Source organism: Balaenoptera ricei, chromosome 16 (genome assembly GCF_028023285.1).
Source record: "Balaenoptera ricei isolate mBalRic1 chromosome 16, mBalRic1.hap2, whole genome shotgun sequence".
NCBI classification, from domain to species: Eukaryota; Metazoa; Chordata; class Mammalia; order Artiodactyla; family Balaenopteridae; genus Balaenoptera; species Balaenoptera ricei.
Genome location: NC_082654.1, coordinates 9,530,545 through 9,595,721, shown reverse-complemented (window position 1 = coordinate 9,595,721; position 65,177 = coordinate 9,530,545). Strand labels below are relative to the sequence as shown.

At 49.2% G+C, this 65,177-nt stretch overlaps 1 protein-coding gene across 1 annotated transcript; it reads left to right on the top strand.

Moving 5' to 3' along the window:
* The first annotated feature begins 5,139 nt into the window (after positions 1–5,139).
* On the top strand, positions 5,140–50,887 carry BTBD16 (BTB domain containing 16). The gene is made up of 15 exons (XM_059900748.1): positions 5,140–5,151; positions 7,732–7,880; positions 14,023–14,096; positions 16,049–16,192; positions 19,525–19,614; positions 20,685–20,799; positions 25,653–25,722; positions 26,505–26,635; positions 33,848–33,967; positions 43,821–43,912; positions 44,783–44,865; positions 46,511–46,588; positions 47,717–47,815; positions 49,196–49,384; positions 50,786–50,887. The coding sequence occupies exons 1-15, from the start codon at positions 5,140–5,142 to the stop codon at positions 50,852–50,854; spliced, it is 1,515 nt and encodes a 504-aa protein (XP_059756731.1). The 3' UTR covers positions 50,855–50,887.
* The last annotated feature ends 14,290 nt before the right edge of the window (positions 50,888–65,177 follow it).

Sequence of the window (65,177 nt, the reverse complement as noted above, 5' to 3'; positions counted from 1 at the left end):
GGAGATTTTGGTACAAGATGGTTCTAGCTGAGACCTGTGCTCAGTGAGGTTTGGTGTCTCAGCCACTGAAGGATCTTGGGACTTCTGACTTGTCTGGGCCCATGACACCACCAGGAAAGGGCTTTAGGGAAGCATGATGGGGGCCATTTCTATTTATTTGTATTTGCTGTCTTTGACTTTGGCCAATACCTCAGCTCCCAAGCTTTGTGGGGAGATGTGTGGATAGAGGGCTTTGGGGTAGGCTGAAGGCCCAGGATCCCTGAGCTCAGACTCTGTAGGAAGTGATGGATCCAGCCAAGGCCAGGGGTTCTGCTTATGGACAGAGAGGAGTGTGCCACCCTGGGATGCTTCCCTAGAGTGGACACTAGAGGGCGCCCAAGGGCCTGCTTTCTGTGCCCCAGAAAGTGGTACCTGAGGGCATCCTGGGATGTGGCCCATAATGGAGCGAGTGGAATTGCCAGATGGTCCAGGACAACGTGTTTCAGACTTTTTAATTGAAATCTTATATGGGGCCCTACATTCCAGGGACAGGGGCTGGGAAAATTTGGAGTAGATGGAAGGGAGCCACAAAGAGGGAGTGAATCTGCCCATTTGCACACAGACTTCTGCTGAGATGGGACCATGACCCACACAGAAGCAGATACACGCACGTGTACACACACACACACACAATGCTCATCCATGTGCAAAGGCAGAGTGGTGGGTAGGGACTGATACATCCAATTATCCAAGTTGAGGCATTTGTTGAGTAGGTCCCAGGGGCTGCGTTTGGTGTTGGGCTCTGGGGGCACGCAGGGATGGGTAAGCCGCCATTGGACACATCACAGTAACCAACTACTCTGCAGAGCAGAATGTGGGTGTCAGGAGGGCAGAATCACAGGTCCGAGAATGAGGAGGGAGGTACATTTGGAGGTGCCTCCCTTTTATCAAGGGTTTTATAGATTCGACAACACAATTACCAGTAGCCAGAGTAGCTACTTTCCTGTTTTGCTTTATAATTTACTTGACTCAGGAGAGGCTGCACTTGAAGGCCCTCAGGTCTTGACAAGCTGCACCGACTCCAGGCCCCTATTACAGTAGCTGGCGTTTCTGTGAGCCCTGAGGTGGGGTCCAGGACTTCAGTGGACGAGGTCCCACCTCCCTACCTCACAGGCTTCGCAGACCAAGGCACTGAGGACACTGCAAGATCCCACCTTAGCCCCTGTTATGAAGGGTCTCGGCCTTGTCCCCGACTTGTAGACAGTTCTCAGTTCCCGGAGAGAGCAGATTAAAAATCATCTACCAACAAAATAAGTCATCAGGCATAGCTTTCAATAGTATAAAATACTCCAATTTTTATTTAAACAATTTTGTCTAAACATTTCTGGATACTAGATCTAGAAAAGGAGCTCCCCAGAATGCCAAAGCTGGGAGGGATCTGAGAACCTTCTAGTCCCATCTTATTTGACAGATGAGGCCCGAGGATTTAGGGGTTGGTTCCCACTGAGGCCCTTTTAGAGAACTCAGTTACCCCAGGCGCTGTAAGGAAGCATGGCGCTACATGGAAACAGGAATGACACTGTTTCCCTAAGGAGGGAGGTGGAGGAGGGCATGCGTGGCACCCCAGTTGGTCTCTGTAAGACTCTATCCCTCCCGCAGCCCCCAGCCTGTGCTGAGACTGAGCCTGGAACAGGGAGTGCTCGGAACCTTCCCTGATGTTGCCATGGTGCCCACAAAGACCCGAGGAAACCAAAGGTGAGCTCCCCTGCCATAGCATCTTGCCCACGGGAAGAAAAAGGTGAGCCCCACGTGTCATGAGCGCTCTGAGGATTCAGGCTCAGAAGGCGAATGGCTCTCAGCTCTCCTGTAATTCAGAGACGGATATAATGAGAGTGCCTTCGTTCCACTAGCTCCCCCTGTAAGCACACCTGTGGTGGGCAAGGGGGCTTCAAAGTAGTAAGTATGGCTGGTACTTTCATCCACATTAGAGACACAGAGGGCATCCATAGTAACGGGCACTGCTTGGACTTGATTCCATATGGTCAGTTGGCAGAGAGGGGCTTCGGGTGTTCTGGGCTGGGAGGCAGGAGGGGTCTGGGAGCTGAGGTACCATCTTCAGTAGCTCCTGCCAACCAGAGTGACCCAGGAACCAACCCTCGAAACCCTTTAAAGGACATTTTGCCTGGTGTGATGAAAAAAGGAAAAATAACATGTCCAGGCCATTGAGATTGCCCTGGATTTCAAGATCAGCTAAAAAGGCTCTTGGATATCAAGCAGGAGCTTGGGTACCTCAGTGCAAACCCCAGCCTCCCCCTCTTAAGCCGATGCCGAGTTCTGCTTAGGTATGGGGAAACTTCTGTCCGGCTGTGGTTTATTCTGTGCTGACCAGGCTTGCTTTAGAATGTAACTCTAACCTCAAAGTGGCCCCACTGAAGATTCAGGAGTTTATAGTAAGGACAGTGGAAGCTGGTGAAAGATTTGACGTTGCGGAGTTGAAGGTCTTTCTGACGCCTGTGTGGAAAATGGATCAGAGAAGCATATATGTGTTACCTGAGGGTAGAAAAAACCTCCTTATGCAAGATGGAAACCCAGCCATAAAGGAAATACATCAATTTGATATCCAGTTTTTAAGTTAGGGAGAGTCAAAGGATAGATATATACATATACATATAGAGAGATATACGTATAGGCATACATATGTAACTGACATATTTTCCATACCTAATTAAATACTTTGTATACTATTCACAAAGTGAAAAGACAAATAATACACTGGAGAAAATTTTTGCAATATGTAAGGTAGACAAAAGATTAATGTCTGTAGTATACAGAGAGCTTCGAGAAATGCTAAGGAAACTATAGCAATCCAATGGCAAAATGAGGAAAGCCTATGATCAGGCAATTCTCAAAAATAGAAAGTTATAAGGCTAATACATATAAAAATGAATCTTAGTGGTGGCCAGGGAAGTTCAAATTAAAATAACAATCTGAAACTATCACCCACCAGATTGGCAAAAATAAATATTTATAATACCGAGTACTGGAGATGGTGTGGGGAAAAAAGCACTTAGAAATTGGATGGGAATGCAAATTACTATAACTTTTGGGAAAGTGAGTTGGCATCATCGATTAAAGATACATGTCTTCTTTAGCATAATCCCACTTTGAAGAATCTATTTCTTAGAAGTAAAAGCAATAACACACAAAGATATATATAGATATAGATATAGAAAGATAGGTGATAGATAGATGGATAGAGATATAGTTAATGGTTATAGATATAAATACCTGTGTTTAAAAACATATATATAGGGCTTCCCTGGTTGCTCAGTGGTTAAGGATCCGCCTACCAATGCAGGGGACACAGGTTCAACCCCTGGTCCAGGAGGATCCCACATGCCGCAGAGCAGCTAAGCCCGCGAGCCACAACTACTGAGCCCAAGTGCCACAACTACTGAAGCCCACGTGCCTAGAGCCCATGCTCCGCAACAAGAGAAGACACCGCAACGAGAATCCCGCGCACCGCAACGAAGAGTAGCCCCCACTCGCCGCAACTAGAGAAAGCCCGCGTGCAGCAACAAAGACCCAACCAACGCAGCCAAAAATAAATAAATAAAAAATTTAAAAAACCATATATATATATATATATATATATATATATATATATATATATATATACACACACACATATACACACATACATATATGTATGTATGTTTATTGCAGCATTGTTTTTGGGAGTATAAACACAGGAAACAAACTGAATGATCATCAACAGGTGAATGGTCTAATAAATTATGATATATCCACAGTGTGAAATATTATGCAGCTATTGTTAAATTTTTCTTTACTTGTCTTTGTATTAGCTTACTTGTTGCAATGAACCTATATTACTTTGGCAATGTAAGAAATCTAAGGTAATTAAAAGGAAAAGAAAAGCCTGTCTGCCCAGGTGGAATAGAAATTCCATGAGGCAGAGATCCTGTCCGCTTTGCTCACTGCCATATCCCAAAAACAACTAACACTTTCCTTGCATATGACAGCTGCACAGAATATACTTGTTAAATGGACAAGTGAGCCCCTTCTCAGCACCACGGCTAGAGTGCAGGTGAAGTGCTATCCGGGGAGTGATGCACAGAGTCAGGTGGGATGCTTGGTCACCAGGTGACCTCGTTCCTGCTGGTTTTGCCTGCTCGGCCACTCCCCTTCTCCCCAAGGTTGTTCTGGGGAACCACCCCGTCCCCACTGCAGTCTTGTTGGCAGAGTTAATCAAGCTATCTGCCCGCCTGAGACCTTAGCCAAGCCAGTTGTGTTCTTTTGCTGAGAATTTCAGTGGAGCAGAACCGCCCAAGACTGACTGGGGCAGGTGGGTGAGGGGGTGAGACGGGGAACTGCTAGAGGCAGCCTAGAGGCAGCGTCTGACAGAGGTGGACATGGGTGCTTGCACCGTATCCCTGGAGCTGCTTCCTGGCCGTCCCCAAAAAGAGTCTCCGTTTTCCCTTTGATTCTGAGTTCCCTCTTTCTCTTACCATCCTTTCAACAAATCCCAACCTCCCTTAATCCCCATAATTTTTTTTGCCATGTCATTATCAGAGTTACTTTCTGTTGCTTGCAACCAAACTGCCCTAAAAATGATCAGAGACAGCTGGGAAGTCCTGCCACTCAGCCCCTTTCGTGTCCCTCAAAGCTAAGGTGAGATGAGTCCACTGTGCTCCAGGACAGCCCTGGTCGACACTAGCTGTCTAGGCCTAATTATTAATATCACCCCTTTTAGCCTCCTGGTCTGAATGACAAATTACGTGATCAGCCTACTTATAGGCCTCCTTTGGTTCCCATCACCTTGGTAAAGGGTGGAGAATCAGAGAATCATGGATTATCTCCTATTTTGCTTTATCTGAGACACTTTCCCAGCACAAGAGCAGAGAATTGTCTTTCTACTAATGTGCTTTCAAAAGTTAGATTTTTCACTTAATTTGATAAATAACCGACACTTGAGGCTTACTCATTATTACTTTCGTGGCAAAATATAGATTCTTTGGTCCAATCTCCTCCATAATATTTTGAAAAGACCCTTTGGAAATTTTTTCAAATTTAAAATTTACCTCTTTCATCTTCCAGGTGCTTCTTCCCTTTGTGTAATCTCCATGATCCTTCGTGAAAATGCTGAATCCGGTAAGTAGATCAGTTTCACGAGAGGGCGGGCAATGGTGAGGAACAGAAGCACCTGGTGACAGTTGTACTGCTGGGTTTCCACAAGGGGATGGGCCCAGCACCCCTGAGGACCTCAAGCTTTATTGGCTGACTCAGCTGGGAAGAGTGTGTTGGAGGCCTGCTGTCAGAGCCCATCATTTTTGTGTCACACTTCAGCAGGGCTGTATCTAGGTTCAGATTCTACAGTTTTCAATCACCCACCATATTCCAGGCACTATACTAAAGCATGGTTCCCAAACTTTATCATTTCAGCAGCATCCTCATCCTCATCTTCATCCTCATCCTTCATCTTCATCCTTATCTTCATCCTCATCCTCATCCACATCTTCATCTTCATCTTCATCCTCATCCACATCTTCATCCTCATCCTTTTCTTCATCCTCATCCTTATCTTCATCCTCATCCACATCTTCATCCTCATCCTCATCCACATCTTCATCATCATCTTCATCCTCACCCTCATCATCATCTTCATCCTCATCCTCATCCTTATCTTCGTCCTCATCCTCATCCACATCTTCATCCTCATCCTTATCTTCATCCTCATCCACATCTTCATCATCATCTTCATCCTCATCCTTCATCCTTATCTTCATCCTCATCCTTCATCCTTATCTTCATCCTCATCCACATCTTCATCATCATCTTCATCCTCATCCTTCATCCTTATCTTCATCCTCATCCTTCATCCTTATCTTCATCCTCATCCACATCTTCATCCTCATCTTCATCCTCATCCTCATCCACATCTTCATCCTCATCCTCATCCTCATCCACATCTTCATCCTCATCCTTATCTTCATCCTCATCCACATCTTCATCATCATCTTCATCCTCATCCTTCATCCTTATCTTCATCCTCATCCTCATCCTCATCCTCATCCACATCTTCATCCTCATCCTTATCTTCATCCTCATCCACATCTTCATCATCATCTTCATCCTCATCCTCATCCTCATCCTCATCTTCATCTTCATCCTCATCCTCATCCTCATCTTCATCCTCATCCTCATCTTCATCATCCTCATCCACATCTTCATCCTCATCCTTATCTTCATCCTCATCCACATCTTCATCATCATCTTCATCCTCATCCTTCATCCTCATCTTCATCATCATCCTCATCCTCATCCTTATCTTCATCCTCATCCACATCTTCATCATCATCTTCATCCTCATCCTTCATCCTCATCTTCATCCTCATCCTCATCCACATCTTCATCATCATCTTCATCCTCATCCTCATCCTCATCCTTATCTTCATCCTCATCCACATCTTCATCATCATCTTCATCCTCATCCTCATCCTCATCTTCATCCTCATCCTTATCTTCATCCTCATCTTCATCCTCATTATCATCGTCATTATTCCCATTTTATATATGAGGTCCAAGAGGCTCAAAAGAGTAAATGCTTTGCCCAAGGTCACACAACCAATCAGTGGCAAAAACAAGATTTGAACTCAGATCCTCCATTCCATGGCCTGTGGTCTCCCCACCACCCTGTTGGTGCCTGGTGTGGCTTAGGATCAGTTTCACCCATTCCTATGGGTCCCTCATGGTGCACTTGTCCTGGGTAGGTTTCCTTGAGCCACCACATCTGAGGTTTACATCCATGCTGGGTATTGTACTGCTCCCTTAAGGAAATTGCTGAAGCCCAGGACCTTAAGAAAATGTCTAAGGAAAAGTCCCCACCCAGTGACCCAGCTGTTCCAGTCCTGGGTTTATACCAAAAGAACTGAAAACAGGTGTTCAAACAGAAACTCATACACGAATATTCACAGCAGCACTATTCACAGTAGCCAAAAGGTTGTAACAACCCAAATAGCTATCAACTGGTGAATGGATAAACAAAAGATGGTCTCTCCCCACAATGGAATGTCATTCAGCCCTAAAAAGGAATGAAATTCTGACACGTGCTACAACATGGATGAACCTTGAAAACATGCAAAGTGAAAGAAGCCAGACATAAAAGGCCACTATTGTAGGATGCCATTTATATAAAATTTCCAGAATAGGAAAATCCATAGAGACAGAACGCAGATGAGTGGTTTCCAGGAAGTGGGGAAGGGGGAAATTGGGAGTGATGGCTTAATGAGTCGACAGTTTTCTTTTGGAGTAATGAAAATGTTCTGAACTAGATAGTTGTAATGGTTGTACAACACTGTAAATGTACTAAGTGCTACTAATTGTACCTACAAAATGGATTACATGGTGAGTTTTATGTTTTGTGTATTTTACTGCAATTAAAAAAAAACAGTCCCTGCCCCAAATCTCCTGTTTGGTATCTTTCTCCCTGACATTTCGCCTCTGGCACCTCCTGTCCCAGGTGCTAAATTCCAAATTTGTGGCTTGAAGTCCTCAGTCTCCTGAATACAATATATTTGCCTTGAGAAGACGGCTCTGGAGAAATATTGGCCATCTTTGAAAATTAACCAGCCTTTAAAAATTTGTCTTGATTTCCTTTCTGCTGTACAATTTGGAAAACCTGGTATTTATGAGTGGTTAAAAAAAGACGTTCTTTCTTTGCTGCCCAAGCAGCACAAACCCCAGCTGGAACGCCGGATCGTTGGCTCAACCAACCGGTGGCGTTTCCCCAGAAAGCCTTTTGTGGGGGACCTGCTGGCGCTTTCCCAGATGTGCAAGGCTGTCAACGTAGACTTTGATGAAGTTCTGAAGAACCCAGACAGGTAGGAAGACCAAAGGCCCATGGCAGGGTGAGCCACCCTTCTGGGAAGTGCCCCATGGTTGGGCAACTCTGATTGGGCAGGTGGGCTGTCCTGGGTATTTGCAAGGAAGGCTGCCTTTGGGACCATCCCTTAGGGATGGACAGGATCAGGGTGACAACTTCCTCTGAGAATGTCTGTGGGTGGTGATTAAAGTCCAGAGAGACTGAGAATTTTTTTTCTAGATTTTCCTTTGTACTGGGAACTTTGGACCCTAACAGGATTCTAAGTTTATCAACTGATTTGTTGACAAACAAAGTGAGACGGTCCGGCTCAGAGCTTGAACCCCTCCCACGAATGCGCGTGTCCACCCAGCAAGGGGAGAAGCAGGCTTCCGCTCACCCGCAAAGTGTTCCAAGCCGCTGGCTTAGAGCATCCCTTCTTCGGGTTATGAGATTTTATTTGCCTCTCCTGGGGACACAGCGCTGGATCCCACTGCAGAAGGAACACTTCACTTCCCTGGCGTTTCGGATCTGCCTGAATGCTACTGCCTGCGTGCACTGGCACATCTGCCTATGAGCACTCCGTCTGACCTACCTGAGCACCTACCTGAGTGTGGGCTGTGCCCTGGGCAGCACCTGGCACGGAAGAGCTCCTGGCTCCACGTTTGCTGAGCAAGGAGCCACATCTTCCCTTCCCGGGCCCACCGGCCAGCCCTGCTCGGTTGCCTCCCACCCCACCGATGACTACACCACACACATGTGAATAAACCAAAACCCATCTGGGTTTGGTCTCTAAATTCTCTGATGACCCCAGCTTAGAAAAAATTGATTGCTGTGAGTTGCAGTTTTTGGCATTGGTTACTCATAGCCTTAAACAATTTTGAATTTATTTTATATTTTGTTTGGTTAGAGCCCTGAAGAAGTCTTAGAGTTCGTTGCGCTCTTTAGCACCAGGGCCAGGCTGGGCAAGCAGGCGCAGGAGCTGGGCCTGGGAATATAGGCAAACTGATCCAGAAACCTGAGGAGGGAGGCTGGGCTGCAGGGGCAGACGTCTTCAGGACTTGGTTTGCAGAATCGCTGAGCTAGGCTGGGGCTGGTGGCCTGAGGGGTGATGGCCATTGGTGCTGGGCTTTTGGGCCATTAAACGTAGTCTATTTGACAGGGTTGGAATTCCTTCTCCTCCATTTACTAGTTCTGTGACCTTCAGCCAGTGGCTTAATCTCTCTAAGCCTCAGTTTCCTCATCTGTGAAATGGTGACAATAGCATCTCCCCTGAAGAGTGACCTTCAATCAGACAGTACATTAAAAAAGATTAGTGCTGTTCCTGGCAAACAGTAGATGCTCAATAAACAGAGCTATTATCTTTATAGCGTAAGCAGCAGTCTTAGTTATTGATCCTGGTGGTTTCATTTGGGGGAGTGTCAGCCCTGTGCTCTGCCAGCCAATGACTCCATATGTCACTCTGCCTCTTAGCACTTTCTCCAAATCAAAACACCTTGCCTCAAACACAGCAGATGCAGGGACTGGTCTGGGCACTCTCTTCCCAGGAGAAGCTTCGCAGATCTGCCTCTCTCCTTGGTGATGCTGGGAAGCTGGGGGTCGGGAGGCAGGCTGAGGGCAGGTAGGCACTCAGGACAGGCTGATCACTCGTGTACCAGCGGTCAGCGGACCCAGGCTCAGCCCATCTGGGTAGGTTGGCTGCTCCACAAGCCTCCCGTCCTCTTCCTGAGACAGTGGGCTAGCCTGGGCACGTCCTTGTCCTGGTGACGGCAGAGGGCAAGAGGGCAAGCCCAGCTGCACCTCATGTCCACTCAGCCAAGGCAAGTCACACGGCCAAAGTCAAAGTCAAGGGGCAGGAAATACACACCAACTCTGTTGGGAGAAACTTTGAAGTCCTGCAGGACAAGGGTATGTAATTGGGGCCACGGGTGCAGTCTACTACAGTGTGGGAGGAGCTGATTTTCTTTAATAAACACAAAATTTTATTTTCTTTATTTTCACAATGGGGATTTATTCCATGTGATTGTGAGAAACATAAACTTGGAAAGCATAACAAAAGTTTTATTTAATTTAAGTAGTAAAATAAAGGGCTTATTCCTGATAACCCTTCTGTACTTTCAGACTTGTCAGCTAACAAGGTCGATGGTAGGGGTGTGGGGTGTCTGGAATTGTACCTGCGACACACACACGGGCACCTTCCCCATAGCTCTCTGGCTGCCCAACCAGCAAGCCTGTTCCTGCCGTTGACGCTGTTATTGTTGCTTCTTCCACTTGGGAGCGCTGTTGACTTTGATGGGAGCTGGACCCATCTATATTTTACTAGTTCTGTAAAGCGTCACTGGCCGTGGAAAGCTGAGTAAACTAGCTCTGAGCTTCCCATTTATTTCAGATACGTAATTGTGCTTCTCATACGTCAGTGCCCCAGGTTCTGCCCAGCTGGCCAGTACTTCTGGTTGTGTCTGTGTGTTTCCATGACGCAGTGAGCTTTTGGCTCCATAACTCAGAGATGCTATACAGGAACCTCAGGTTCCTGGTCTTCGTCGTGCTTCCTTCCACTGGGACTGGGGTGTGGAGTACGGGGAGAAGGGGCCTGAGAGATGAGGAAATGCTAACCTCCTTGCAAACAACCTAACCTTTTCGTGCCTTAGTTTCTTTATCTGCAAATTGGGGATGCTGTCTTACAGAGTTGCCATGAGAATTATATGAGATAATTCATTGAGAGCTTAGAACAGTATCTGGCAAATAAACACCCAATTAACACGTGTCATTCACTGTCCCTGGAGTTCTCTGGTACGTGTGGACACAGCTAACATATGAACCCAAAGATCCAGGACGGAGGAGTGTGGCTGAGGAAGGAGGCTCTAGGGCAGAGGTCCCCACCCCCCAGGCCACCGGTCCGTGGCCTGTTAGGAACCCGGGCTGCACAGCAGGAGGTGAGCTGCGGGTGAGCAAGCAAAGCTTCATGTGTAATTACAGTCGCTCCCCATCGCTCGCATTACGGCCTGAGCTCCGCCTCCCGTCAGATCAGCGGCAGCATTAGATTCTCATAGGGGCGTGACCCTTACTGTGAACTGCGCATGCGAGGGATCTAGGTTGTGCGCTCCTTATGGGAATCTAACACCTGATGATCTGAGGTGGAGCTGAGGCAGTGATGCTAGGGGAGTGGCTGCAGATACAGATTATCATCAGCAGAGAGGTTTGACTGCACGGAGACCATAATAAATCAATGGCTTGCAGACACATCAAAACCCTATCAGTGAGTGGCAAGTGACAAGCTGCATCTTACGGAGTAGACTAGACATAAACAACACACTTCAGGTGTCACTGTCTCCCATCACCCCCAGGTGGGACCATCTAGTTGCAGGAAAACAAGCTCAGGGCTCCCACTGATTCTGCATTACGGTGGATTGTATAATTATTTCATTATATATTACAATGTAATAATAATAGAAATAAAGTGCACAATAAATTTAATGCGCTTGGATCATCCTGAAACCATCCCCCCAGCCCTGGTCCATGGAAAAATTGTTTTCCACGAAACCGGCCCCTGGTGCCAAAAAGGCTGGGGACCGCTGATCTAGGGGGCTTGGGCACTAGGAAAAGGTGACCCTGCCTCATGTTTTTTCCCATTCTGACTGCAATGCCAAGTCCACTCTGAGGTTGGAAGGAGGTCATGCTAAGAGGCAAGGATGCAAAGAAGGGACCCCTAGACTTTTATCAGAGAGCAGTTTCAGGAGAGCTGGGACCAGAGACCCATGATCCACGGTGTAGAGCTGATAGGAGACCAGAGTGCCTGCTCAGTGCCAGGCGTCCCGAGCACTAGCTCTTTTACTCCCCCAGTGACTGCCACGTGGTCCTCATTTCCCTCCTACAGAGGAAAGCACCAAGACCCAGAGGCAGGCCCAAGGTCTGCATGACTCTTCCCAGTAAACCAAATTGGAGTTTTGCATGTTGAAGGTATCAAGTCAAAAGCCCTTTGGATGGTCTGCCGCAGGAAGTCCATATGTCCATGAGAAACTTATAGACTTTCCCTTTTACCCTCTGTTTCCCCATCAAGGTAGTGAGCCCCAGACTAACGGCATGTTCCCAGCATCCCCACTTTATCCCAGGCCACTTGGTCCCACAGGGTGAAGAGGACAACTCACAGATGCCATGTGTTCCATTAGCTTTTCCGATGGTCCTGAAATGAGCCTCAGCTTTGGGAGCTACAGAGTCCACAGGATACATGGTATATCTTGGCAAGCAGCCAATACACCAGGAGGAGGCAATGTGGTTACTTTTGTTGCCCGGCATCTCCTGGCTCAACTGATGACAGTGAGGTTTGTGAGGGTAGTTGAGGTCATGGCTATTGCCCCAACAGGACAAAGTCTGTCGTTCCATTTTGAGGTCACAGTCTGAACTCCTGACCTTAGCCAGCTCTTCCCAGATGTGTGACCCAAGCCACCAGGGGGATTGAGTCTGGCTTGGGTCAGGCCCACTGCTCCTGTGGGATAAACAACTCAAGCGCCAACCACCTTCCTGAGGCTGAGTCACTTGTAATCACCATCTCTGCTTGGAAAGGGCAGCATGTGGTCAATATTATTCTGGACACAGGCTCTCCGACCCAAGCCCTCCTGCATACACCCTGGCCCATGAGGATTTCTGGCATCACTGGAAAACAGCATGGCAAATGTGACGGTGGCTGGTGTGGTCAAGTGTCCCTTGGCTGGTTGGCTTTCTTGGGATGACTGTCTTCAAGCTGTGAATATGTGACTCCAGTTTTGTTTCATTTCCTTGCTTAGCAGGGTGAATATAGTGTTTATGGAAAAGCGTCTTATCTTTGTCATCATCCAAGCATTGATATTTATTGAGCACTTGCATGATGGCTGTGCTAGGGCTGCTGGGGTAAATAAACACTGACTCTGTGGGACGCAGAGCCTGGTGCAGAGGGCACGTGAGGAAGCAGGTGACCAGAAGACCCTGTGGAAGGAGTTCTAACAGGGGTAATCCGAGGGCGGGCTGGGGAGGGCCGCCAGCCCAGCCTCCCCAGAGGAAACAACAACTAAGCTTATCCGGAAGGATGAGTAGGAGCTCGTCCAGTGAAAAGGTGAGGGAGCTGTGTGTCCAAGAGACTGGAAGCAAGAGGTGATGGGTTCAGGCTGTTGAAAAGGGCTGGAGCAGGGAATGTAAAGGGATGAGATTGCAGAGACAGGCAGAAGCCTGTTAGCCATGTGAAGGAGGTTGGCTTTCCCCCGGGAGCAATGGGGAGACAAGGAAGGATTCTCCGCAGGAGAGAAGCAAGACCAGATTTGCATTTCAGGTGGCTCCTCAGGCTGCAGTGTGGGGTGTGCATCAGAGGGGACCACATGGAGGCCCGGAGACTGGCAGTGACTGGGGGCAGAAAATGGTGGCTTGGATGAAGATCATAGCATTAAGGGCAAGGATTCACCCAAGGAGAGATGGATGAATTCAAAAGGCATTTCATTAGATCTGGGCAAGAGATCAGGTGAGACAACATTCAGGATGCTGGCCTGGGCAACTGGAGGCTGGTGATGCCATTTCCTGGCAGAGGATTGGGGCTCAGTTCAGGGTAGATTCTTTTTTTTTTTTTTGGCCACACTGCAGGGCTTGCAGGATCTCAGTTCCCTGACCAGGAATTGAACCCAGGGCCATGGCAGTGAAAGCCCAGACTCATAGCCACTAGACCACCAGGGAACTCCCTCAGAGTAGATTCTGTGTTTAGATTGTGGGCACACTGAGACTGGGGCATGCATGACCCTAACCAGAAGTTTTGCTGAGTTAACTTTCCAGACATGTCAGGACTCTCTCTCCCTTTCTCCAGCAGTTATTTATTGAGCACCTACTATATGCTAGGCACTGTTTTAGACACTCACCCAAAGAGGTGTCATTTAGGCAGCCAGATGTAGCCTCAAATACCTCCTTGGTAAGATCTACCCGCAAACTGAAAACCGGAATTAATATTTTGAGCCAGTCATCAGACAGAGCTTACAGTTTGTCAAATTGGCAGACACATAGTGACCTGAGGAAACTGTCCCAAAGGGAGAGATATGATAAGACTGATTCATTTATGCTTTTGGGATGCTTACACTGGAATCATACATGTTGCAGATGAAGAAAAATGTCAGTATTAACGCCTGGATTTTTTGTTTGTATTTTTTCTTGAGGTTATGCATTTCACAAATTCAGAAAAATTTCCCTGAGAATTTGAAGAACAAGGCCATCCAAAGCGGGGAGGCAGGTGAGTTCTTGTCACCAATGGATTCATCAGAATGTTGCTGACCTCAGGGGTAGCTTATGGTCTTTATGGAAGGAAACCAAACCAGAGGCCTGGTCACTAGTCTGTAAGTTCTGTTCCTGCCCACTGCACAATGTCCCACGTGTAATAGGTGACTGTAAATATTTCCCAAATGCACAATGAATGAAACTGCTTGGCAAACACATTTTCATATGCTAATGGCCATGATAAATACAGACCTGCCGAGGTTAATAAATAGGCTTTGGATTGGAAGACTAAGCAGAAGCCCATCAAGCCCGGGCCAGCTGTTCTGTGTCCCTCTGGGCTTTAATCAGTCATGACTTGGATGTCCACATCTGCACTCGTCCTAGAAGACTTATCTGAGGTAGGATGAGGAGTCAGACGGGGTCTGTCCAGCTGGGAAAGGCTCACTGAGCCCCACGAGGAGCCTGGACAGGTCAGCTTCTTGATGGTGCTTTTTTGGATAAACCCCACCCCACAGTGTGACTGTCTGAGGTCAGAGCCAGCCTCCTTCCCCGGCAGAGGCTAATCGATTTCTTCTGGCCCGTCAACTCTGGTTGATGGTGGGAGCGGGGGGTGAGAAGTAGTGTGAGGCCGCCTCCGGGCTCAGGAGAGAGAGTTCCAGATTGGTGGTGATGTCTGACCTGCATTCCCCTTCTGAAAGCGCTAGGGGGCGCGGGGGACACACTTTATCCGCAATTCTGCCCTTGCCTAAAATCACCATTATGGGGCAAGATTCCTTTTCATCCGGCATAGCCAGACTGTCACCTGAGGTGACCGGAGATTTGAGATGAAAACCCAGGTTCTCAACTCCCAGCATCAAACGATATCATAAAGTTGGTGAATAACAATAATAATAACAGGAGAGGAAACAGGTACCCAAAGTCATGCAGTCAAAATAATAGCAAAGCCAAGAAATACGTAGATGGGGCTAGTGAAGCTCAAGGTCCTGTCCGGCGCTGGGATTTAGGGTTTGGGGGGAATCACCCCGAGCATGGCTCCCTTCCCCCCAGCTCTGTGCTAATTCAGGGGTCCAGCCTGCAGAGCCCCCCTTGCCCATAGCCTCTTCATGTCTCACCTGGCCAGGCATCCTTGGATCCTCCATCTACCTTCCTATTCAAGTCTCTTCTTTTTTTCTTACCATCTACGCCACCCCGGGTGAGACAACCCAGCATAAAGCCCTTTACAGTTTGCAAGGAACCCTCCTCACACTGTAATCCCGTTTCATGCCTGTGAGCTGGGCTTTCTGATGATCTCCATTCCCTCGAGAAAAGCAATGCTGATGCGATCTCTGCTCCCTGGTGATGGGGTTTTTTCTAAGCCATTCAGGTGGGTAATAATTAGACACTAACAGCCCAGTATTTTTCAACAGGGGACCAGGTAGCAATTTTGCTCCCCAGAGGACATTTGGCAATGTCTGGAGACATTTTGGGTTGTCACAACTCCTGGGTGGGGCGGGTGATACTGGCATCCAGTGGGCAGAGGCCAGGTATGCTGCTAAACATCCTACAGCACAGGACAGACCCCTCCACAGAGAATTATCTGGCTCCAAATACGAACAGCGCCGAGGCTAGGAAACACTGCAATGGGGGAGGCAAGGTGAGGCCCCCCTCCAAGAGTGTCACAGCCAGCGTCCCTGCCCCACGAAGCTTTTTCCAGTCCTCAAGTTGGAGGGCAGCTTGCGTGCCTCTGTTGGTCGGCAGCTCTGGTGGACGTTTACCGCTCTCTAAGTTACCTCGTGCCAATTGTATCCGCTTGGGAGCCAGGAAGCTCCCCGTGGCTGGCACTTTGTTCCTGAAAGGCCTAGCGAAGCCGCCTGCCCACTCGTTTGCTCTATAACGGGATGGACGGGGAGTACGTGGGAGAAAGAGTGAAAGCATCTTCAGGTCGGGGTGTCGTTAAACTGTTTGCTCAGCATCCTTTCCTCTCCTCAGGTGTGATTCTCGAATGCCTTGGCTTCAGATGGGAACTCCATCAGCCCCAGCTTTTTCAGTCCGGGACCTTGACCAAGCTTTACATGATGGCCCTGGCCCGGGGCAACGCAAACCCTGAGAAGGAGCTGGAGAAGCTTCTGCCAGGTACGTTCTCACCCAGAGCAGGACCCTCAAGGGCTCTCTGGTTAGAGAGACCCCAGCTTGGCGTTTGGTTATCTGTTTGGGGACCACGGTCACTCTGGCAGTTAAGAGCAAGGCTCGTGGTGTGATCTCATTACAGGATTAACCTCAGTCTCCTCGGCTATAAAATGGGATAACGGTTCTTATTGTGTTTCATTGTGGAGGAGGTAACAGGTGTGAAGTTCTAGAACAACGCCTGGCACATAGTGAGTAGTCAGTAAATGTCAGTTCTGTTCTCATAATAACCCATTCTTGTCCACCAGCTATGATGGAGGCCCTCCCTACTTCTTTGAGAAGAGAAAGTGGGTTGTGTTGAGTCAGTCTCCTGATGGGCTTTCTAGAAAGAAGGCATAGTTCTGACATCTGTGGCTTGTTTGGCTCTAAGTGTGCTGGTTGGAGGTTTACAAGTGTACATCAATTTCAGTTTTTCTTTTCCTTTTCTTTCTCTTTTCTTAACGCCACCTCATACCCAAAAGTATTTAGGTCACATCTTTCTTTTTCTCTTTTTTGGATCCTAATAATCCCCAGCTGCCCCTTATCTGTCCCATAAGTTCCTCTCCTGCAGCCTTGCCAACTTCTTCTCAGGTCATATAGATTGGCATTGTCTCCGGACAACTCATAAGCAGGTGCCATGGAAAATTCAAGGTCTCCCAAGCAGCCGGCATGCCAGTCAGGATGGGACTGCATCTCCAGGACGTGGCAGTAAAGCTCTGATACTCCGGAGCCAGACGGGCCGCCGGAGCCCCCGGTCGGAAGAGAGAGCCTGGCTGTCTGCCGGCGTCTTCCCGGCCACAGAGCCTCTGACTCAGCCCTTCCCGGCCGAGCTGGGAGCCAAGAGCAGGCCGTGGCATCCCCACAGAACTGTAACAGCCTTCACACTTATGATCTTCCTGAGCCTTTGTCCCAGTGTCTTCAGTCGTGGGACTGAGCTCTTTCTCCCATGGTCCCTGTGCCCAGATCACAGCTCTTCCTGGGCAACCAGTGAAAGGCCACTGGGGTCCAGACAGTGAGTACAATGAAAATCAAGAGAATATGGAAGGGAAAAATGGAGTTGTCATGTTTTTAGTAAGTCTAGAATGGTCCCACTTAGATTTGGCCCTACTAAAACAGCTGCTCTAATCCAAGCCCCCTGCTAGAGGCTGGGCCCGGCTGGCGGACATCACGTCACGTGCAGGGATGAAACCTCAGTGCCTGGGCTGTCACAGCTTCCCGGGGTCTCCCCTGCAGGCACCACCAACTGCGTCAGACCCTGGGACTCGTGTCTCCAAGGCTTTCGGTGGGTACAGTCCCAGCCCTTCATGTGCCTTTGATGATGGTTTCTCTACGCATCTCACAGTTATTGCTTTTCTGTTCCTGAGAACATAAGCATCATTCTCCTGGGGTTAGCAGCAGAGGAAGTTTCTGACCAAGCCCTGGAGTGGTGGGTGCTGAGGACACACAGCTCCCCTGGAGCGACCCTGTGCTGGCCACACGGGGCTGTCCTAGCCACTCACGTTCATGTTCATTCCACCCAGAGTCCAGGATCGGCTGTACCATAGCAGCATGTGTTTATTCTCTAGGAGGATCCAAAAGCAAACGACCCTCTTTTACTAAAAACAGACCACTTTGGTTTGGGGGCACCTCAGAAGCGTATGATCAAATTAGCACTTTCCTATCAGATTGTGAAGTTTTACTTACAGAAACTGTCTTCCACGTACTCTGACCTAGCTGATAATATTCCTTCCTCCCTTCAAGAGATGTTCAGTACTTAACTTGTGCCAGGCATTGTGCTAGGAACTTAATGTCGGGGGGTGGGGGACAGACGAGCCCACTTGAAGTGACGATAAAGCATGAGAAATCGTGTGATACATAATGATCCTAACGATGCCTCCTGAATACCCGCTACGTGTCAGGCACTTGCCAGCATCCTCTTGTTTACTGCCCCCAGTGGGGGTGACTGACAGAATGGAGTGGGGCAGAGGGGAGGCTGTGCAGAGATCCAGGGGAGGAAAGTGAGCCAGAGCCAGGAACAGGGCCTGGCACTTAGTAGGTGCTCAATAAACACTGGCCGAATGAGAGCCTGAACAGAGCCAGGTGCCGAGAATGTGGTGAGGGAAGCCTCGATGGCCTTGTTTGCCTGAGGGAAGTGGACCCTTTGTTCTCTTTTTTCTGCATTCTTTGTAGCTGCAAATTGTGACATACTTTGGGCTCCTGACTCATGTCACTTGCATGACCTGGCACCCTGAGCTCACTGGCCATGGAATCCATTCATCCATCGATTCGGCCAATACTTATTGAGCACCAGTGTGTGCCAGACTGTGCGGGGCCTGGGGTGGGGTGGCAGGTTCACCGTCCAGTGTGCCTGCCCGGCCGATCGTAAACCAACAGATACTCGGTGTATTGGCAGATGCTTGGTCCAGGAGGGAACATAAAGCCAGTCTCGGGGGAGGTGGTGGTGTGGAGCTCCCTTCCATAGCAGAGGGTCAGGCGGGCCCCTGATGGGGAAGAGAGGGAGATCCACAAATCTCCTGGGCAACAAACCACGAAGAGGCAGGTTTGGGACCTGGTGAACTGGAGACTAGTGGGAGGGTCTTGGGGCCGCTGGAGGGGCTCTGGCTTCGTGCCAAAGGCGTGGGACACCGCTGGAGACCTGAGGGCACTGTGTGTCGTAACTCACATTTCAGAGTAACTCTGAGTGGATTGTGGATGGAGGCTGGCGGTGATGCGGGCTGCCCCTTCCCTTCCTCCTGGAAGCCCTGTGTGGTGGGGGTCCTTTGTCTGGAGCTCCGTGGGGCAAAGTCTCAGGGGCCGCTGGGAGGACGCCTGGGTCCCGCACTCATCCTTCCACTGATGGTCCTTGCGCTCCTGCCCGGTGCCAGGCCTGAGCTAGGTGCTCGGGGCGCAGGGATGATGGAGACCCGCCGCTGGCCCTCTCGCCGCTCACAGCCTAATGAGAGGAAGGGGGGAGGGGGGGAGGGAGGGAGAGGGGGAGGGGGGTCTGTGTCAGTGTGAGCATCAGTGTACCGGTCGCGACGGTCACAGTGGCTGTGTCAGATCATCGGGGAAGCTGGCCCAGGGGGACACGGGAACTCTCTGTACTCTTTCTGCAACTTCTTGTGAGTCTTCAACTATTTCAAAACAAATAATCATTTCAACAATGCATCCACTAAACCAACAAGCAAACAGAAATGAACAAAATGCAGCGTGATCCACGCCAAGATCAAGGCTGCGCGAGTGGTTGTGGGGCCTCACGCTGTACCTGCGCAGGTCACTGTGGCTGTCACACCCGTGTGCCCTCGTCCCGTTCCCTTCGCTAGCTCAGCTGCCCGGGAAGATGAAAGAACAACGCCCCGTAAAGAAGATGATCGTTTCCTTGAAGATCAATGACCCTCTGGTCACCGAAGCTGGTAATGTGCACCTGTCCTTGTATTCTGAGAGTGTTGTTGAACAAACTGCCTCTCAGATTTGAAAAACAAACAAAACACCCCAAACTGGAGGCACACGGTGTTCAGTGCCTCCTTATTAAAAATAGCTGAGCAGCACAGGGCGGAGGGGAAGGAGGCTGGCACAATGTAGGGAAATAAAAGAAGGGGGCATTCTGCTAAAGAGAGGTCCTCGTCCTTGTAAAGAGGAGAGAGGAATGCAGAGGAGGGAGGAAGAGGCAGGCTACCCAGACAGACCCAGGGAAGATGTCACTGCTTTTCTGGGCGCAGATGCCCAGGGAAGCTCTCAGGCCCACCCTTGTCCGTAGGCAGCACTGACCCGCCCCTTCCCACCAGGGCCCCTCCCTGGCTGGCTGCTGGCAGCAGAGACCTCCCCCAGGGGGCTCCCTTGGGCTCAGCCCCTCCCCATCCCATCCCGGCCACCTAGAAACACCTATTAACAGGTGTAACGCACCGTGCTGTCACGTGCCATCAGGAAATTACCCACATAATAGTTATCCACACCAGTTGTCCTCAGAGCCCATGGGACTGCACTACAGCGCTATTGGGGATCAGGTGGAACTCGGAATAAGCTGAGTCCACGGACTAGCAAATTTATCCTGGCTCGTCCCAGGAGTCCTTAACCTTTCTGAAGACCCCAGACTCTGAGGAAAACCTGCTGTAATGATGTCATCTCCAGAGAACACAAAACACACCTCGTGCACACAGCATTGTGCACACCTTGGGGTGGCCACCTCCCCGCACAGGTCACAGACCCCAGGTTAGGACAGAACCCCTGAGGCACAGACTCAGGACAGGCTCACAGAAGATTCTTTCACAGGAGCTCCATGTTCTTTAGCTTCATCCTCAACTCCTTTGTGGGGCTGGGAACCCAGGCAGCATCTGCGCCCAGGTCAGAGCTGTTGCCTTTTGTCTAATGCATCCCTGACTCCCAGCTCAGGGACACTCATCCAGCAGGGAGGGCACCTGTGCGTGAGGGATGCGGGGCTGCAGAGCCCCACGCTGACGGCTGGCCCTCGATGCCGCCTCCCCAGCCTTCGCCGTGGCCCTGAAGAATCTCTACCTGCGCGAGGTAAAGGTGAGCGTGGACGACGTGCTGGGTGTGCTGGCTGCAGCCCACATTCTTCAGTTCCGCAGCCTGTTTCAAAGGTAAGGAGCCGTGGCCAGGCGCGGCCAGGGCCAGCCCCAGGTGGGATCCAAAGGGGCCCCCCTGAACCATCGCACGGAGCATCCCTCTTCCGTGAGGTGGGACATCTGGGGTTACTTTGCATAGAACACAAGTTTGAGTCGGCCATTAATGCTTATGGAAGGTAAATGAACCAAATGGAAAAGCACTGATGGGATTAATATTTCTAGAATATTTTGTCCCTTCTCTTGGGCTTTTTCAGGGATGTGTGCTTACTGCACTCACGTCCTGAACACAGAGGTGGTATCTTATCACTCTTCCGAGTTCCTAATTCCTGATGCAATTCAACAGAGAGGAGATTTAGGGCAGGGATGCTCTGCCTGGCTTGTTTCACCACCCTAAGCCTCAGTTTCTTCATTTGAGGGAATGAATGAATGTGAATAAATGAATGAACGAACGTCCCATCTTAGCCCAGAGAGGACATCAGCTGCTCTGTAAAAGGCAGGGGCAGGATCTCTTCCAGGGACCTTGCAGGTTTCAACTCACTTTCTATAGAATCCATACAGCCACATTCAATCCCAGAGATTTTTTGGGGGTTGGTGCCTCATTCCTGGGGGCACCTGAAATGACTTGGGCCAGATCCTCAATCTGGAGCATCTCGAAGCCTCGTTGGGGATGCAGATGCCCCGTGAACCCAGGGACGCAGGCTTTCAGAGGCCTGGACGTGGCCACAGAAGACACGCAGAGGGGACCAGTCTTGAAAAGGCACTCCAGTGTGTCGGCCTGGCCAGACTATGGGGTTGGGGGGGCTGGCTGTGAGAGATGGGAGGCCCGCCGTCACAGGCAGGGACAGGTCGTGTAGAGTCTCAGGGAGAACCAAGGAGTCTGGCCTTGACCCTGCAGGTGATGGGGTAAAGTCTGGGTTTTCCTGAGAATCCCCACTCCCCTTCCATTGTGTGTCACATGACTTCAGCTCCGCATAACCTTGTGACTGATAATCACTACTAAATCACAGCTTCTGCACGCATGAGTTTCTGAGCGGCTATTTCCCGGTGCCGTGCAGGAAGATATCTCTGGCCCCAAACCTGGAAGGCCAGCTTCCCTCTTGGAGTGGGGCATCTGGCCACCTTCTGTCTGTGAGCCTCAGCTGCCCTACGGGAGGCCCAGATTCAAAGCCCCATCTTCCTTCCGGAACCGTAGCCCTGGCTTATCTGGGGTGGAACCAAGAATGGCAGATGCTTCATTTCCTTCCTCCTTCACATGCCTTGTCTTGAATGCCAGAGCAGGGAGGGCTCTGGATACTGAGCCAAGCCTATCATTCCACTGACGAACAAACCTAGGCTTGCCTGGGGCTGATGGGCCCTACCCGAGATTCTACAGATAATTGTGGTGGGGCTGGAATCCGAGGCCGGAGCTGGTGGGGCTGGAATCCTAGGCCAGAGCCAGGTGGGTCTGGCACACAGCTGGGCTGGGTCTCGCCTGCCTTTGAGAGGCTGATGGTACAGTTGGCAGGGGTGTGGCAGCGCAAGCCTCAGTGTGTGCGTGCGTGCGTGCGTGCGTGCCGGCGTGCGTGAACAGAAATGCCCCGGGTCACTCTGATAGCATCACAAATCCAGGTGCTGGATGGGATCCCAAAGGTCATCTTGGCTGAACCCCCAGCCAGTGCAAAATCACCCAGATGGCTGCTTGAGTCTGAATCACGCACTCTTGAGGCCGCCCATCTCTAGGGGATGAAGTGTGTGCGTGCGGGTTACACAGGGTGCTGTTTGTTAGACTCATGCATCAATGTCTGCTTTGGCACAACTGGGATCATGGTTGTTGGTTGTTGCCTGCATGCACACGCACACACACACACACACACACACACAACCTCCCTAAGGGTCACGGGTCTCTCCAGGCTCACAGGGCTGAAAGGGCATTTCCTTCCATGCAGGCCTGAACTCCATCTGTGGGCAACTGCCTGGTGCCCTTAGACCTTCTGCAAGTGAAAATTCCCACCCTCCCTGAGCCCAGAAGCAAGTGGCCTGGGTGGCCCCAGGGCTTGCTTTGTGTCCTCCAGTCTGGGAAGCCCAGCCAGTGAGTCTGCCAGTGAGAAGGGGGAGCACAGGTGAAGGTGTCAGCCTCCTGGAGCACTGATTTCTGTATCCCAACTTCAAACCCAGCTAATTCTGCCCGTGCATCTCTACTGGCAAAAACCCGCTCCTAAAGAACACTGTGCCTGGTGAGGTGTGGGACCTGAACCTCGCACACAGGCCCTTTCACACCTGGTTTCCCCCTTGCTGATTGGTGAGCTCGGCTCACAGTGAGGCCAGGAGCCCCAGGAGGAGAGGAGTTTTGTCTGTACATGGCAGGTATTTCCAGAAACAGCCACAGAGGCTGGCACAGAGGAGACACTCGGGGGATGGATTTATGCTCGGAGGGCTGCTTCCTGGCAGTCTCTAGTTTCAAGGGGGGAGTGTTGGGAGGAAGCAGAGGTACCAGGCAGAAGGAGGTCATGGAAATCAAAGCAGAGGGAGCATGTGAGGAGAAGCAATCAGGGAGACTTCCAAGAGGAGGTGGCACTTGAGCTGAGCCTGAAAGGATGCCAGTTGTCAAAGGGTGAGAGAGAAGAGGACTTCAGGCAGAGGAGAGCATAGAAACTGGAACATGCTTGGCCACTAAGACCCAATGCGGCTGGAGTTGGGGAGGGGTGTGGAAAGATGAAGGGAAAGGTGGGTGGGGAAGTTAGGGTGAGTTCAGGTCATGCAGACCTCAAAGGCCATGTGAGCAGGTTCTACCTGGTTCTGCCAGCAGAGGAGAACCTGAAGCTTGGGCGGGGAGAGTGACCAGAGCCCCTCTGTGTTTTGGGCTGAGACCTTCAGGATGCGGTGGGGACACGGGGGGCTGATGTGGGCAGGGAGACCTGTGCAGAGGCCTGGGTGAGAGAGAGGAGGGTCTGAACTAGGCAGGGGAAGTGGGAAGGGAGGGGAGGGGGCAGGTCTTCCAGGAGACGGTGAAGATGTAGAATTGACGGGACTCAGCAATCTCACCTGCCAGCATGCCTGAGAGATGACAGCAGAGTCTGGTGTTTACCCAGCACAGATTTTTCCAGTACTCAGGACAATTCCTTATAATGGGTATGATCAGTCTCACTGTGGTGAAGGGGCCATCCTAGGATCCAAGGAGGGTGGGGCGTAAAGTGCCTTAACCATGACCAGATTGTTTTTCATTCATTATTTCTTGCTTTGTTCTAGTAAAAGTTTTTGGTGGCTTAAAAGAATACATAAAATAACAGGGCACAAATTGTTCAAAAAGAAAAGAAAAGAAAAAGGAGAAAGGAAAACAAGGCTGGAGAAGCTAAAATTACATAACCAAACCTACACTCTATAACTTTTGACTGTGAGCTCCCTAGCAGCTAATATGAAAAGGGAAACCTGATCAATGACATTAGATAAAACAAAGAAACCAAAAAATGACTTGGGAGATAAAACCCTGGGTGCCTTCCTCAGATGACATTGAGTGATGCGATGATCAATGTCCTCAACTATATCCACAGAGTAAATGCAACGATAAATTTAATAATGTTCTTTCTTGATATTGGCAAAGTCTTCACTTCAAAATGCAACTGAGTAAAAGCTATTCTTCAGGGGTGTGGGTGTTGGTGGTAATGAGCTCCTCAGCTCTCTGCTGATCTGGCTTAATTGAAGAATACATTTTAGAATATGTGCAAGACTTACCAGATATCCTTTAAGCCTTTGTCCAAGAGCAACATGTATCTCAACTGAGTTTAGGATAACCATTGAGTAATAATGAGTTCAAGATTTTGCTTCTGTATGAGAGCTCAGTAGCTATTCTCTGGTGCCCTGTTTGATGACATGAACATGCCTTAAGAAAATTGTGCTGGAGACTAATCTCAGCTGTGACAGGTGAGTCACTGAAACTCTAACCCAGCATATCCACCCCACCACACACCCTGCCCACCCCAGCTCATCTCCTAGTCCTGCTCCCCCTCACTGCACTGCATCTGGGATCTCCTTGATGTTCCTTCAGAGTACGGCCCCTGTCCCTGCCTCAGGGCCTTTGCATATCCTGTTTCCTCTTCTTGGAATGCTGGCCTCCCAATTCCTGGTCTGAACAGTTCTTTGTTCTCCTCCTTCAAGGTTTAAATGTCACTTTTCTGATCATCCCCCCACTAGGTCAGATTCCCCCTTTTTCACATTCCTATGGCACCTTGTTCTTTGATTTTTTAACCCTTAACACAACTGTAATAATGTGGTTACACGTCTAAATGTTTATTTAACGTGTGTTGGGCCCACTGTCTTTGTTCTTTGTAACCCAAGGGCCTCGCAGGGTGCCTGGCACATAGTACCTGCTCAGTAAATAGATCTTTGATGAGTAAGTGAAGCGAGTAAATGACGCCTAGTCGTGAAAAGGACGGAGATTTTCATCAGAAACTTGCTTTTTGAATCTACTCTCATACAGAGAGGAACAGGTCTGGAAGCCCCTCTACAGCTCCACAATGGTCTTTACAGGAAGAAAATACCTCCAGCAGGGGGGCAAGCAAATGGTCACCCTGGCTAAAATTAAAACTCAGTAAGGCACCTTTAGGTGCTTAATCTCTAAACAGTAATACTTCTCCCTGGTGCCAAGGCTACGTTGTTTCCTTCAGAAGGATTTGACCTGAGGCCTCACCTCCCTCAGCCCAGGACTCTTTGCAACAAGCCTGGCCGGTCTTGTCCTCCAGCCAAATGTCCACATCCCTAAAATAAGGCTCTTTTCCTTCCCTTCCCTGAAAGGTCTCTGTTGCTGGCGCGGAGTTGAGGGAAAACCTCTGGGGCTGCCCACTTCCCTAAAAGCAGCCTGGGGGCCTCCAGGAACAGCAGTTGTCTCTCTGCAGGTGTGTGACCACGATGATGAACGGACTCACGCCGAGCACCATCAAGAACTTCTACCTGGCCGGCTGCAAGGTGAGAGCAACCTGCACAGGGCACGTGGCACCTGGGGGGCCCTCAGGAGCACCCAGACTCTGGGATTTCACGCACCAGGCCCAGCTCCAAAAAATCTGATGCCACCAACCTAACAGTGCCAAGTGAACAATCTTTAAAAATCATTTTATGTTTAAAAGAATATTTTAACACTCCAAAAAGTAGAAAAGCTTTAATCTGGGGGTGAGGGGGTGGGGAGAGGAAAGCCAGCGTTTATCGCCAAAACAGCAGACAACATTCCAGGACATTCTTGGTGGGGTTGAGGGAAATTCGTCCCCCCTGGGCTCAGTCAGGGTGTCAGGGTTGGCAGTAAATGATGTAATCTAACACTCTCATTATCAGAGGAGAAAACTGAGACCCAAGCGGGGCAGGATGGGCAGGGGGAGCGTCTGTGATCAGTCACAGACCTCAGTTCAGAGATGTCAGCTTGCAAGCCCTGTGGTCAAACCACTTACCTAGCTGTGTGACCTCAGGCAAGAGCAGGAATCTTGGAACCTGTTTTTCCCCCGGTAAAATAGGAATAATAATGAACCGACCTCATAGGGTAGCAGTGAGGATTGATTTGAATCAACCTAGTGCAGTGCCTTGAGCATAGCAAACACGCAGAAAACGTTATCTGCTGCAGTTTCTGTTGTGAAGAAGCGGTTTGAGCAGGGCTGCAGCACGGCCTTCCCGAGAGCACGCGTGTAGCATCGTCGCCTTCCAGCAGAGGGCGCTGAGAGTTCAGGGACTCCTTTCTCCATGCGCTTTTCTTGCCTTCGCAGTACAAGGAAGAAACGCTCACCACTGCCTGCGAGAAGTGGATGGAGATGAACTTGGTCCCTCTGGTGGGGACACAGATCCACCTCCGGAAAATCCCGCAGGAGCTGCTGCACAAAGTGCTGAGGTCCCCCAGGTCAGAGCTGGCTCCCAGCGAGCTTCCCCTGGGATGGGGGGAGGGAGGTGTTAGGGGGGCCTGCACCCACACCCCTGCTGGACATGCCCAGTGTGCAGTGCCTTCTCCGCCCCAAACGTCCCTCCCTCCTGGACAGCCTGGCCTCGGGGGGCCCAAACGTGGGTGCTGTGCTCGGGCATGGGGAGGGGTGCTATTCATCAGAATAGGGACCCTCGGGGTGCCCGCTGTCTCATTACCCACCTGGTAATTAATTAATTGCCTAAATAATGTTTTAAAATTCTGTCAATATTAAGACACATTCATTGTGGAAAATTTGGAAACCAGAGAAAAGGGAAAAAGGAAAAAGCTCTCACCCCGAAATCAGTTTCTTTTTTTTTTTTTTTAATTTTTATTTATTTGTTTATTTATTTATTTATGGCTGTGTTGGGTCTTCGTTTCTGTGCCAGGGCTTTCTCTAGTTGTGGCAAGTGGGGGCCACTCTTCATCACGGTGCGCGGGCCTCTCACCATCGCGGCCTCTCTTGTTGCGGAGCACAGGCTCCAGATGCGCAGGCTCAGTAATTGTGGCTCAAGGGCCTAGTTGCTCCGCGGCATGTGGGATCTTCCCAGACCAGGGCTCGAACCTGTGTCCCCTGCATTGGCAGGCAGATTCTCAACCACTGCACCACCAGGGAAGCCCCCGAAATCAGTTTCTATCTCCAGCCCTGAACAGCTCTAGACTCAGACATTCCACTGCCGGTATGACCTCACTGACAATTAAGGCTAAAACCCAACTCTTGGTGCCCTGCCCTTTACTGCACCCCCCGCCCAGTGTTCCTTGACGAGCTGCTCAAGCCCCTGGGAGACCACTTCATCCTCCCGCACAAGTGCAACCCGTCTCTGTGGGCCTCTGCGTGGGCACCAGCCAGAGGCCAACCTTCCAGGTGTCTCATCTGGACCAGCACAGGGCCCTCTAACTCAGGGTCTTGGTCTGCTCCTGACCCCCTTCCAATCACATCTTTAACCCAGGGGGCTTTGGCTCTGCCGATCCGGCTCCTCTGTGTTACGCACGTGGCAACCACAGGGCTTTCCTTAGACTCCGGCCAGTGCCTGGCCTTTTGGGTTATTTCCAGTGTTTCACTGATATAAATAGTACCTTCCTGACATCCTTCAACGTACGTTTATCTTCATCTCAGATTATTTTCCCACAGTGAATTCCTAGAAGTGAAATTACTAAGCCAAAAGGACTTCGTTTTTATTACTATTTTAAAAAATATTTTATTTGAAAATAATTTCAAACAAATTAGGTAACAAGAAAAGTACAAAGAATATCTCAGTACCCTTTACCCTGCTTCGTTCAATCTCTGTCCTGTTTGCTTTATCATTTGCATCTGTGTGTGTATCTATTAACACACATTTTTTAACCCTTTGAGGGCAAGTTGCATGTATCATGTTCCCTTACCCCTGAATGCTTCAATGTATATTTCCTAATAAAGAGAATTTTTCTGATATAATCCCAATGCAGTTAACAACTTCAGGAAATTTGACATTGATGTGATACCTTACACAATGTGATGCATTGACTCGACACTGTCCTTTAGAGCATCTTTTTTCCTCCAGTGCAGGATCAGGTTAGGACCACGTATTGCATTTAATTGTTGTGTCTTTGGGGGACTTTTTAAAAGGTTCTTGATACCCACTGCCAAGTTACCAAGATGGTATTCCCTTTGGGTGAATTACAAAAATGAAGACAAAATTCTACAAAAAATTGTAATGGTATATTAGGAAATAAATGTTTCCTCATGCATGTGTGGTGGAAAGCGTTCCGATTCCAAGAATTAGACTTGGAAAGATTTGTTCTCCTGTTGGTTTGAATTGACTCAGTAGCTTGCAATGCCCTCAGACTTACAGGGAAATGAGGTTGGTAGAACAACGTTCTGGGTTCTGGTGTTGAGGGAGACCTCTAATCTCTGTATTATCTAAGAAGACCTCAGGAACTTGGGCCCCAAGAGCAATGCCAGGCTCCGGCAGGGGGAGCTGGGGGCTCCCAGGGTCATTTTGCCCTGCTCTCCATGGCTTTTCCACAAGTGCAAGCTCCCCACCCTCCATGGAGCAAAGGTTGTGCAACCCTTGAAGAAAAGATAAACATGACAGCCCTTAGACTTCTCATGACACTGTCCCTCCCTTGGAAAGACTGAGCTGTCTCACCCTGGTAACATTTAACCAAGGAAGGGAAAAAGAATGTCTGACCACAACCAGAAAGTTAGCGATGGGATACGCCCTAGAAAAGGCTGGCTGGGCAGGAAAAGAGGTCAAGAACATTACGTGTCAAGCGTCTAGACTCACAAGTTTGGGGAGACATGACTGATGTGGACACGGGGTCCTGCTCCTCTGGCCCCACCCCAGGAGCTGTCTGTCTTCACAGACAGTGCCGGGCTCCCTGGAGGGAGGGGAGAGCCTGTGGGGCCTCAGCACGTCGTCAGCGCGTGCGCCCTGGAGGGACCGGGCCCTGGGCTCCTGGACCTCATGCTGCCGTCTTGCCTTCCGAGGTGAACTCTCCTCGCCTGGTTGATGTCCAGCTGCCTTGAAGCTGGAGGGAGGAGGGGAACAGAGGGCATGGAAAGAGGGGCCTTGGGCCACACCCAGTGCCCGGGGAGACGGTTAGAAATTTACCAGGCTCGGGCTCCTCATCTTAGTGGCTGGTGGACCTGACACCACAGACCACACCTGCTTAAGAAAGGACCTTTGAGTGAATTAACTTTTTTTTTTTTAATTAATTAATTAATTTATTTATGGCTGTGTTGGGTCTTCGTTTCTGTGCAAGGGCTTTCTCTAGTTGTGGCAAGCGGGGGCCACTCTTCATCGCGGTGCGCGGGCCTCTCACCATCGCGGCCTCTCTTGTTGCGGAGCACAGGCTCCAGACGCGCAGGCTCAGTAGTTGTGGCTCACGGGCCCAGTTGCTCCGCGGCATGGGGGATCCTCCCAGACCAGGGCTCGAACCTGTGTCCCCTGCATTGGCAGGCAGACTCTCAACCACTGCGCCACCAGGGAAGCCCTGAATTAACTTTTACTGAGCGCTTCTGGGTGTGTGCTGTGCTGTGTGCACTGTCCCTTTTAATCCCCACAGTGCTGTGCAGTAGGTACAATTATTGTCCCTAAGATAAGAGCGATGATAAAAGACAGGGCTAGGCTAGAGCTCAGGGCTCCGGGCTCCAAGGTCCAGGTCCCACCCTCACTGCTGCACCGTCTCCTCATTTGTAACAGAGGCCAGGTTTCCCAGCAAACAGAACTCAGCGAGTGCTGGGTTGTCCGGGGAAGTCACATGGCCCCAGGGCATCTGTGTGGAAAGGCCAACCCAGGGTCAGGGATGGAGAGTCCCTCAGCCCCCACTTAGCGTAGACTGTGACTATCCCTCGCTCGTGGGCGTGGTGTTTGGGTCTCTAAGCCTTGTCGGAACAACATCTGTCTCAGCAGGTGCTTCAACTTCAAGGCCATTTACCTTCCCCATCCGAAGTCCCTTTGACTTCATCTTCCTTTGGGTTTTCTTTCCATCTTGTAAATGACCTGTGGTAAAACACACAGTTTCCCTGACCTCCTGGGCCTCTGGTTTTCAGTCAGTTTTCTCCTTAAAGGTCACCACTCGGTGACCCTATTTCACTCACTCTATTATGAAAACTTCATTCTGAATTCTGTTTTTCTGGAAGCCAAGCTCCTTGTAGACTTAGGAGAATGGAGGACTCAGAGGGCTGTCTAGTTCTACCTGCACAAAAGGCTGCCCTGCGACCGGGGGGGCACGTGTCCCACCACCCCCAGGCTTCCTGTCTATGATGCAAAGAGTCTCAAGGGCTCAGGAATTCCCTGAGAAAAGCCACCGTGTCCTCCACGGCATTTGGAACACCACTGGGCAGCCCTCTCAAACAGTATTTCCTGCAGCTAATGCTTCTCTGGCTAATAACAACAATACCTACCAATTATGAAGCACTTGGGGTATACGGAACACGCTGAGTGGGTTTTCAGGTCTAATTCTTACAGCAACCCAGGGAGGTATTCCTCGTGTTTTCCCCTATGGAATGGAGGTTATAGGATGTGAAAGGATTGCTCCTGCCACGCAGCAAGAGGGTTGGGAATTGAACCCAGGTCTGAGTGGCCTCAATGCCCGTGGTCATTACCAGCCCACTGGTGTGCTCTGCTCCAAGCTTTCTTATTCCTTATTGATGGCCAAGATCAATAAGGACATGGAAGGTCATATTTTTGATTATTAAAAAAGTTACAAAGGTAGGAGGATAATGCAAAACACAATTGGACCCACCTCCCCAAATGAACAGATGGTAGCATTTTGTCGTAAGTTAAGAAATAAAACATGACCAAGAAAGCAGAAGTCAGCTGTGTGCTCCGCCCAACCCCCCGCCCAGCCCTATTCCCCTTCCTTCCTCTTGGCCTCCCTCCCTCCCTAAAGTGGAGGATTTGTGTGAATCCAGTCCATGAGATTTTATTCTTGTTACATACATGTACATGCAAAAATAATGCACAGTCTCGTTTTGCAAAGGTTTAAATTTCAAATCAACTTTCTCATAGTGATTGCAGTGATTGTGACTTCCTGCAACTTACTTTGTTCACTAACATCACGCGATGTGTTCTCACCGTATTGATATGTATGTACCTAATTAGCATCTTAAATTTTAATTGTTGTACAGGGCTCTGATGAATGAATAGACAACAGTATTTTCATTCCCTTCCTAATGGCCTTTTGTTTTATTTTGCTTCATTTTTGCGATGACGATCAGAGCTGCAGTGGACATCCTTGTTCATATTTTCTTGTTCACTTGGGCACGGCTTTCTCTGTGGTCTGTGTTCAAAAGGAGATCTTTATTGTTTATACACAGTTTTCTCAATAAAAATAGAGGACAATGTCTTGTTAAAGGCATTTTTACACCAGTTACATCCCAATGGCTACTTGTGAGCCCCAATAAACACATGTAGAACAGCCCAGATATTCACCTGTGTTGGAGGGAAGTTTAGGATCTCTCTGAGTTCCGTCTTGATTCAGATCATCAGAGCTCTTAGGTAAATGAAAATATGTTTGAATGTCCTCAGCGTGATTATTTCCTGTAGGAACTCATACTTTAGGGTACTAATACTTGGCCTAAAGACAGAGGGCTTTATTTCAATAATTACCCTTCATCATAAAAGTAAAACCAGGGTCCTGATTCATGGAGCTCCCAATTACTCCCCTTGTGTTGGTAAGCTCCTCTTTGGTAAGATCTCAAAGAACCTTCTGGGCTTGAGGACCTCAAGCGTGGGTTCTGCACCAGAAGACACGTAGCTCCCCAGCCCAGCAGTTGAAGAGTTCCTTGTGGGGACATCATACCAAGTGGTTCTGTGATGTCTCCCCTCTTGGCTCACTGTTATTGCCCAGACAGTGACAAATTTGGTCACTGTCTGGCCAGAGTCAACGCCCACGCATTGTAGGTGCCTAAAAAAAATAAGAGGAAAGAGACCGTTCTACTGTGTCCAGAAATAGCGAGAGGGGCGGGAGGGTGACATTCCCATTGCTCTTTGAGTCACGGTTTAGCTTGGCTTCCACCCACCGTGACCACTAAAGTGGTGGTTGAAGAGGCTGTGATATATTTTGAAGCCAGGGTGCATCTGCGTGGTCAGAGACAGAAAATATCAATGGGTTTAAGAAACATTGAAATGACTCAGAGAACCAAGTCATCGGTGGCTCTTAGAGGACCTGTTTGGGAAACATCCTTTACAGAGCTGATTCCGTGGAGAGCAGCCCCCACTCCTCCTCATCCCTTCTTCCTTGATGAGATGTCTCCTGCTGCTGCAGGCACAGTGTGGGCTCTGGAGCTAGGACTCAGACCTCTCGGTGGGCCACTCGGAGCCCTGCCACCCAGGAGTCAGAGCTGCTGCCCCCCTGAGCCCATTACTGTGCCCAGGCACTGCTCTATGTGTGGTCAGCTCAATAATGGTCCCCCAAAGATGTCGACATTCCCAAGCCCTGGAACCTGCGAATACGTTAGGTTGCACGGCAAAGGGGAATTGAGTTTTCAGATGGAACTAAGGTTGCTAATTGAATGAGCTTGGCATGGGGAGGTTATCTTGGATAATCCTTGTGGGCCCAATGTAATCACAGGATTCTTCAATGTGGGAGAGGCAGGAGGAAGAGTCAGAACCAGAGAGAGGTTTGAAGATGCTGTGCCGCTGGCTCAAAGATGAAGGAAGGGGCCACAAGCCAAGGGATGCCAGCGGCTTCTAGTAGCTGGAAAAGGCAAAGAAATGATTCTCCCCTAGACCCTCAGGAAGGAGCACGGCCCTGCCCACACCTTGATGTTAGCCCAGTGAGATCCATTTTATACTTAGGACTTCTGGAACAATAAGATAGTAAATTTGTGTTGTTTTAAGCCACTCGGTTTGTGGCAATTTGTTACAGCAGCAATAGAAAAATCATATGACGTGTCACCTCACATAGCCGTCACAGTATCCTCTGAGCAACTGCTATAATCACTATGTTACAGATGAGGGTATTGCAGCTGCAGGGCCAGTAAGCAGCCTGCAGGAGGTTCCACAGCCAGTTTGGGGCAGAACTGACCCCTGCCCAGGTCTGACCTCAGAATTATGTGACTTTGGATAAGTTATTCACATTTCAGCCCTCAATCAGGGCCAGCACTGGAATATGACCAGTGAGGCACTCACCTCAGGTGCAAAATTTAAGGGGCACGAAAAACCTCAGTCATTGAGATAAAATGTATTTTAATGCAATATTTTACAGTGAGAATTAATGCAAAAAAAAAACCATGATGAACAAAACACTAAATTTTTAAATAAACGTAGGGTCAGTCCAATTTCCACATCTATAAAAGTAAGGAATATATCCCAACTGCAGGGTTGCTGTGTGGAATTAAATTTTAAAAGTGCGGAAACGCCTTGGGAACTCTGTCTCCTAGTAGGAGCTCATTCAGTGATGGCCATTGTTTAACAGCAGCACAGCCAGTGGGTGAAAACACAGGCTCTGGTGGTGACAGGTGACTTGAGGTTCACTGTCCAGCCATGCAGGTTACCAGCTGAGTGACCCTGAGCAAGTCACTCGATATCTCTCTATGTGAGTGCACCTACAGACTCAGGGTGGTATCGCCTCCTTCCTAAACTCACTTTTAATTTTTCAGTTTTTTACACACAGTGTGGTTTTGGCTGTTCCTAAAATTACTTCTCAATCTTTTATTTTGGCCAGGTTGTTTACTTTTAGCGAGTTTCACCTTCTGAAAACACTTCTTTTGTGGGTCTACTTGCAACTAAACAACAAAGCTCAGACAATTCCGATGTACGAAACTGTGCTCTCATTTTTTAGCAGGTAACGTGACTTAGTGTTGATTGATGAATAGTACATACACTATTTGTTTGCTCATAATATCATGGGGGAAAGCATCAGTGATATTATTTTTCATAGCATTATTCAGAGTGCATAGAATGCAGTTTTCTTATGGGATCTAAGATTATGGGATAACTTTGAACCACTAGATTACTTGAAAAAGTGAATAATAGGTGTTATAATATGAGATAGTCATGTGCCTTTGAGCACGTGTTCTGTGTCCAGTAAAAGACCTGATGCAAAAGGTATGCTTTTTATTCAGGAAAATTACCATACCATACTGGCCTTAAAAATTTCATACTTAAAATGTACCTAAATCAGCCCAGATCATTCTCATTTATATTTCACTAGTTAGCATATAACATTCTGAATTTTCTGGACAAATGAAAAAGCATTTGAATATACAAAGATTTCATAGCATTAATCCAGTCTCTTAGAATCTCTAAATTTATAAATTCTAAAAGTTATATATCTCAACATTTAAGTGAAAAATAACAATTACAGTAAAAGAATGGGCACCATTTAATTATGCTTACTAAATGCAATAATTCTGATAAACACTTTCTATTTGTAATCTCATTTAATCTACCTAGTACTCAGGGGCTGGTTTTATTATTCCCATTTTACAGATGAGGAAATTGAAGTAGAGATGAATACCTTGTCAGAGATCATACAAGTGATAAGGGATGGAGCCTGACTTGAACCCAGACCTGCCAAATCCCAAGACGCTTTGCTGCCCATTCCTAGGATGGCAGGGAGGGTTTCTCTCTTGTGCCCGCTGCAGCTGGTTCAGTCGTGAATCCCTGGGCATGGTGTCTAGAAGGATCCTGAGGCTGCCTCTAGGTTCAGTGTTGTTGTTAGCCAATTACTTCTAAAATTGCCTGGCAGTGCATCTTCTTCCCCTCCCCGTGTCCTCCTCTGCCTGTGTTTTCTGTCTGTTCAACCCCACTGGCAATGTCAGCTGTGGCAGCCTGGGACTGGGGGACAGAGTGGGGTTGAGGGTGAAAACAGTAATCCATCTGGTGTCTCTTTAGCTTCTATTAAAACTTTGTAAATACACTCGCATCATCCAAGCTGGTTGCAGAGTGTGATGGCCCTGTAGCCAAAGACAGTACCAGGAGGATCTGCCCTAGATGGGCAGGCTTACCTTCATGATCAGATTTACGTTCTGTCCCCATATCAGCAGGGACGGGGGCTTCCAAGCAAGATAAGGTGCATTCAAGGAAGTCAAGAGATTCCTTTTCTTTTGCACATGTGAGTTTAACGGATAAACACATCTTCCACATGTTCATCAGCACATCAACCTGTTTAAGCCAACTTTCGCTTGCATTGTTCTGAAGCAGTTAATCCTTTTCTGGAACATCTGTGCATCATGTCAAGTAAAGAGCCCCTTTTTCCTGTCTCGTTATTTGGGGAAAGCAATGTTCATTGCCAGAATGACATGTCCTTGCTTAGTTTCTATATAATTTGCTTTGAACCCAAATGTCTTAGATCCGCCCTCTCCCACTCTTTTAATAGCCCAAGAGACACTTTTTCTGTTGAGTCATCCACACCAGGAAAAGTCGCTGTTTGGCACCAGGTTAGCCCTCCTACTGGAAATGTCTAGAACTGGGAGATAGGAAATGAGCTAGAATGTGGGTGATTCATTGGAACTGTGTTTTTACTGTGAGAGAAACAAGTGGGAGTGAGAGAGCGAAGGCGTGTGGCCCTGAAAGCAGGGTTTCCTGGGCCTGCCTGAGCTGGGGTCTCCAAGGCTCCTCCCATCCTCGGGTGTTCCTTACCATCATAGCTTCTGCATTACTCCTGAATCAACATTGATTCCATTTTGACCCCAAACCTCAGCCCTCCACACGCATTTCCCCAAGCCCCCGTGAGCCTGCAAGGTTTCCCTTGTTGGAAACCATTCGTGTGTCTCCAAATGGTCTCGCTGCCCAACCTGAGCAGCTGGGATGGTGTCCTCTACCTGGAGCCGTGTTCTCTGAGTCCTGCCCTGCGTCCCTCCTTCCCTCACTCCCTCTCCCTCCCTCCAGCAGGCTTGGTGTCCCCTTGGGAGAAAAGATGAGACAGTCTGGAACTCAGATGCTCTTCCCCTCCGTGGTCACCCAGGCTCACCCCCGACTTTGAGGACCGTGGTCCATTTTTAGGATCGCAGGTGGTTCGCCTCCCTTCCCAGCTCACTCTCCTGCCCCAGAACAGTGGCACCCATAAGGTGCTCCCTGGTCAATGGCCTCCACCTCCCAAGTGCTTGTCCCCTGAGTCCCTGAGGAACTCCTTAGCCGAGGGATCAGCACGTGCCGCCCCGGCTCCCCTGACCCCAGCCTGCTCTGCCTCCTCTTCTCAGTCCATCCACGGCGGGGCCTCCCCAGGAGCCTTGCCAACCAGGCCCTTACGAACACCTTGGTGGGTGCATACGTTCTGTCTCCCTGGGTACGTCGTGAGCAGCTTGTAGGAAGGGTTTATGATCCTTTATTGCATCCTCAGCTCACCTGGCACTGTGCTGAGCATATAACAGCTTATGGAATGATGAAATTCCATCAACCATTTCTATAGAGCTGGGTTGCCCCAGCTGAGAAATGGGTCTTGCCATGCTAATGCCAAATTCAGAGAACTCCATGTCTGCGGCAGCTCGAAATAGGAGGGATGGCAGACAAGTTTCCACTTTTACTGGTGGGTAGGGCCTGTTTGGTGGGCTAGACTAGGAAGAGTTCTAAGGCTTTCTAGAGGCTCAGTGAGAAATAATGTCTCGATAGTTCGGCGATGCCTACCCTAGACATGGGAGGGGACAGCGGTGGTGCCCAGCCTCTGTGTTGGCCTGAGGATCCCTGGGGCTGAGCCTCAGAGCTGCTGGCCTGAGGGCTTGGGCTGCAAGAAGGCACCTCTGCTCCAGTGGTGGAAGGGGTGGAAGTGGTGGAAGTGTGGGAAGTCACGGTCAGCCCGGGCCGGAACTGAGTCACCAGAGGAGCTGAGCTCCACAGTTCAGTGAAGACAGAGGGAACAGCTAGTCAAGGAAGTTTCCACAGCCACTGACAGGGACATTCCAGGAGCATTAGAAGGTGGGGCAGATGAGCAGACCCTGGGAGACAGTACACAGTCTTGGGTATGAGAACCAAGGAAGTTGGCTGTTTGGCCCAATTTTTAAAGTTTCATCTGTTGATGAAATAATTGAAATGACAGAGTGGTTTATAAGGTATCTCCCAGGTGGGGGAACAGAGGTCAGAGTGGACCATCACAATATGGGGACCTCCAAAATGGGATTGTGCTTTCATAATGTGGCGGCAGCGCGACAAGCTGCCGGAATGTTAGACCGGCCAGGAATGAGGCTGAGCTGCAGCTCTGGGTGTGGCCTTGGCTGGCCCAGCATCCAAAAAGGAGGGTTTAGAGCAGCAGTTGAGTAAAATAGATCAGATACTCCTTTTCTCAGCTGTCTTAGCAACGTCTTGAGCTAGGAGGGAAGGTATTTGAACAGTTAACTCCTTCAGCACCGCTGTACCTGCAAGTAAAGACATATGTCCAAGCCTTTTCTTCTCATCTGTGTTCTTTTATTCATTGATTTCTTTTTTCATTCATTCAACAAATAGTTATTGAACATATGCTCTATGCCAGGGGCACCGATGGACAGTGAAAGGGGCAGTTTCTCTGCCTAGCTCCATGTTTAAGAACATCTTCAAAGCTTATTTTCATTGTTGTCTAAATACATCATACAGAAAGGGAACATGCATGTGTGTATATATACACACACACACACACACGCACACCTCAGCACCCACAGCCTGTTTTCCTGGCAGTGGTTAATTTAGAAATACAAATAGGCTGTCCAGAACATTTCCTTGTAAGAAAAACAAAAAATGTAAGCAAAACCATTGCCTTCATCCGTCCAGAGAGGAAGTCATCATTTCGTTCCACTTAGCAGTCTGAGAAGTCCAGGGGGGCTGTAAAAATTCATCAATTGGAGAAGAGCCAGAGACAGGCAAATTTTCCACTTTTTTTTAAAGTTTTTTTTTTGATATGGATCATTTTAAAAGTCTTTATTGAATTTGGTACAATATTGCTTCTGTTTTTTATGTTTTGTTTTTTTGGCCCCAAGGCATGTGGGATCTTAGCTCCCCGACCAGGGATCGAACCTGCACCCCCTGCATTGGAAGGCGGAGTCTTACCCACTGGACTGCCAGGGAAGTTCTGGCACTTTTTTTTAAAGTACATTTTTCATCAAAATATAAAATACATACAGCAAAGTGCACAAACCTTAAGTGAACAGCTCAGTGAATTTCCACAAAGTGCACACATCTGTGTAACCAACACCCAGACCAAGAAACAGAACCTGACCAGCCCCCTACTGTGCCTTATTTTGGTCACTACCTCTCGGACATGAAGGTGAATGGGTATCCTGGCTTCTTTTACTGTGGAGATGTCTTGGCTCCTTCTGAATTTTAAGTAGAATCTTATGGCATAGACTTTTAAAGGTCTGGATTTTTTCACTCAACAGTGTGTCTGTAAAATCCATGCAGGGATGGTAAGGGGCTTACTTGGGCGCCTTTTGCAAATTGGTGGTGGAGCTGGGTGGACCTGGGGCTCTTAGATCTTCAGACACATCCTTTTACTTTGAGGTCTTCGAGTTAAGGGCAAGTCATGAACAGACCTGTAATTCTAGTCCTTAGCTGATTTGTTAATCCCTAAATGGGTCCCTTTCAGACACTGCAAGGGTGGATTCCAGCAACCTCACCAGAAAGAGGTCATTGAAAGCAGTCAGTGAATCCAATTTCCATACCATCCCAACTATTAGATTTCCCTGACCTCTGAAGCAGAGTCTCCTCCCTCCTATGCCCCGTCCAAATCTGACCCAGCTTTTACGGAGCTGGCCAAGGACTCCTCCAGGAAGCCTTCCTGGATCTCACCTGTGCACTGGACAGATTCCTTCTCTGAGCTTCTTGGAGAGAGAACAAGAGCATGTGCCGGCTGTGTGGGTGAGCACCGGCCTGACAAACCCAGCACCACCTTCCCATATATAAAACGAGGGGCGCCTCCGAGGAGAGCGGCCCAGCCATGCCCTGCCCTCCGAGCGTCCCAGCCCACAGGTGTCTGAAGGAAATGCACTGCGATGCTGTGTGCCAGGGCGGGCACGCAGCCATGTGTCTCTTGTGATTAATGGATGGCATTTGCAGATATAACCACGGAGTCATCGTGAAACGGGGCACCCCTGGTGTGACAACTCTGATCTCTTTACCAGAACTTTCATTTTGAAGTAGTCCATGAGTCATGGACATGAGGGTGGCTCAGTTGTTCTCTGTCAGAATCTCTCCACCAAGCCCTGTGCAGGGAGGTTGATGCATTTCTTTTGTGTTTGTGTTTCTTGCCGTTTTCACTTCTTCTCTGTCTCTGACCAGCAGTGCTCCCATCCCCCTTAGCTTGGCACCCTGGAAGCTGAATCTCCCTCTTTTCAAGGTCCCTAAATATTATTGATTCCTATTCCTTACTACCTTTGCACTTCCCTCATGTGGCTTCTTGGCTTTTCACCCAAATTGGGTGGCCCCAAGACGTCTTCTTCAACGGTAAGAGTGGAGACTTTGGAGGAACACAAGGAATATGAGTGTCTGGATGCAGGAGACTCTTGCAAAGGGCAGGTAGCATCATCATTACACGGAATTTCTAGACCCAGTTCTGCCTTTGGGCAAAGGTCAGGACCATCTTCATCTTCATAGTCAAGATGACACTGACTGGGTCTTGACAAATGACCCAGAGGACTTGGCCTGACAAATAATCGTGGTAACAACAGACAGGACCCCGTGAGCATAGGAAAACTGGCATAGGATAGCCTGGTCTGTGCATGTATGTGTGTGTGTGGTGTGTCTGTGCGTGCCTGCCCACACATGCACTGGGCTGGAACTGCATTCCTAGAAGGTGAAGTATGGGTGAGCAGGGGGATGGGGTGGTAGGACTGAGGCTGGTGAGTTGGCAGGGACCAGCTCATTCATCCAATTAATTCACTTAACATTATTGCAAGCTGACTTGCCTGAGAACCAGGCACTGTAAAGGGTGCTGTGAATACAAGAGGAGACAAAACAGGCAAAAATCTCCATCTTCACAGAGTTTACAATCTAAGAAGCAGAGACAAACAACACATTCAGTAAATGAGGTGTGTGTTAGCAGGTAGCGGCCCTGAGTCTGAGTCCCACTACTGCCATTTACTGGCTGCAGAGGTCAACGATACCCCCTCGTCGGGTCTGACGTAGGTTCGTTCTGACTCAAAGAAAAGGCCCAGCACAGCACTTGACAGGACGTCCTGAATGGCGGTGACATTTGCTAGGTGATGGTGGTGGCAGCAACATTCAGAATTGTTGTTTCCTTACCACACTTTGGTGTCAGGAGCCAAGAGGACCATTTCCTGCTTCTTGGGTTTCAGAAGGCATCCAGGTCTTCCACACCGAGTTACCTATTGAAAACAGCCGTGTTCCCTTCCCCCAAGTGTGTAATTTTTTTCAAACTTCACTTCAAAATATAAACTATTCTTTCAGATATTTTTCATAGAAAGTAAGTAATTTTTAACTCTAATTTTTTTATTGTGGTAAAATATACATAACATAAAAATGACCATTTTCACCATTTTTATGTGTACAGCTTAGGGGCATTAAGTACATTCACACTGTTGTGCAGCAATCACCACTATCCATCTCCAGAACTTGTTCATCTTCCTAAACTGAAACTCCATACAAATTAAACAATGAATCCCCTTTCCCCTCTGCCCGTCCCCGCCGCCCCTGGCAACCACCATTCTACCTCCGTCTCTGTGAATTTGACTCTTCTAGGAACCTCACATAAGTGGAATCATACAGTATTTGTCCTTTTGTGTCTGGCTTAATTCACTTAGCACAATGTCTTCAAGGTTCATCTGTGCTGTAGCACATGTCAGAATTCTAGAGTGTGCATTTAAAAGGCTAAAATTTGAAGTGTTGGGCTAATGGGGCTCTGAGTCTGAAAGGGTAAATGACTCTGACAGATGACAGGCTGGAGGAAGCAAGAAGGTCGTGGCTGATGGCAGCTCTAAAATGCCAACCTGTGCCAGTCTGACAGAGACTTGTCCCCGGCACCGCCTTACAGGAGGTCAGAAGGGAGGATTTGTCCCCAGGGTCTTGCAAGCGGAACCCAGAGCCGACCTGGGTGTATCTTTCAGTATCAAGGACCTATGAACTGTCCTCCCTAAGGGGGTCATGCTCCAAGGGTTTCCCATGAACTTTAGGAGGCAGACACCATGGCCTGAAGCTTGTCCCAGAATAGTCAGAGCTAAACCCAAAGTCTTTGCAGAGACAGAGCTCAGCGCCCGGGTAAGCCATGCCAGCCTTTGTTTCCGCCAAACAGCCGTGCAAAGAGGTCCCGACGCAGCAGCCAGCTTCCCCCACTTTTATGTTACATCAGGTGAGCGTGCCCATCCTTGGCCCAGAGAATCCAGGTGCCGCGGCCCAGCAGCAGTTAGATGGAAACACGTGGGCTGTTCTCGGGAGGCCCGGGCGGCGTCCCGGCTCTGCAGCCACCCACCCGCCCGGCTCCAGGGGCAGGGTTACGCCCATTGGTTCAAGGCGCTGGACCACACTGCTCAGATGCTTTGGGATTTTAGAAAATCAGCAGCTGAGGCCCCCGTTTACTTCCTTTGAGGTGGCCCATGGCTCCGGTGAGTTAGAGGTGGCAGCGATAATGAACGCCAGCAAGAACACGGCCATGCTCTTGACCGGCTCAAGTTCAGGTCACTCTCCTTGGGGTGAGAGGACAATGGTGGCAATCATGAAGCCCGGAGTACCGCTAGGACCAGCAGCTGTGCCCGACGTATCACAAGCTCTGTCACCTTTACTTCTCCCGACTACCCAGGGAAGCACATGTGGCTATTGTGCCCCCGGACAGAAAAGGAGATGGAGGCTTGGGGAGGCTGGGTCACGTGGCTGACGGCCGGCTGGCCCAGGACTGGAACCTGGTCTGTCTGACTCCAGGGCCCAAGCTCAGGGACCCCAAGCATGGTTGGGCGATGCATGAGCTGACTTGTGACCTGTCCAAATCAGCCACCATCAGTGCCACTTCCTGTGATCCAAAGGAGTCATAAAGTCCAATCACCTGTCTCAGCAAAGCTCATTTAGAATCTTCTCTGGGAGGAGGTCTGTCTGGAGAGGTCCTGGCTGATGGTCGTCTGGCTGAGCGCCTCTCATAGGGAGACTCAGTGGCCTTGGGTCCCTCCTACTCTCCCAGCATCCTTCCCACAAAGCTGTGGAGTTGGCGCCTGGGGGCTTCTGAGCTGGAGGGGAAATCTGTCCTCTAGATGGTCCTTTCCCTCCTGGGCTGAAACTGTATTAACCTGTAGCTCCAGCAAGTTCTCTCTCCTCAGGGGCCACTCCGGGCTGTGGGAGCCCTTGCCGAGGGTCCGGGCTCGTTCCCCAGAGCACGCAGCTGGGCTGGGGGTTCTGCACCACCTCAGCCCCTTCTTTCTTCCTTGACACCTGCGCCCGCCATGATGCCACCTAGCTGATCCTTCCATTAAATGGTGAGAGAGAGGCAGGGAAGGAGGAGGCATTCACGTCTGGGAAAGGAGTCTAGTGAGCGTTATTTGTCCAGCTAAGAGATCCGTGTTTCTCAGGGCACTGGCACGGCCCACGCTAGCCCAGCTCCACCTGCCCTGGGTAATGGAGGGCTGGTTCCAGGATCAATAGCCCTGTACTCCTGGAAGTATCAGCCCTCCTTTATTTACTCCTGGTCCATCCACCCCCAGAGACAGGTCCCCAGTGGATTCTAATAAATAATCATTGAATTTGAATTCACTCATTTGTCTTTGTGCTCCTCTCCCTTCTCACAACACCTCAGAATCCTTAAACTTCTCTCCTGGGGCCACTGCCATGAGGAGGAGTTAGAGAGTCCCAGGAATTCCCAGATCTTGTGAAAACAAATGGTCCCCAGGCAGGTTGGTGGGCACCCCCAGCAGAGGCGGGACACGGGGCCAATGGAGTGTTCAGTCTGGCTGGGACAGGGTGTGATTTGGACATCACTCTTGATTCATGGAAAAATATTCTAAAAGTGCCCTTGGCCGGTCTCATACAGGATCTGACTTGAGGGAATGAATGTGTTTTCAAAGTCATTGGAAAAATTATCCCCCGTCGTCCCCATTTGTCAAAAGTGACCATTTTATGAGCAAGTTGTTTCAAAACAAGAGTGGATGTGTGCCTGTGTGTACGTGTCTTCTCAAGGGGAGTCCGATTTCAACCCAGCCCTGACCTCAGCCACGTGTGGAAATTAACCAGAGTTTAGTATTAACACTGTCCAGAACTGATCCTGGAACCAGCTGCTAAAATGAGTTACCCACTCATCCGACCTTTCTTTCTTCTTGATTCTACCAGAAAGTGCTTTTGAAGTGCCTAAACTGGCCACTTACTCAAAGGGCAGCATGTGTAGAGGGGGAATCAGAAACCCTGGGTTCAAGTCCTGGCTGAGCTGTTGTCTTTTCATCTGTAAAATGGAGCCGATGATACTTGTCCTGTCTGCCCCTTGAGAAGTTTGTGAGACTCAAGGGAGAAAACGTATCCTGAAATCCTCTGTACAGTTATGCGTTCCCATCATCATTTAATGAGTATTTGTCGGGCATCTACTACGTGGTAGCTGCAAGGGGAATATAACCCTTTGTCTCATTACAACCTCGGGGGGCAGCCGCCCTCTGCTTCCACACTCCCCACCCATCCAGAGAGAACCAGGCGCCATCTACCCCTGGCTGGTGAAACCGCTAGTCTCTGACATGACTTTCACGAGCCCCAGCCAATTCCAGAAAGGAGTGTTCTGAAGGCCTTTTATTCCTCTTTGCACCTCTGCTAAGCTTCCCCAAAAAGTGTTGCTTTCTGGACCGGGATGTGGGACAGAACTGGATGCCGCTCTTCCTTTGCCTGCGTCTGCACGGTATCACCAAAGGTAAGCCCCAGCCCGTGGGAGTGCATCCAGGGGAGGCTGTTGGGGACCTGCCACACCCCTCAGCCACTCCTGAGGAAGCCCCACCAGACATTTCCAAAGGAATCAGCTGAGATCTGGCTTTGTCATTTCCAAGGTGTGTGACTTTAAGAAAGTCAGTTAGCTGCCCGGTCTCAGTTTCCTTGTCTGTAAAATGGGGATAATCAGAGCTTCTGTAAAACATGATGATGGATGGAAGGGGCTTACCGATTATGAAAGTGTACTCAGCGCCCAGGGCTGCGTGTTGCCATCTAACCGCGTGCCCTGCCTCTTAGAGTGGCGTCCCCTCTGGGTTGCTCGCTTGCTCGGCAGTTTGGGAGAAAACTGTGGGTCTGTGCTCCAGGCTTGAGTTTCCTCATGCTCTGGGCCCAGAACAAGGCAGCTGTGACTTGGAAAGAGAGGGAACTCTTGGGGGGTGTGTTTGGGGCAGCCCAGGTGGCCACCAGTGAGAGCTTTGCATCTGAAAGGATATTTGAGAACTTTTTCAAAGCCATTTCCAGTTATCCAGATAGAATGAGTAGCTCCAAAACCCACAAATGGTTGATGGAGCCCAGATAGTTTGTCCAAATTGCTTCTAGACACTCCAAAGACACTGTTTATCAGATCTCAACCCTCCCTCCTTGGGCAGGATTGTGGCCGGGGGCTGTGGACCCTTTTGGGGAGAGGGCCGTGGGACGTCCCGCTTGGGTTCCACACATCTAACAATTCCTGGGGCCCGGGAATGCCCGCCAGTCCTCAGCTCCCAACTTCCTCCTTTTTCCCTCTGTAAATGAGATTTTTGCAGTTCTCTTATGAATAAATCCATAAGAATGTTCCCCTTGTGCTTCTTCCCAGGCAAGGATCTGGAGGAGCTACGGCACATTAACTTCTTCCCTGAATCCTGGCTGGTCCGGGTTATAGCCAACCATTACCATGCGGTGAGTCGCCAGCTCAGCAAGGAAACAGTTATCGAAATGTATTGCCTTTGTTTTTTCTGGAGATGTGTTTTGCATTCGAAACCTCTGGGCCTCTGAGGTCGGGAAGTATCTGGATCCTTCCCCAGGGGAAGTGGGAAGAGCCAAGCCTGGAGGGGAGGAGAGAGGAGGCCCCTCCTTGGAGCCCAGGTGTTTAGAACATCTGCCCTGTTGACCCAGAGAGTTGGGGACAATTGGCCACACGGCCCTCCAAACCGAGTCCCCTCACAGATACAAATGTCATGTGCTCCTTATTGAAAAATTTCAAAATTCAGAGAAACTGAAAGAAGACACACATTCTCAGACCCATCACCCCAAAACAACCATTGCTAACATCTCATTGCATTTTATTGCCTTCAGGTCTTTTTTAAAAAAATACACTTAATGAAATGTGCTTCTTATCACCATTTTTACTGGCTGCAAACTCTTCCACCAAGAGGATAGACTACAAACAATGCTACTTGGCCTTTCCTTTATTGTAGAAAAGTCATGGTGTTTCTAACTGTTAACTATTATAAGTAGGCTGCGTGGTGAGTGCATTTGCACGTAATGGTTTATTTTACTATACTTAGAATTATTTTCTTATAGGAGAATCTGAAGAGTAGAAAATACTGGCCCCAAAAGGAATGTGCACTTTTGTTCTTGATACATATTGGCAAAATTTGGACCAAATGACTCCTTCCCCAGCGATAAATGAGGTGCCTTTCTTTGAACAAGCTCAGCAACACAGAGCACTTTCCTTTCAGATCACTTGTGTCAATTGTGAAGTGAACAATGGCATCTCATTTTTTAATATGCATTCCCTTTGTTACTAGTAAATATGAATATTTTTCCATGTGGCATTTCCCCCTTTGTGAATTGTCTGTGCAAACTGTTGTGCTTCTTATGTGTTTCCAATCATGCATTTTCAGAGATGAAGTAGGGCAGTGTTTGAGTTCTGAAGATTTATGAGTCACTGGTTAAAATTAAATTCAGCTCAACAATTACCTATTGTAATGTGCAGAGCACAGGGCTCAGTGCCCCGTACGCAGTAGATAACCACTCCGTGGAACCGTGCTTCTCTGGGACATAACTCAAAATCGTGTTCTAACAGAGCAGAGGATGGAAGGGGCAACAGAGAGAGGAGGGACAGTCTCGGGGCTGGGGCTGGACACCTCAGGAAGTCCCCCACCTCCCTTTTCATGTCCTTCTGGCCCTGCCCACCTCCTTCCCTTTGCCCCCTGCCACCAATGTCATCCTCCTGAAATTTGCTCCCTCCCGGCCCCCGCCCTCACGTGGAGACTGCACTATGGGGCCATACTTGCTCTTGACTTTATAGCTACGAATATTCTCTGCCTTGTGATCGGGCTCCTGATGTACACATTTTATTTCTCAAGTAAGAAAAAAATGCTGGGGCGTTTTTCTTGTTCTCATCGTTGCATCTTCTGAAAGCATTGAGCATGGTACCCGGCTAGTAGGTTTTCAGTAAATGCTGTGGCCTGGATTCATGGGTGAATGGAGGCTCCAGAGACAGAACTCTTTCGAGCACGATGGGGTCGTAGGGATCAATGTAGTGGAGATGATGTTGGGGGATCGGGCTGATGGCAAGTGGTGTGTGTTTTCCTTTCAGCTGGAGAATGGGGGCGACATGGCCCACGTGAAAGATCTTACCACCCAGGGGGTGAGATTCGGGCTGCTCTTTAACCAGGTACTGACCGCTGGGCCCGAGCCAGGGGAAGAACCATCCCGTCCCGTGTTTGGTTAGAGACCTTTGTACAAGGGCCATGCTCACTTCCTCCCTGTGGTAGGAAGGCCGGGGCAGAAGAGGAAATCACAGGGGTCTCTCCTGCACACTTGGCCACCCCCTTAGAAGTAAAATGCCAAGACGGGGCCCTGGGACAGGCCATTCAGTCCCTTGATGGGCACATCTACGATTCCCATGAAGGTGACCAACTGTCCCAGCTTTCCAGGGTTGGAGGTATTTCCTGGGGATGCAGGACCTTTCTGTTCTAAAACCAGGAAAGGCCTGGGCAACCTGGGATGAGTTGGTCATCCTCTTCCCCACAAACACGGTGAGCTGCCAACTGCTCAAGAAGAGATTCCACTCTGAGCCCACGGTTAAGGTTGCAAGGGCGACTATTCTGAGCAGCTCTTTAGACGGAGCCCAGAATCAAAGCGGCAATGAGTTAGGGAGCTCGGCTGCAAAGCCTCTGGGCACTCAGTCACCAGGGGAGCCTGAGCGGCTGGTGCCTGCCCTCTGCCTTGGGCTCCCTCGATAGGAACAATTCTTCAAGAAATGGCTGCAATCCTCCAACATCACTAAAGCCACCCCAGTAGTGATCTCAAAAGAATTCTTGTTTTACGGGCTTGAGGCCCTGAGTCTATCATCAGAGACTCCCCTCTGGGTCAGGCCTGGATGGGCTGTGCTTGCAGGGACCTGCCCAAGTGGACAGATTGCAGACCGCAGTGGCCAGGACACCCTGCAATACCGTGGGCATGGCGGGTCTCTTAGGCCCATCAGATTGGAGCAAAATGCTTTGTTTCAAAGGTCTGCAGACCACGGGTCATCTAAGAATATGCCTAACTCATTCTTCTCCCCACTAAGGGGCATGCAGAGCAAACAGTATTGCCACTGAGTGCCAACCTGTAAGGATTTGTAAAGTCACTACAGTTTGTCTTTTCTTTTGTTTCCTAGGCTAACATTGCTGTTGTGTTTTAAATCACAAATTAGTCACTTTAGTAGTTGTAGCTAGAATTGGTTTTGCTATGTCTTCTTGCCTTTGAATACTGAAGATTTTTACCCCTGTCACTTTGTTGCTTATCTTTCCCCATTTAGGAGTATACTACACATTCAAAAGTGATTGCCATATATGGATTCTTCTTTGAGATAAAGGGAATCAAACATGATACTACTTCATATAGTTTTCATATGCAGGTAAGAAGGACAGAGCACAGGAGAGATATGTCTCTGAAACAGCCTTTGAGATTCAGAATCAATTCATATAGAATTAATAATAATTGATTAAACATTAATTACTAATTCATTTGTAATGTGTTGTTAGCCTGGTGCTAATCATGCTCATGGTCGTGATGTCATTTGATTTTTGCATCCACATTGTGAGGTTGCTGCTATTAACCCATTCAATAGATGAGGATCTCAAAATGGAGTGTCTTCATGTTTGTATGGCCTCTACTGGTAAGGCCAAGGTTAAATGATAGTCCTCTGGAACCACATGTGGGGCTCAATTCATTTTCAGTTTGTACGTGCTGGGGGATGCTTTACAGATGGCCATTCTTCTGTGGAAGTAACGCGTAGTGCCCATAAAGGCAGAGGCAATGGTTTTCTCTAGGGGGGCAAAGCAGAGGCTGTGAACAGGACGCTGGAAGAGTCAGGAAGGTGGATACCTTCACCTCCATGCTCCTGCTGGACTTTCAGGAGAGGCAGGAGAGCTGGGTTTCAGAGTAGATTCTGAATTCAAACCACCTGGTGAGCTGTTTGATCTTGGTGAGCCCAGGAACCTCCCTGTGTCCACTTTCTGACCTTTAAGATGGACAAGGTAATAAGACCTACCTTCCTAGGTTGCTGTGAGTATTAAACGTGTTAAATTGTGCAAAGGGCTTGGAACAGGGCCCTGATGATGTTGATGATAATGACAACTATGATGGTGGACCCCTACTTTCCACTTAGGGTTTCATTATAAGTCTCAAAAACTTTAAGCTCCTTGAGAAACCATATCTTTAATATTACCATATCTTTTTATTACCACTGCCAATCACAGTACAGGAACATAGGGGTTGTATGTTTGTATTATGAGTGGATAAATGAATGAATGCATGAATGAGAAACCTGGGGTTTCATCCAGCTTGGCCACTACCTCTTTATGTGTCCCTGAGCGAGTCACATCTCTTCTTTGGGCCAGTCCTTGGTCTTCAGTGACTCACGCATTTCCCTACATAATGGATTTTACTGGATGGAAGAGATGAATTATGTAACAACAGGAGTCGAAGTGCTCATATGAATACTGTTGGTTTTTTAAACTCTGGCAAAGCAATGTGAAGACCTTCCAATGCAATATAGATTGACTTCATGGCGTTTTCCTGAGTTGGCCAAACCCCAGTCCGTCGGCCAGTGGTTTGGTGAGGGTTCAAATGCCAACCGATTCAGCAGCAGCTGCATGCAGGAAATGGGGCCATGGGGAAACGCTTCTGCCCTGTACACATCAGACAGGAGGGCCGATGCGCCAGGGACCAGGTTTCGCTAACTCCGGGTCACCCTGGTTTCAGTTCCACCTAAGGTGGGTCACCCTCCTTGCAGAGAATAAGGCACACCGACTTGGAATTTGCCTCCTCCGTCTATGAGCACAGCCCCATCAGCCTGAGAGCAGAGCGCTTGGTGACGTACGAGATCAGAGCCCAGACCCTGGTGGACGGCAAGTGGCAAGAGTTCACGACGAACCAGATCAAGCAAAAGTTTGGGTTGGTCAAGTCGTCCTGCAAAAGCCACGTGAGTGCTTACCTTTTCTTTTCTCTTTGATTGCTCTTTTGCTCGTTCTCCCCTCCACACTTTTTTGGGGATCACTGATTTTATAGCTCCAGTGATCTACGGGGGGAAATTTGCTCAGTTTCTTAAGGATTTTCACAGCTCCAAATAATGCTAAAGAAAAACCTTGTAGGATGAAATCTGGGCATACTGAAAACGATAAGCCAAACCAGACTGCCTGATTTGGGTCACACCAGAATCATTTTCTAAATATCAAAGGGGACTTTTAGCGGGAGGTGGAATGTCTGGTGGAGCGTATTTGCTGCCAACACCTCCTTTCTTGCCGGGACATCACCTTCCACCAAAATCCATGCCCAGCCCACCCGCCCCTGGCTCGTCCAAGGAGAACTGAGGTCATCTGCCTCAGTGGGCCACCGCAGCATCCCGGTGGATTCAGTACCTGGCTTGGCTCCTGACAGCTGCAATCCAGAAATTGCTAGAGAGTCTGTCTGCAGTGCTGGGAGGAGCTCTTTGGGCTGTGAATTTAAACCCTCGTTGCCCTGCCAGAAATGGGACTTGACCTTAAACCAGTGAGTAATTCTCAGTCCTGGCTGCACATCAGAATCACCTGGCCCTTTGCAAACTCCCCAGGCCTGAGAGCCACCCAGATAAGACCAGATATTCCGTGGTGGGACCCAGGCATCAGTATTTTTTAAGACTCCTCTTAATTTTTCTGTATGATGTTAGAAATCAGAATAGCAATTTCCTTGTGGAGGTGGGAGTGGGGGAGGCTGGGATATTGACCAGGAGGGGATAGGAAGGAGATTTCAGAGGTACCTGAAATGTTCTTTATCATGATCAGGGTGGTGGTCACACAGCAGTGCTTACTTGTGAAAATCCATCAAGCTGTATCCTTAAGATTGGGGCACTTTATTGTATTTAAGTTATATTTAATTTTTTTAAGGTTTATTTTTTTTAAATTTATTTATTTATTCATCTTTGGCTGTGTTGGATCCTCGTCTCTGCGGAGGGCTCTCTCCAGTTGTGGCAAGCGGGGACCACTCTTCATCGCGGTGCGCGGGCCTCTCACTATCGCGGCCTCTCCCGTTGTGGAGCACAGGCTCCAGACGCGCAGGCTCAGCAGCTGTGGCTCACGGGCCCAGTTGCTCCGCGGCATGCGGGATCCTCCCAGACCAGGGCTCGAACCTGTGTCCCCCGCACTAGCAGGCAGACTCCCAACCACTGCGCCACCAGGGAAGCCCCCTAAGGTTTATTTTAAAAACCTGCCCTACATGATTCTTAATGTACATCCAGAGTTGAGAACCAGCATCTTATACAATTGCTAGGCCTTCCTCTTTCCCCTTCTAGAGGATGATTGCTTTTATCCTGAAAGTCCCGTTTGTTTTGTTTTGTTTCGTCTTTTAGGCCTTGAAAATCCAAACTGTGGGCATCCCAATCTATGCAAGTTTTTCATTCGTCTTCTCATTATCTTAACAGTTTTCAGAAGAATCTATGGGATTTTTTTTCTTCCACTGGTCCATGTAAAAGGAAATAAAATGACATGAAAGGGACTGCTCAAGTATTCAGCTGACTCTCCCGAGTTAGTAATGGTCTCAGAACTTTGGCCCACTGTCTTGGTCTGTTGGGCTGCTATAACAAAACACCACAGACTGGGGGGCTTATAAACAACAGAAATTTGTTACTCACAGTTCTGGAGGCTGGAAGTCCAAGATCAAGATGCCAGCAGATTCCACGTGGTGTCTGATGAGAACCTGCTTTCTGGGTCATAGATGGCTTCTTCTCGCTGTGTCCTCACATGGTAGAGGGGGCAGGGAGCTCTCTGGGGCCTCTTTTAATAAGGGTACTAATCCATTTTACGAAGGCCCTGCCTCTCCCTCATGACCTAATCACCTCCCAAAGGCCCCACCTCCTAATGACATTACCTTTGGGGGTTAGAATTCAACATACGAATTCTGGGGAGACACATTCAGACCATAGCACTCCCATTTATATCGTTTGAGGATGGAAAGTATCAGAGCCATGAGTCCATTGCCATCATTGACCCCAGAGCTCCCTGAGTCCAGCCCTAACTTGATGCACTCTCGGAAGCCCTCCTATGGGAGCACCAGCAGTGACAACATAACGCCAACTGGAAGGATCAACGTTCCCCTTTTTGTGATACATCTCTGCTTGCTACACAGAACAACACATCTTGCCATTGTCCCTGGCAGTTTTGGCTCAGCCAGAACAAGAGGTAGGAAGGGAAGTAAACAGTTATAAGGTATGGAGTGACTTATTTACTGTCCCACCTTTTTAAATGGAACTTTAGGTTTTGGAAAAAGCAAGGCAAGAGAGTCTTTTTTCACACTGTGTGGATTAGTTTTCTATTGCAGTGTAGCAAAGTACCAAAAGTTTAGTGGCTTAAACAACACATACTTATTATTTCACAGTTGTTGTGGGTCAGGAGTCCAAGCAGCCTTGCTGGGTCCCCTGCCCAGGGTCAAGTCTACAATCCAGTGGCAGCTGGCTGTGTTCTCATCTGAAGACACAAGTGGGGAGAACCCACGTCCAAGCTCATGAGGTTGCTGGCAGATTCATTTCCTTGCAGCTGTATGACTGAGGGCCTGACTGCTTGCTGGCTGTTGAGAGGAGACCACCCAGGTTCTACAGGCCCCTGTAGTTCCCTGCCACATGGTGCTCTCTATAGACATTTCAGAGCATGGCTGTTTGTCCTTCAAGGCCAGCAGGAGAGTCTCTCTCACTGTCATCTGCTAAGACAGAGCCGTCCATAACGCAAGGTAATCTTGGGAGTGACATATCATCACCTTGGCCATGTTCTCGGGGCTAGAAGTAAGTCATATGTTCTACCCACACTCAAGGGGAGAGGATTATACAAGGTGTGTGATTATTTAGGGTGTGTCCACCACAGCCTGTTATCCAGTGTCTTTAGGAAAGTGATGGAGCATCAGCTGATGCTGTATAGACAACAAGGTGGGTAAATTTAGTCTAATGATCACCTTAGAATCAGACGTGGGCTAAGGGAACCTCCTTCCCAGCAGAGGACTGATGCCCTGTGCAGAGTGACCTGGCAGAGAGGAAGGCTGGTGGGAAGGTGACAAGGGGACCCAGTGGAAGAGTTGGACAAAGGAACTGGGAGTTGGGTCTGTCCTAGCCCCCATCCTGCAAGTTCTGTTCCCTAGCTTGCATCTGGCCAGGCCCAGCCAACAGGAAGTGGTGATGGGAGCTTGGAGAATAAGAGACTGAGAGAAGCCAGGGGACTTCTCACCCTCTCGGCTGCAGAGGGCATTTTCCAGCAGTGGCTGTTTCTCCCCTATGGCTCCAGCTCTGCTCTGCTGTCCCATCTCCTACCTGGCAGCCTCCTGCCATGGTTCCAGATCCATCAAATGGCCCTGATTCTGCTTCTGTTCTGGTGACACCTCCTCATCTGTGTATCCCTGCGGCTCCAGGGCGGTGAAGACTTCCTGCCAGTCTCTGGGTTGCCTCATTCTCCTGTTTGCCTTCTCAGGTCTTCCTTCATCTGTGTGATCTGTTCTCTATATTATATTTATTCTGTTTGAAATCCCTGGAGTATTTTAAGCTTTCCAGACAAGTCCCTGATATAAAGGGTTCTGAGGGGTTGGCAGGTGTGACCCAGTGCATAGGCTGTTGGAAAACACAGCCTCAATTATACCTGCCACCCCTGCAGGGCCGGGACAGGGCAAGGCAAGTGAGACACTCTCCTTGTGTCAAAATGCACCGTCATTAAGATAAATAGTATTTTAGTGGACTATCTTAAAAAATCAAAATCAATGCCAAAAATCTATGACGTAGGTTGATGAATGACCACAGATGAACACACCCATATTCCAGTGCCCAGATCAAAACCAGGAAGTGCGTGATCACCACCCAGATGCCCCCCTCCCGCCTGGTACTCCCTCCCAGTCACTGCTCCTCGAAGGTAAACGCTATCTGACTATCACATTCGTTACAATGGCCATTTAGTTTGAATATTTAATGAAGAGAATCATGCAGCCTGCTCTCTTCCATGCCTGCATCCTTTGGTTCAACATCATGTTTAAGAGATTCATCCACGTCTTCATAGGGAGCAGTAGTTTGCTTTCAAATAAGCAGGATCGTTTCCCCTTTTATGACAAGAAATGTTACTTCTATATAATAACAAGCTTGTTGAAGAAAAATGAGAAAATTCAAAGAAGAGAATAAAATCCAGTGGGACCCCCATCATTCAGAAGTTTGGCAGGTGACCTTCCCGCATTACCTTTAGATGCACTTGGAGTTTTCTTCCCATTCACAATGGGATTATGCAATGCGTTTTTCCTTAGAACCTGATTTTTTTCTCTCTCCAGAGAGATGATTTTTTTTAACAGAGAAGCACAGCCTTGGGAGAAGAAGGCGATGATGAATTTGCCTTGCCTCCAAACTAATGGTGCTAAGTCGGAACAGTCACTTGTCATTTCCCCTCTGTGAACTGTGCTTCCTTGTCTATAAACAGGGGATAAGGCAGCCCCTCGGCCTCCCTCGGGGCTATGATCCCTGCGGCCACGACTCGTGTAACGGCCCCTTGGTGAGCAGCCCCTGGGCAGATGTCGGGGTGCGGCTCGACTTACTGGCTCTGGAGAAAGAGCAGCCTCGTGGCATTTCACCAGGGTCCTAGGGGATAACGGGGAGGATAAGAACGGAAAACTTCTGAAAAGCAAGTCCATAGATGTCCAAGAGAGAAGAGGCTGTTTGGAAGCGCTGCTGAAACATGAATGACTGTCCACTTTCTATGGGAAACCACTGTCCTGGCTCAGCTATTTGGAATATGCAATGTCAAGCTCCCGGAGTCTGCAGGATTGGGAAAAACTCACAGAACAGCAATTCCAAAAATGCCTCCCTAAGGTGACCAGTCACACTGTGAGGGTCCAAAAGGCAGGGATGTAGGAGAAAGGCAACCCCAGAAAGGATGGGGTAAGGGCCTGACGGGCTGGGCTGCGTCCCCCTGCCTCAAGGGCCAGAGAATGGAGGCACCCAAGGCAGAAGGACTCGGGGCGTCAGGGACAGGAGGTGATGTCATTTCTACCTCCTCACCGTAAGGGGGTGGAAATCAGGCCCAGGGAGCTGGAGTGACAGTTCTGGTTTAAAGATGTTACACTTGACGCCCACCCTCTCACTGAATCCTCCCAACTGGCCCCCCTCCCCGTGATGTAGGTGTATTTTCCACGTCAGTAAGAGTGGCAGCTGAGGTTTTCCCTGGTGGTGCAGTGGTTAAAAATCTGCCGGCCAGTTCAGAGGACATGGGTTCAAGCTCTGGTCCAGGAAGATCCCACATGCCGTGGAGCAACTAAGCCCGTGAGCCACAACTACTGAGCCTGTGCTCTACAGCCCGCGAGCCAGAACTACTGAGCCCATGTGCCACAACTACTGAGCCCACGCACCTAGAGCCCGTGCTCCACAACAAGAGAAGCCACCGCAATGAGAAGCCCGAGCACCACAATGAAGAGTAGCCCCCACTCGCTGCAACTAGAGAAAGCCCGCACGCAGCAACAAAGACCCAACACAGCCAAAAATAATTAATTAATTAATTAATTAATTAATTAATTAAATTTTAAAAAAGAGTGGCAGCTGAGCTTCAGACAGTAAGGCAGTTGTACATCCAGGTTCCTCAGAGTGGCAGAGCCGGGGCCACCACAGGCCTGGCCACAGGGCTCACTTGTTTCCATTTCCCTCCACAGGCCACTGAGAAGAGGGGAAACGTTTATTTATTTATTTATTTATTTATTTATTTGGCTGTGTTGGATCTTCGTTGCTGTGCGCGGGCTTTCTCTAGTTGTGGTGAGCGGGGGCTACTCTTTGTTGCGGTGCGCTGGCTTCTCATTGCGGTGGCTTCTCTTGTTGCGGAGCACGGGCTCTAGGCACATGGGCTCAGTAGTTGCGGCGCACAGGCTTTGTTGCTCCGCGGCACGTGGGATCCTCCCGGACCAGGGCTCGAACCTGTGTCCCCTGCATTGGCAGGTGGATTCTTAACCACTGCGCCACCAGGGAAGTCCCGAGGGGAAAAGTTTTAAGGTGCTTAATTCAGGTATTTATTGAACACCTACTACATGCCTGACAGAACTGTGTGCGGAGCATCTGGGCATGCTGGGCCGTGCTGGGCAGGGTGCCGCCACGTGAGAAATCACATTTGATTCCGCTGGGGGCGCTGGGGCAGGGCAAGGGTGGCCTCACTGAGGAGGTGGCACGTAAATGGGCCGTGGAGGATGAGCAGTGTCCTTGCAGGTGGAGGGATGCTGGGAAATGGTACAGGTGAAGCTGAAACAGCTGAGAACAGGCTCATGTCCAGGGCCAGGACTCTTGGACTGAATCTTCACCAGGATCTCCTAGTTGCTGGTGCAAATGGACCCCTGGCCCCCCAGCTGTGAAGGCTGACTTTGCAGCCTAGGAGACACCCAGGAACCTGCACTTTAACTCCCAGGCTTTGGGGAGGTCCTGATGCGGGAGGTCTGGGATCACACCCAGAAACAACTCAGATCGACCTGAAAATGTTGATTCCATAGCAGGGGTCTCCACCGTACCCCACATACCCGACTGTCTTTCTTCTCCAGTGGAAAAAAAAAATCCAATAACAACAACAAAGCTGTGAATCTATTTCACCACACTGGCTGATTTTATTTTTAAAACCAAATTTCCTGTATTATGAAATATAGAACTTTAAGGAGGCACCCTCCTGTGGGTGGACCATTTACTATAATGCAGAGTCTACCGCTTTCCACTAGGGGGCGAGGTCTGCCTCAAAAGTGGGAACCAGAATTTCAGTGGCAGAAATTTGCAACTTAAAAGCTCATCTTGCAGAGTCTTCCTTGCTTAGTGGTTCAAAGTGAACTTTTTTTACATCCCACATGAGACTGTGGTCATTCAAACATCCACAGTGTTCACATCACAAAATCTCTGAACCTGGGAAGTAGAAGTCTTGAGACAAAAATTCTTAAGATGATCTTAGAAGCCCTCCTTACAAGTGAGAACTTCTTAGACTAGAATTTAAAAAGTCCACAGTCACCAGGCCAAAAGCAGTGACCATGAGTGTCGGTCAGCCTAACATATTATGTGCCATGTCCATGACCTTCTCTGTGTTTGCTTCTCCTATCACCCACCATCTGGCTCACCTCCCCAGACCCTCCCTTCCAACAAAGATGGCCCAGCAACTCTTTTAGGTCATGAAGTAGCAAGACAAGGGTTTGAGTCCTAGCTCTGCCCCTTACTAGCTGTGTTGCTTTAGGCAAGTCACCTAACCTCTCTGAACCTCAGAGTCTAATCTGAAGTGGGCCATAAGACCTGTGGTGTTAAATAAGTTGATGTGTGATTGGTAAAGCACCCGACACATAGTAGGAGGTTGATACAATTTATCTCTGTTCCTCCTCATTATTTGGAGTCATTCAGTATTTATTAGGTCAAGGTGGATGCTCTGTGATCTTGGGCAAGTCCTTTTTCTCTTCTGGGCCTTCTTCCCCTTATGCAAAATGAAAGGTCGAGCTAGGCACTCTTGGTAGACCTTCCCAGCTGCAATCATTCATTGAGTCCTCTGATTCCAGGAGAGCAGAAGAACAGAAGTGAATGGCTTGTGCCTATGACCAGGAAAAGCAGGACCTGGGGAAGAAATGAACTGTCTTATTTTCCTATGAGCTCATCAGGAAGAGGAAGAGGTGCTTTTTTTCCTCACTCTTCTTTAGAGGGTTTGGTATCCTGGAGACTAGAGTACCAGATGAGAGAGGACATTTTTGCTCTTGTAAGCCGAAGATGAGAAGGGGATGTGCTGGGGCCTGCCAAGCTGCTGGGGAGAAGGACGGGCCCCCCAGGAACTGGGTGGGGGAAGTCCCAGTCCCATTTGCACACAGGAGGATGGCGTAGGATGTGTTGGAGGCTGGCCCACAGGATCTGAGGCCTTGAGAGCTGAGAAGCAGTGAGGACAGAGTATCCTGGGGGAGACAGAGAGGAGAGAAACCTCTGTAGGGAAACCTCTAGGGCAGTGCTATCCAGTAGAACTTTCTGCAGTGATGGAAATGTCCTCTATCCACCCTGCCCAATATGGTGGCCACTAGCCCCATGTAGCCACTGAGCACTGAAATGTGGCTAGTGTGACTAGGAAATTGAGTTTTTAAGTTTATTTCATCTTAATGTATTTAAATCACCATAAGTGCAAGTAGAAGGAACAGGGTAGCAAAGGTACCAGCCCCGGAACAGGACTGGGACCTTCCAATTTCTAGAGACCCTCCAGAGTACTGAGTCTTTTAGTCCCTCCCCAAGGCCCAGAGAAGGAAGCATCAGTGGCCATGCCTGAGGCTCAGCCTGCAGTCAACACAAACATTTTCCTGGACTGTTGGGCGAAGGCTACCTCCTCAGGGGCAGAGAGAAGCATGTTGGGGGAAAGGAAGGTTCTAATGCCAGGGAAGCAGAACTCAGCTCTGTGTCAGGAGTACCAGTGTTACCCCACTCCTACCTGCACTGACAGTTATTTAAATTTCAATTTATTAAAGTGAAATAAAATCAACAACTTAATTTCTCAGTGGCATTGGCCACATTTCAAGTGTTCGGTGGCCACATTTGGCTGGTGGCTACCATGTTGGATAGGGTGGCATAGGACACAAGGCTCCCATGGCTCCACTTGGTGACTCTGAATGAGTTACGTGCCCTTTGCGCTTTCAGCCCCTGACTCATTCGTTCTACAGATTTCTCATGGGCGGCTGGCTGCTGTGGGCCAGGCGTGGGTTAGGGCTTCAAAGGTGAACAGCACAGACAGCCTCTGCCCTCACGGAGCCCACAGCGTGGGGAGAGACAGGTGCTGATGGAATCATTGCACTAAGCAACGCTTGAGCGCCCTGAAGCGAGGAAGCCCAGTTCTTTGAAAGCTTGAAGCAAAGAAGCTGACCTAGACCCCAGGAGGGCATGTGAGGCCCAGGGAGGGTTCTCTGCACGGAAGTAGCACTTAAGCTGAGACCTGAAGTATGAGTGAGATTTTTTTTTTTTTGGCCGTGCCACGTGGCTTGTGGGATCTTAGTTCCCCGACCAGGGATTGTACCCGTGCCCCCTGCAATGGAAGTGCAGAGTCCTAACCACTGGACCACCAGTGGATTCCCATGAGTGGAATTAAAATGGGTTTGGGTAGAGAAATCGGAACCCTCATATGCTGTGAAATGGTACAGCCACTTTGGGAAACAGTCTGGCAGTTCCTCAAATGATTAAACAGAGTTGCCATATGATCCAGCAATCCCACCAACTATATCCCCGAGATACACGAAAACATATGTCCATACAGAAACTTGGGCACAAATGTTCACTATTCATAGTAGCCAAAAGGTGAAAAGAACCCAAATGTCTGTCAGCTGACAAATGGATTAAAAAATGTGGTAGATCCATACGATGGAATATTATTCAGCTGTAAAAGGAAATGAAGTACCAATACATGCCATAAGGTGGATGAACCTTGAAAACATGATGTTAAGTGAAAGAAGCCAGTCACAAAAAAGCCACATATTATATGATCCCTTTCATATGAAATGTCCAGAACAGGAAAATATGCAGAGACAGAAAGTAGATTAGTGGTTGCTTAGGGCTGGAGGGAGGAAGAGCCTGGGGAGAGAGGGAGGGTGACAGCTAAAGGGTACAGGGCTTCTGTCTGAGATGATGGAAATGTTCTAAATTGACTGATGGTGATGGTTGCAAAACTGTAAATACACTAAAAAACTATTGAACTGGACACTTAAATGGGTGAATTGTATGATACATGAATTACATCTCAGCAAAGCTGTTTTTTTCTTTCTTTTAAATTTATTTACTCTATTTATTTGTTTTTGGCTGTGTTGGGTCTTCATTGCTGCATGTGGGCTTTCTCTAGTTGCGGCGAGTGGAGGCTACTCTTCGTTGCGGTACACGGGCTTCTCATTGCAGTGGCTTCTCTTGTTGCGGAGCACGGGCTCTAGGCGTGCGGGCTTCAGTAGTTGCAGCACTCGGGCTCAGTAGTTGTGGCGCACGGGCTTAGTTGCTCCGTGGCATGTGGAATCTTCCCAGATCAGGGCTCAAACCCGTGTCCCCCGCACCGGCAGGCAGACTCTCAACCACTGCGTCACCAGGGAAGCCCTGCAGCATTGTTTATAGTGCAAAACATCAGCATGATCTTAGCTGTCCAACAGTAGGAATTAGAATACTGTACACTATGCAATCATGGAGAAGTTATTTTTGAAGCATTCTAGTGGCAAGATTTCCAGAATATACCAATAATTGGAAAAACAAAAATTCTAAAAGCATGTGTGATCCCCTTAAAATACGCATATTTTAAATATATTTTAATATGAAATTGGTGGGTCCAAGGGCATGTGCAACTTCAGTTCGATCACATAAAATCGCTCTCTAAAGTGGATGCTACAGTTTTTCTTCCTGCCAGCAGTGATGAGCTTTCCTGCTTCTCTGTGTCCCAGTCACTTCCTGCCAGGCACGTTTGAGAGGCAGGTCAATCCATTCTCGGAGCTGATGTGACTTAAAGCAAAGAGAGCTTCAACATTTATTTCACTGAACAAGATTTCCTGGTTTCTTGGCCACCCAGAGACATCTTCCCCTGACCCATTTCTCACCCGAACAAAGGGGCCTGATAGGCTCCTGGACGCCCTTAAGGAGAGGGACCCATCGGGCCCAGCATCACACAAAACCGACAGGAAGCCAGGCCCCACGGGCGTGGGATGGGATGGCAGCTGGCGGCAGGGGAGCTGTCATGTGTCCACCCAGAACGCCAGAAAGGGCTCAGCGAGTCTCGAACACAGTGATTAACTTCTCTTTATCTCTGCATCACTGAACAGCATGGCCAACTGCTTGGCTTCCCCAGCAAGCTCTGCATGAGTCACCCAGTGTCTTACTGTGGCCTGGGCATGTTTCCTGGCAGGCAGGTGCAGCTGTTCCTTTATGCGCCCTTGAGATACCCAAGGAGTGAATAATACTTGCTGTCCCCCCTCTAACACCAACTAAATATTGAATCTATAATGCCTTACTTAAAATAAAATAATATTGCCCCCGAGTCTTTTTTTTCTGCCGGTTCAGTACCTAAGAGATGAGTCACCATTTTTCCCCCTTCTCCTGGCCGTTGAATCAAGGCTGAAGGTCCCTGGGGTCTGGGACATCTCCTTAAGTAACAGGAAGCTTATTAACTCATGGGTTAATTGAGAAAATCATTTACCAAACCACATGTGAGCGTGCGTGCGAGAAACCCTCGAACTGCCATAAAGACCAGAGACCCAGCTGTGGCTTGCTGAGCTCTTTCTTCAAATGTGGGTCACTCCCTGAACTAGGACAGGCTGCAGGTGTTCCCTTTGTGCTCAGACAGACACTCAACTCTTAACCCCTGAAAAAAGAAGGAGGGACAAAGGCCTGCCCGGGCACATTGAGCAGCAGAAATCTCAGAGGGAAAAGCCAAAGACCTCTTTCATGTTGAAGTGCCTTGTTTTCCTCTTACGTGACGATATAACCTGTTAAATTCAGTTAGAATCACAAAGACCTGGATTCCACCTCCCCTTTCCTACAACTTTCTAGCTGTGTGACTTTCAGCAACTCACCTAACTTTTCTGAGCCTCAGTTTTTCATCCTCCCAGAGCCACTGCGAAGAAGAGATGATATGATGAATGGGGGTATGTGGTAGGCAGAATAATGGCTCAAAGATATCCATGTCCTAATCCCCAGAACCTCTGAATGTTACCTTACACGGCAAAAGGAACTTCGCAGGTGTGATTAAATGAAGGATTTTGAGCTGGTGAGGTTATCCTGGATTATCCAGGTGGGTCTGAAGTAGGCATCAGGGTCTTTATAAGAGGGAGGCAGCAGGTCGGAGAGGTGGAAGGTGAGGAGACTGTGGAAGCAAGATTGGAGTGATGCGGCCACAAGCCAGGGAATGCCAGCAGCCTCTGGAAGGTAGAGGAGGTGAGGGACAGATTCTTCCCTAGAGCCCTCGGGAAGAACCAGCCCTGCTGACACCTTGACTTTACCCCAGTGACACTGGCCGTCATAACTGTAAGAGGATAAATGTGTGTTGTTTTATGTCACTGAGATTGTGGTAATTTATTACAGCAGCCACAGGAAATGAATACAGGATGATGTGTAAATAGAAAGCCCTCCACAAATGGAAGGATTTGCTGTAATATCGCCAGAGCAGGTGAGGCCAAAAGTCGGTGGGTGTGGCTGATAAGCCAGCAGGGTGGCGGCCTGCAGGTGTCTATCTGCATGAGCTTGTTTGGGGGAGGGAACGTGCCTCCGAGGAGGGCTGTGAGCGTCTGTGCGGCTGGAGCACATCTGCTGCCTGACCCGGCCTGGTCACCAGATTTGAGCCTCAGGCCAGTGGGGAGAGGCTCTGGAGAGAGCCTCATGGGGACCCGCTGTGCTGCTCTGAGGCCCAGCGACAAGGCAGGACACAGAGGAAGTAGGGAGCGTTGGCCCCATTTCTAGACGCACCACGGGCTGGCTGCAGGACAGGAGGAAGTAGGGAGCGTTGGCCCCATTTCTAGACGCACCACGGGCTGGCTGCAGGACAGGAGGCACTGCCTGGCGTGTCCTGCACCCTGAAGCCTGCAGCTCACGACCGCTGGCTGGTCCCAACCTCGACCTGGGTGACTGTCCAGGTGGCAGTGGAGAAACGTCCCCCTTGGGGCCTTGCGGGCAGCAGGCATCACTAAGAGGTTTGAGCCAGAAGACACAAAGTTCCCCTGAAACTTCCTCAAAGAAATAATGAAGTGAGCCCTGCGGGGGTGGTGAACACCAGCTCTTGGCATTTGGACAGTGTGTGATGGTGCCGCTGATGAGGCCTTGGGACCCTCAGGCTACTGTCTGGCCTTCCTGTCACCCATCAAAGTTTCTCTCCGGGACACCTGTTCCCTGGAAGATCCACTGACCTGGTTCACGGCCACCCCTCCACTCCCTGCACAGGTGTGACCACACCTAACATTTCATAACGTAGCTTATTCCCTGGAACTCATGTATGAGTCTCTGGGAATTCCTCCTCCTCTTGGCCACACGCATTCTGAGTCCACTTGGAGAAACATCCACCACGGTGGCAGAGCGGGATGCTGGATGTCATAAGGCTTCTCATGCTCCAGGTGTCTCGGACAGTTTTGTTAATCCAGCAGCACTGCAGCTGATGGCAAGGGCGCCCTGCCAACCAGGGGCTGGACTAAGGATTGGGGTCCCCTCTGCTTAATTATTCAGTCAACAAACCCCAAGTGGGTGGCCTCGGGCCTCTTCCTTGTGAGCGTACACTCACCTCACCTGCGTTCCTTGGGTCAAGGCGCCTGCTCAGGCAGCCTCTTCTCCCTCCCTATCTGCAATTCCTACTTCTCCTCCTGCCCCAGCACAGCCCACAATCCACATGGCAGGTCCAACAACCCAACTAGGCTATAGATTGGATCAGATTGTCATTCCACTGCTTTAAAACCCTCTACTGCCTTTCAAATAGGACTTGGAAATACATTTCCCAAATAAAAATACAGGATGCCAGTTAAATTTGAATTCCAGATAACACATGAATAATTGTTTAGTATAAAACTTAATCTGAAATTCAAATTTAACTGGGTGTCCTATATTTTATCTGGTAACCCTTATCGAATACGATGAATGCGATCTCAACTCCTTGCCTTGGCCGCCGCAATCCTGGGGGGCCCGCTTCACCATCCTGGTGGATTCACGTTATGCCCTCACCTGCTCCCCACACCTCCCACCACCCCCCCACACCTCCCACCACCCCATGCTTCTTCCTGCTGCTTGAACATTGAATCCCTGCTCTGAGCCCTTGCACTTTCTGTTCTCTGCCGAGAACATTCTTCCCCGGGTCCTCACACAGCTGGCCTCTACTTCTCAGGTCTCAGCTCCGGGTCACCCCCAGGGTGGCTTTCCTGAATCCCTCCAGGCTCTCTCTGCTCCATCACTCTCTCATATTTTCTTCTCGTTGCACATCTAAATCCACTGCTCAGTGGGCTGGAAAATCTCAGAAACTAGCCAAGTGGAAAAGGCACAGGAAGCCCAGGAAGTGATTTTCCATCAGGATGGCCTGAGCCAGGGTCAGCGGAAAGCTCTGCAAGAGTCGACCTGGTACTCCTGCCACACTACAGTCTCCTCTTCCCTGAGGGGCTGGAGAGACCGGGGCGGGAGAGGGAAGTGTGTCTCCTTCAGGCTCTTTCTCTCCCCACCTCCTCTGCAGCCTTGTTTTGTAGCGTTGTCACGGATGGCATCTTTCTGTCCTCACCACCACCCTGCCTGTTCTCTCTTCTCAAGCTTGGCTGGCTCCTCTAGTCAAATGTTAAGGAGACTCTGGAAAGTTCCTCCTGGTCACTCGGTGTTTAGGAAGATCTCACAAAAGGGTTTTAGCGTCACTATGAGTTTTCCTCTGAACACCATTCTCAGAACAGGGCATCCTGAGCTATTCTAGAATTTCAAAATTTGTGGTGCCACGAGAGGCCAGGGGCAGGGGAGCGAGCCTGAGAACCCCTTTTTTTATACAAGGTCATCTCCTTCTGGAAGTTGGGAGCCAGTCGTCAAAATGCCAAACGTTCTTGATCTGAGCCTCTCGGAGACCTTCAGAGGCAATGCTTGCCTGCAGTGGGAACCCATTTTATTTTTTCCCTCAGTCCATGTGGGACTGACACTTCTAGAATATACAATGAAAAATGGGTGCCTAGAAAAACAAAGACTCATAAGATACAACCTCAGTGCCATGCATTTACATGTCCAACAACATTAACATGCCATACATGTTTCTAAATGCTCTCGGTTTCTGCACATACCCCACTGAGGGTGGGTAATAAATGTCTGCACACTTGGAGTGCAGGGTACAGATTACTGAACAGCTCATTTATTTAAGGTACGAATCCTGAAAGTGCTTTTTATTCTTTGGTATATGAATCTATAGCCAAAGACTTTCTCAGTAGACAAAGGGAAAAGAAAGGCAGTGCAGATGGTTTACTATTCGCTCTGGGCTTGCTCAAGAGCCAAGGGAATGTTCTCCAACAAACGGAGGGTCACCAGGGCTGCCATCTCCCTGGCAGGAGACAGAGGTGGCTTTGTTGGGTTTGATTGTCTGGGACTGCCAAGAAAGGGAGAAAGCCGCCACTCATGCTTAGAGGGGAAACTGGAGGTGGGTTTGGTTCAAAGACTGTGAGTGTGGGCCTGTCCTCTGCCCAGGTCCTGGCAGGGAAGCTGGCTCACCTAAGAAGAGTCTTCATAACCACATTTGCTCTGAGGCTCAGGATGAAGACTGGCCCCAAAGTCGTGGCTGCTCTTATAAGAAAACCCAGTGGGCATAAACCTTAATTTCCAAAATGTCTATTGATAGTTAGAATGACTTGAGCATTTACCATGTGGAAGGCACAGTGCTAAGGGCTTATCCCCATTACCCAATTAGGTTATTTCCATTGTCATCATGTCACGTTACAGATCAGAGATCCAGCCTCAGGGAGCCGGAGTGCCCTGCCCAGGAGGAGCTGGGATTTGAACGCCGACTGCCTGGCTTCCAACCACCCTTACCCGCTGCGTCATGCTATCTTCTAGATCAGGGGAAAAGATCCCCTGGCTTAGGCCTCCACCGAGTCAAAGATAACCTCTGCGCCTTGAAACTTAGAGCAAGAATCGGGTCACACAAGTAACCTCTCTTCGAGCAGTTGTTCTCTAACTTGAGAGTGCACGTATCAGGACCACATGGAGGGCTGTTAACGCAGACTGTTAACAAAAATAATGCTGTGGGCATGCTCTCTGGGACATTCATGCTCTCCCATCTCCAGAACCATCCTTCCCACCAAGGCTT

What these genes read in the sequence shown, in the direction of transcription:
- BTBD16 (XM_059900748.1), top strand. An exon ending in GCTGGAGAAGCTTCTGCCAG is followed by an intron (nt 16,193 to 19,524) that starts GTACGTTCTCAC and finishes TCCCTTCGCTAG; the next exon opens with CTCAGCTGCCCGGGAAGATG. An exon ending in TAGCCAACCATTACCATGCG is followed by an intron (nt 44,866 to 46,510) that starts GTGAGTCGCCAG and finishes TTTTCCTTTCAG; the next exon opens with CTGGAGAATGGGGGCGACAT.